The sequence below is a fragment of the Homo sapiens genome, chromosome 12 (genome assembly GCF_000001405.40).
Source record: "Homo sapiens chromosome 12, GRCh38.p14 Primary Assembly".
In the NCBI taxonomy this organism is placed as follows: domain Eukaryota; kingdom Metazoa; phylum Chordata; class Mammalia; order Primates; family Hominidae; genus Homo; species Homo sapiens.
Genome location: NC_000012.12, coordinates 126,480,171 through 126,552,259, shown reverse-complemented (window position 1 = coordinate 126,552,259; position 72,089 = coordinate 126,480,171). Strand labels below are relative to the sequence as shown.

The window sequence follows — 72,089 nt, the reverse complement described above, 5'->3', positions numbered from 1 at the left end:
CTCTTAAAATGCTCTGTGTTTAAATTTAATTTTAATTAATTACCAACAGTTTGTAATAGTGGGGTCTCAGGTAAACATTAATATTTTAGCCTCCTCTGCTTTCATTAGAAGATTTGCTCACCCTCGGCCTGAGTTCCTATTGGGCAACAATCAGCACAGCTGAGAGTGCACATTTCTACCCTGCAGGGGCTTCTGGTTTCAGCACGGTCCCTGTGGTTTCCCATACCTCACACTTCATCACTTGCTTTTCACTCCAGTATTGGAGTTTATCACCCTAAGATTTTAAAACTTATCGTGCTAGGCTATCATCTGGGCTCATTCAGGACGAAACCCAATGCACAATGTGCCTATATGCTGATTCCTACAGTAATTTATAGCATAGAATGTTTGAAGAATGTGGAAGTGTTATGAATTTTCTTTTCCTTTGATACCAATAAAACCAGAAGCAGAAGCTGCTGCCCAGTTTCTTTCTTTCTTTTTTTTTTTTTTTTGAGACAGAGTCTCACTCTGTCCCCCAGGCTGGAGTACAGTGGTGTGATCTCTGCTCACTGCAACCTCTGTCTCCTGGGCTTAGGTGATTCTCCTGCCCCAACCTCCTGAGTACCTGGGATTACAGGGATGCACCACAACACTCTGCTATTTTTGTATTTTAAGTAGAGAGGGGGTTTCATCATGTTGGTCAGGCTGGTCTCAAACTCCTGACCTCAGGTGATCCACCCACATTTGCCTCTCAAAGTGCTGGGATTACAGGTGTGAGCCACCGCAGGATCATCTGAGGTCAGAAGTTCAAGACCAGCCTGGCCAACATGGGAAAATCCCATCTCTATAAAAAATGTAGGTGGCACCAGCCTGTAATCCCAGCTATTTGGGAGACTGAGGCACGAGGATCCTGGGAGGTGGAGGTTGCAGTGAGGCAAGATCACGCCACTGCACTCCAGCCTGGGTGACAGAGAAAGACTCTGTATCCAAAAAAAAGGAATTGAACTCAAGTGCCTGGAAGCGAGTGTTGTCTAAAGGGAAAGGACATTGAAACATTGGGAGTCTTGTGAAACATTATTAAAGTCTCACTCTGATTGATATTTGCCCAGAATGTTATTTTAAAACACAAACTGATGTGCCTACCTGGCATTCTATCTAACACAGTTACTATGTACGATGCATATTTGTCCTACTGTGGGGGCACTCAGTATATTTTGAATACTGTTCCTATGTCTCAGTAATTTCCTACTTCATGGACATCTACATACATTTATTCTGCACCTTTAATATACTCAGCATAGTGTTAAATCCTTAATGAGCTCAATGCCAGTCAAGAACCAGTCCCTAGCAGGAAAGCCTCGACCAGGTAACGACTTCTAGATATTGCTTTATGCCATCAAATTAGCCACAAATACTGCTCCCATCATAAGCAGCTGCTTCTGAAAACAAAAATTATACCTGGTATAATGGTTAAGAATGCAAACTCTGGAGTTAGACTGCCTTGGCTTACATTTCAACTTTAATGGCTTAATGACTCAATCTCTGTGTCTCAGTTTCTTCTTCTGTAAAATGGGATGACATTAAAACTTACTTCACAGGCTTGGTGGGAGAGTTGGGTCTAATAATGCTTGGACATCACTGTTTCTGTAACTGCAGCAATAACAAAGAAGCAATAACAAGCTCCACAGTATTGTCAGTAAAGGGCTGGGAGCATGTGTCTTGTCCGTTTACAGAATGAAATGCAACCAGGGCGAGTACAGAATGAGGGAATATTGGAAAACGTGCATGCATGTGCGTGTAAAACCAAAATGAGCTGCAGAAAGATCTCAGGAGTGGGCCAGTGTGGACAGGGAAGAGCTGCAGGGAAACCTTTAGCAACAGTCTTTACTGGCTGTAATTTCTCTTTGTGTTTTCAATTACAATAGACACAGGCTTCCTTCTGGACCAGAGGTAAAAAAAATGGGACTGGAATACAGGCAGGATACCAGTGCAGATTTAACATGTCCTTGGATCTGAGAGCATTTGCTCATCTTTTAAAGCCTCCTTTGGGAGAAGTTCTACTTCCAGAAACAAAGGAATTAAAGGGAATGTGCCATTTTTGTTGAGGCAGAGAAGAACAGAGTTTACCGAGGTCTTTGTGTCCTTTCAAGAGTAAACATGACTTACTGTGTGTGAAACTTGATCTCTGCAGATGGACTGAAATCTCCAGATAAGGACACATTGGTCTTTCTTAGGGATGCCATCCTCATGTTAAATAGAAAAAGAAGTGAGATTAATTGAGGCAAAAATATGTATATGAGCCTTTATATTTTATATTTAGTGTTCTGACCAAAATGAATATAAAATGACAGCTTCTTCCTTGGCAATATCTGAGCATTTGGATCATTTCCTTCTAACCTGTGTCTCCTCTTTATTCCAGAGCCAGGTCTGCACTTCTGTTTGAAGCTCCTCAACAGTGGAAGTTGGGAGGGAGGGATTTCTAGCCAGAAGAAATAACATGAACGAAGGTATGGCTACACAGACCACCAAGAAGTAAGGAGAAAAACCATCGTGGAAGTTACAGCCTTCATCTCTAACATGTTCCAAAGTTGCATCTCTTTTTCGATAGAAATAAAACAACAGTGATGAAAGCGTCAAAGGAATCCTTCAAAATGGCTTGATGTGTTGGGATTGAAAACCTGCCACTTGAGGTTGCAACCCAGGTGACCCTAATTTCCTGCCAAGTTGAGTACAAGATCTTCTTTTAGCATTGGAAGTATCAGTTTTTGGGACTTCCTACTATAGGATTTATACCAGTGGCCCAGTTCTCAGTCCGCTGGACTTAAACGGAGAGTAACACCCTGCCCTGCTTCTCAGGCCTTCAGACTCAGACTAAATCTTACCACTGATTTCCTGGTTTTTCAGCTTGCAGATGACGCGTCTAGGATTTCTCAACCTCTATAATTGCGTAAGTGAATTCCCATAATAAATATCCTCTTAAATCTATACATCTATATCTATATCACCTATCTATCTATCTATCCATCCATCTATCACATTGGTTCTTTTTCCCTGAAGAATCATTAATATTTTATTTACTATAAGACTCAGTACCTTATGATGAACACTTTTTTATGTCTTATGTATCTTAAGTGTCTTATGATGGACCCTTATGATGGACACTTTCTCTAACACCATCCTTCTTCTCCTCCTTCATCTTTCTTTACCACACAGACTGAGAGTAAAAATACTTTGCAGATCCTCTTGCAACTAAGCATCATGTGACCCAGTTAAAGCCATTTATGAACATTTTTAGGGAAAGCAGCTCTATTCAAATTAAAAGCAAAGGTTTCTGAGAATAAGCCTGTTGGTAGTATTCTCTATTACCTCCTTGGAATATAAATGTAAAGTGCGGTGATAGAGCAGCTATTTCATGCCGGTACCACAGGAGTCACCTGCTGAAGCTGGTGAAGGCAGAGAGAAGGAACCTGGGCTCTTCAATGCAACATGAACCACCACGCCAACGGCCAATAGCTAGACTTCTTTCTTCGTAAAACCACAACTCTTTTATATATTTATAGTATTTAATCAGGATTTATGTTAGCTGGAGTTGAAAACAAAATCTCATGTTACCTCCTCATTGAAAGCCTTGTACTTAATTCTCTCAATAAAGCACTTTCTAGGCCGGGCGCGGTGGCTCACGCCTGTAATCCCAGCACTTCGTGAGGTCGAGGCGGGTGCATCACGCGAAATTGGGAATCTGAGACCAGCCTGACCAACATGAAGAAACCCCGTCTCTACTAAAAAAATATATATAAAATTAGCCGGGTGTGGTGGCACACGCCTGTAGTCCCAGCTACTCAGGAGGCTGAGGCAGGAGAATCACCTGAACCCGGGAGGCGGAGGTGGTGGCGGCGAGCCGAGTTCGCGCCATTGCACTCCAGCCTGGGCAACAAGAGGAAAACTGTCTCAAAAAAAAAAAAAAAAAAAAAAAGGATTTTCTAAAATCGACACTTTCCTAATTACGCCTCTCTATGGCACCTAGAAAACTCCACTTCCCACCCATAAGCACAGATACAGCAGTGTATGGTGGAGAGATAATGAGCTTGAGTCTGGTTATCATAGGTTGAATCTTGATTCAGCTGCTCCGAGTTAAAGCCAGATGCAGCGCTTCTCAGAATGCAGATACGGCTTCCTGCCAAGGTGGTGTGAGTTGCTTTATTTCTCTGTCGTTCTGTGTCTGTGAAGTCATATGCCACGGAGAGATCAAGGATAATTTAAAAACTCCAGTCCACTGAGCACTCAGTCTTGCTCTTCTAATCTTCAGGCGGGAAGTTTTTCTTCCTGCGATTTAGCTCAGAAGATACGAGCTTCCATGTGGGAACACATTCCTGGGGAAACTAGCTGGATAGTGCCCACAGCTGTGGCTCTTTGTTTTTTGTTTTTTTGTGTTTTTTTTTCCTACTCAGAGCATTGTACTGGAAATTAGGGATTATTATACCAGAGCTAATAACACTCTACAGCCGCATGTGAACTGCTAGCCTGTTGGAACTACCTTGCAAATAGTCTATGATTAAGAAATTAAGAAAATACCCATGTGAGTTTAGCTAATCTAAGCCTATGCCAGATGATAGTTTTGAAAAACAGCATTAAATTGTCATGGGCCAATTGTTTCCACAATTTTGTCAAATAACGGTTTTCGATTAGCCTGAGCCAGTAAAAATAACCTCCTTATAAAAAATGTATGTGATTAATAAAAGATGAGCATTTTAAATTTAGTTCCCCTTGCTCTTCCAAATCCTAATTACAATTATTTCTAGTAATCATGCAAAAATTTTATTTTCAAAAAAGTAATCAAAAAGTAAACAAACCAATCTTGTTTAACAATAATACTGACAATATTTTTTTCCAGTTGTGGTTTGCAAACATTTAATTTAGATAAACTTTATCCAAGGTTTTACCAATAATTGAATTTGTAAAACAGAATGATATGCCACCTCCTTATCACCTATTTTAAAGAGTCTCTGCATATTACCTGTCACTTTTTCTGGAAAATATCATGGTTTCCTCATTGATGAGTTAGGAGGTTTGGATGATGGTGAACAGATACCACCCCAGGAACAAAAGCACACCTTTTGTGTCATCTTTTAAAATTTCTTATTTGTACTAAAAAACATAAAGAAAGCCATTAGTATGTATAGAATAGTTTGAGTTTAATAAACTGCCTTCTAAATTATTATTTGATAATTTTTTAAACATTGCAATTGTTTGGCTAGATGCAATGGTACCGTTGTATCTTTTGATTGTGATGTTATTCACATTATACAATTCACCCATTTCAAGTGTGCAACTCAGTATTTTCACAGAGCTATACAACCATCATCACAAGCAATTTTCAAACATTTTCATTAACCCCAAGAGATTTTATACACATTAACCGTCACTCCTCCACCCCAAAACTCTAGGAAATTTACCTTCTGTATTAGTGCATTTTCACACTGCTGATAAAGACATATCTGAGACTGGGCATTTTACAAAAGAAAGAGGTTTATTGGACTTATAGTTCCACATGGCTGGGGAGGGTCCACAATCATGGCAGAAGGCAAGGAGCAGCAAGTCAAGTCTTACATGGATGGCAGCAGGCAAAAAGAGAAAGCTTGTGCAGGGAAACTCCCCCTTCTAGAACCATCAGATCTTCTGAGACCCACGCACTACCATGAGAACAGCATAGGAAGGACCTGCCCCCATGATTCAATCACCTCCCACCAGGTCCCTCCCTCAATACGTGGGAATTCAAGATGAGATTTGGGTGGGGACACAGTCAAACCATACCACCTCCCAACCCCATAAATCTCTAGGAAATGACTAATCTACTTTCTGTCTCTACATGTTTACCTGTTCTGAACATTTTATATAAATTAAATGTATGTAAGTTAACTTTTGTGACTAGCTTCTTTTAATTGGCATAATATTTTTAATATTCATCCATGTTGAATCAAAACTTTATTCCTTTCAATGGCTGAATATTATTCTATTATATGGATAAACTACTTTCAAATTATCCACTTATCATTGACATTTGGGTGATTTCCATTTGGGGCTATTGTTAGTAATGGTGTCATGAACATTAATTTCACAGGTTGTTGTGTGGGTGTCCTCATTTCTCTTGGGTGGAATTGCTTGGAGTGGAATTGCTAAGACATATTGTACCTGTATCCTAAATATTTTGAGAAATTGCCAAGCTGTTTCCAAGGTGACTGCACCACCACTTTACATTTCCACCAGCGATGAATGAGTGCTGAAATGTTTCCACTTCCTCACTAAGCACTTGGCATTATTTGTGGACTTCATTTCTTTTCCATTAGTCTACATGTCTAATCTTATGAAAGTACTATACTGTCTTGATTACTGTAGCTTTGTAGTAAGCTTTGGAATCAAGAAGTCTTTGATTCCAAACTTTGTTTTTTTCTGTAATTTTTTTGTATTGTTTTTGTCTGTAATTTTTTTTCTGTATTGTTTTTGTCTATTCTGGTTCCTTGCATTTCCGTATACAATCATGCACTATGTAAAAGACATGTGAGTCATCAGACTGTGTATATAAAGGTGGTCCCATAACATTACAATGGAGCTGAAAAATTCCTATCACCTAGTCACATTGTAGCCGTTGTGAGTCATAGTACAATGTGCTACTCACATGGTGTTTGTGGTGATTCTAGTGTAAACAAACCTACTGTGCTGCCAGTCATATAAAAGTATATAGTATAGCATAGTGCAGGAATGTCGTAGGGCTTCGTGTTCACCCACCACTCACTCACTCACTCACCCAGAGCAACTTCCTGTCCTGCAAGCTTCATTCATGCTTTCATTCATGCTAAGTGGCCTAGACATTCATTCATGCTAAGTGGCCTAGACCTAGACATTTTAAAAATCTTTTATGCCATGTTTTTACTGAAGATTTTCTAGTTTAGATACACAAATAATTACCATCGTGTTCTAATTGCTACAGTATTCAATACTATTACTATCCAATAGTAACATGCTGTACAGGTTTGTAGCCTGCGAGCTATAGGATATACTATATAGCCTAGGTGTGTAGTAGGCTCTGCCATCCAGGTTTGTGTAAGTACACTCTATCATGTTCACACAATAACAAAATTGCCTAAGGGAGCAATTGTCAGAACATATCTACTTCTTTAAGTGATGCGTGGCTGTACATATAAGCATTAGCTTGTTAATTTCTGCAGAGAAATCACCTGGGTTTTGATAGCGATTGTCTTCAGTCTGTAGATCCATCTAGGAAGTATTGCCATCTTACCATATCAAGTATCTTGATCCATGAGCATGGGATATCTTTGTATTGATTTATGTCTTCTATAGTTTCCTTTTTTCTATTTTAATATTTATTAGTATTTGAAAAAGTAAATTTTGAATTTGAAAAAGTAAAAATTGCTATTATAAATTATAGAAAAAAGATTATAGCATATCTGTCATATAGTGACTTCCTGATGCTCATCTGTAAACCCAGAAAATGTATATATCTGATTTTAGAAAATAGTATTTAGATCACTTACAGGGGTTTATAATTAAAGAAAATTAGTTTTTAATATTGCAAAATAAACACTTTGTCAGAAAAGGTAGATTTGACTTGGTGTGCTGAGTGGTTTTACGTCTGCAAAGGTAACTTTATTGTTCCTACAAGTGGCTGCTCTAGTGCCCATGTTGGGGGTGTAGGGATGGATGCTGCCCAGGGTACCAGTGGGCTGACTTTATTACTGGCCAACACAGGTGCCCTGTTCTATTGCCTTGGCTCTCCAGCTCTGAGGGCTTCCTTCTTCTTTCCAAAGGAGTTAGTGGAACTAGCCATAGCTGCTTACGAAAAAGCAGAACTAGATCTATAAATAGTTATCCTTCTGCATGAAAATGTCAGTATTCAGTTAAGAACAAAACAAAATGACAAATCATGCATTTCAAATAAAGGATATCTTCAAGTTATTAATAAAAATGTTGGGAGGGACTGGATGAGGAGGATGAGAAAATAATAAGTGGTAGAATTAATATTTATCAAATGCTTACAATAAGCCAAGCACCATGCTTAGGCTCATAGACATTATTTTAATTAATTGTCTTATCTATCTTACTGCGGTTTAATTATTTACTCCATTTAATCATCTCAATAACGTATCTTTTAAGTAGATTTATTGGAATGTAATTCATATACAATAAGAATTCACACTCTTAGTGTGCAATTCAGTGGCGACTAGTATATTCAGAGTTGTGCATCCATCACTGCTGAACAAGTGGTACCTGCTGCCTAAATCACCAGGAGCAGAAGTCCAAGCCTTCCTGCCCACTGCATCTTGGTATCAGAGTCACCAAGGAAAATACAAGTCAGTCAAGCACTGAGTAGACTGTCTTATTCACATAGAAAAGACAGAACAAGATCACCTTTGTTGGTGGTCGTTGGCCTTCTACGACCAGAGATTCCCTCCCAGCAGCTGGGGCAGGGCAATCAGCCTGCAGGCACCCCTCTGGTGTTGCTGCACCAGAACCCCAACACCTCCTTTCAAGGACAGACATGGTAGTGGGGCTGGTTAGGTGCCAGACGATCCCATGCAGAACCAAGAAATCCACATTGAATTTGAAACTGGGAAAGATTTTCCTGTACAAAGTGTTAAGTCCAGCTTTCGGTACTGGATTTAAGAAATCATTGCCCAATCCAAAGTTGAGCATATTTATATCTGATTTTCTTATAGACGTTTTATAGTTTTGGATCCTACATGCAGGTCTTTGATCTATTTTGAATTAATTTATGTACATGTATGAAGGAGCAGTCCTACTTTTTTTTTTTTAATGGGACTAGTATCCCAGGGCCATTTGTTGAAAACATTACATTTTTTTTTTCCACTGAATGGTCTCGAGACCCTTGTTGAAAGTCAATTGATCATAAACTTGAGGATTTATTTCTGGATTTTTAACTTCTGTTTCTTTGATCCAAAAGTTGATTCCTATACCAATATTACACTCCCCCCATTTTTTTAATAATTGCTTTGTAGTAAGTATTGAAATTGAGGATTGTGAATCTTTCAACATCGTTCTTTCTTACCAAAATTGTTTTGGCTACTATAGGTTTCTTAAATTTCCATATGAATTTTACAGTCTGCTTATCAGTTACCAAAGAGAAGTCAGCTAGAATTTTGACAGGAATTGAGTCTTGCCTTTAGATTAATTTGAGAGGTATTATCATGTTAATGTTATTAAGCCTTTCAGTTGCATAGAATCTTTTTCACTATTTTAGATTTTTAAATTTCTTTCACCAATGTTTTTAATTTTCAGAGTATAAGTTTGTACTTCTTTTTAAAATTTATTTATGATTCATTCTTTTTACTGCTATTGTAAATAGAATTTTTTTCTTAATTTTATTCTCAGATTGCTCATTGCCACAATCTAGAAATACAATTGATTTTTTTGTTTTGTTTTGTTTGTTTGTGACAAGAGTCTTGCTCTGTTGTCCAGGCTGGAGTGCAGTGGCACAATGTCGGCTCACTGCAACGTCCACCTCCCAGGTTCAAGCGATTCTCCTTCCTTGGCCTCCTGAGTAGCTGGGACTACAGGTACGTGGCATTATACCAGGCTAATTTTTTTTGTATTTTTAGTAGAGACGGGGTTTCACCATGTTGGCCAGGCTGGTCTCAAATTCCTGGCCTCAAGTGATCTGCCCGCCTTCACCTCCCAAGGTGCTGTGATTACAGGCGTGAGTTTGAAAATTTATAACTCAATCTACTTAATGAATGTGGACGTGTTTAGAACACTGTTCTCCTCCTCCCTGACCGGTCCTTTCTTCTCAATTTCTGTCTCTTGGTGAGTTGCCATTCTCTCTGTGCCCACTCATTGCCTTTTTAGTGTAGAGTAGAAAGAACATTGTTTTTCACAGTGGTTTTAGCCCTAACGGAGTCTATTCTCATGACACATCACTGGGCCCCCGAGTAAACTGGCTGTGTGGCTTGTCATCTCCCGAACTTATCATTATGTGAAAAGAGCAATTTTCTTGTTCTTTAAGTCAGTTTGATTTCAAGATTCTATAACTTCTAACTTTTCTGTATTTGAAATAACCCCAAACATATAAAAGCTGGTATTATTATATTTTCTCATTTGTAGAAAATAAAGGTAAGTGACTTGCAAAATACCACAAAGTCTGAAAGTAGCAGAACTAGGAACTGAATTTAGTTCTACGGATGAAATCAGAAAGGACATGCTTATGTAAAATGATTGACCATAGCGGAGTCAAACGTGGATTATATGCTGATAGAATTATCAGGAAAACAAAACAAAACTAAAAAAAACAGCAACATAATGCTCAGATTCCTCCATGACAACAGCTGCTTGGAGCTCAGCCCTGCATGCATCCGGAAGAAGCACGATGTCTTTAGTTCAACATATTCACCGTTTGTGTACAGTAATCCCATTGTCCTTCCTTATCTTGCATTGATCCTACTGGCATTTGAGTTTACCCCAATTGTGAGCTATTTCATGGCAGCACCTTATGTTTTTATCCCGCATAGTGGGGTTTCCAAACTTAGCTACCCTACAGTGGCTTTCCATTATTCTAGGTGTGGAGACGGCCAGCAAGCCAGACAAGACCAGGCCAAGGCCCAGGCTTGACCAATTCCACTGATAGAAAACACAACAAGCTGCTTTTTTTCTTTTCATTTCTTTTTTATTATACTGTAAGTTCTAGGGTACATGTGCACAATGTGCAGATTTGATACATAGGTATACATGCGCCATGTTGGTTTGCTGTACCCATCAACTCGTCATTTACATTAGGTATTTCTCCTAATGCTATCTGTCCCCCAGCCTCCCACCCCCTGACAGGCCCCGGTGTGTGAGGTTCCCTGCCCTGTGTCCAAGTGTTCTCATTGTTCAATTCCCACCTATGAGTGAGAACATGTGGTGTTTGGTTTTCTGTCCTTGTGATAGTTTGCTGAGAATGATGGTTTCCAGCTTCATCCATGTCCCTGCAAGGGACATGAACTCATCCTTTTTTATGGCTGCATAGTATTCCATGGTGTATATGTGCCACATTTTCTTCATCCAGTCTATCACTGATGGACATTTGCGTTGGTTCCAAGTCTTTGCTATTGTGAATAGTGCTGCAACATGCACATGATGTTTATAATAAGCTGCTTTTAAATGCAGACACTTGATTGCACCCTCAGTTCCTTGTTCCACACACCAAAAAGACAACACTAATAGAGTCAATGCAGCTAAGTGGTTTTGTAGTCTGCTGCTCCATTCCACAGGAGGAAAGGCAAAATGCCTCATGCCACATCAGAATCCAGGAGCTCATGCTTCATGGTAGCCTCCCAGGAGAGAGAGGGAGGAGAGCAAGGGAGAGTCTCAGAGCAGCTCCAGAGGCCTCCCCTCCTGTCATGTTCAAAAGCATCCCAAGGGGTTCTTCCCAGACTTAGATCAGGTGTGGTTCATGCTTTGCCTGAGTGGCCATTGTAGATACACACAATGGCAGAGTTCCTCTACAGGGGGCCTGTTTGCAAACATGGTCTACATTTTGTGAATGTGAAACTATAATAGAGAAAGTCAGAATTTTTCTTTCATTTTTTCACTCTAATAGAAAATTCAAAGGATATATAATTTTATATGTAGTATAAAATTAATAGTTGTCTATCACTTCTATGAACTAACGTTTTTCCATACAATTATCTTATGGTAAAAATATTGATATTTAGGTAGTAATATACAGATTTTCTGATGATATATAATCATTTTTAGCTTTTTCTGAAAACACATTATACTAATCATGCAAAGCTTTTGTTTCTTAAGAGTTGAATATGAATGATGCAAGATTTTTCAAGGGTCAAAAATACTGAATTTTCCCCTTAATTATTAATTTATGAAAGCCGAGAACAAAGAACATTATTCGCAATTTAGAGCCATTAGTGTAAGCTGTCAATTATTGAGCCCTACCCAATCTTAACCCCTTCTGCACTGTAATTTGGAGGCTTTGATTGCAGTTCACTGCAGGTCCTGTGCCTCGCCACTAATCCCCACTGCCTAGAGGTACTCAGAATTTAAACTACAATATTTGCTAACAAATAGAAATTTGATTTATCTCCTGGGAATCACCCCAGGACGTGGAGCAGTGAGGGCCACTCACAAGAACGTGTTTTTACCACAGTTTTCACCTCATTTGAAAACAGTTCCTTTTTAATTCTCACAAGGTCGCATTTCCCTTCCCTGTAAAATCCTTCTAAATTTCAAACCATTTTACTTAAATCAGGGTTTCTCAACCTGAGCATTAGTGACGCTGAGTTGGATCACTGTTCTGTGTGTGTGCTGTCCTGTGAAGTGCTGAGGTCTATCAGCATCCCTGGTCTTCACCCACTCGCTGCCAGGAGCAAGTCCTTCCCCAGCCCCTGAGTGCTTCTAACCAAAAATGTCTTCACATTTCCAGATTTTCCCAAGAATAAACTTACCCCCATTTGAGAACCACTGGTTCAGATGATTAGTGACACACGATACTCCTGATTCTTTTTTTAATTAGGTAACAGAAGATACAGATGTGGGGTGCAGAGAGTGGCAATTTTAAAGATATCACAAAGTTTAGGGACAGAAAATGAGCAATCCTCATTTTTAAAAAAAAATTAAAGCAACAATCCCCTTTGGCTTAGCAATTGGATTATCAAAGAAAAACTGTCAAGGTTTTCATGGAAATAAATAGCATTATCACTGAATTGTAAAAAAAAAAGAAAAGGAAAATAAAAGCTATCAACATTACTTACTCAAATTGGGTGGTTCAAAGGTGAAGTGAAAAGGTGGAAATATAGTAATGGTAAATGGATTCATATACTTTAAATTTGGAAACAGAGGTTTGAGGCCATGTTTTTCAAACACAAAAAGGATAAGAATTAGAAGTGAATATATTTCCAATAACATAGAACCGGAAATACCTCAAAGAGGCTGGACTTTTCTTTTTCTCATACCACTGTATAATTTTGTGATGGGTAGTCCAGAGATAGTTCAGAGAAACTTAATTGCCATCATTTTTTCTAAGGCTCAGTCTACCTTTAAGCTTCAGTCATTTTCGTCACCCACTGTCATCCTTACATTGTCTTACTGCAAGTGGCTTCTGTAACACCAGCCATTGCATCAACATCCCCAGGAACGGGAAAACTAGAAAGGATTAAATGCAACTGAGTCAGCATCTTTTTAAAGAGCTTCCCTGAAAGTTCTATTCAACAACATCCACTTATACCTGGTTATCCAAAACTATGACCCTTGGCCATCTCTATCTCTAAAAAAGATTGTGAAAAGTAATCTTTATTTTTACCCAGACTTATGGTTACCTCAACATGTCAGAGGGCTGTTTCTGTGACATACAAATGCAATGGATATTGTTCAAGCAATACAGGAGTACCTATCATAAAAAGATCGAATGTTAAGGATGGAGGAGGGATGTCAGGATTAATTTTAATGTATCACAAGCATGTTATTTATGAACTAGTTACAGGTTTTGACATTTGCTCAATATGTATTTTTAAATATGCTTATTTGTTTAACTTCCTTTTATTTGCTTACAAAATAAACTTTATGATACATGATAATGGAAAAATTCTTTTCCCTGATATATGCAATGTATGTGGATATAAACTGTCACTAAGCTGGTGATGTTGCCGTTTCATTGCATGGAATCTCTTTTTCTGCATCGAAGATAAAAGTTGTTGAAAGAAAAATTCAAGGGAGGTTTGGAAAACAGAAATGGAGCAGTAGCCACTATGCTCAGAAGGTTGTCATACAATGAGAAACAGACCCAGAGATGCTGGCAGCTTCCAGAACATTCTCTCTCTCCTTGCTCTGCCTCCAGCTCTTGTTGCAACCTCTGCCCCTGATGAACAACAATGACCCCAGCCCCACCCCCAGCCCAGAGGCACAGCTCTCTACAGACTTCTTTATACTGTGCCAGCTCCCCTCGCAATTGGTAAGGCAGGGCTTTTCAACCTCGGCACTATGGACATATTGAGCCAGACAGTCCTTTGTTGTGGTGATCTGTCCTGGACACTGCCAGATGTTTAGCAGCATCCTTGTCTTGTGTGTACTAAATGCCATCAGCACATCCCCAGTTTTGACCACCAAAAATGTCCCCTGGAAGGCAGGGAGAACAAAACCATCCCCTGCTGAGAACCACTGGAATGATGTTATGCCTATAACACATTCTCTATTCTACAACACTCGTTTCAGTTCTGCTTCCTTGGCTAAATTCTGGTTAATATAGAAGATAACTATAGAAGTACAATCAGATGATTCAATAATGTAGAATTTTTGCTGAAGACTTTTATTTTTTTTACTTTTATTTTAAGTTCAGGGGTATAAGTGAAAGTTTGTTACATAGGTAAACTTATGTCATGGGGGTTTGTTGTATAGATTATTTCATCACCCAGGTATTAAGCCTAGTACCCATTGGTTATTTTTCCCGATCCTCTCCTTCCTTCTACCCTCCACCCTCCAATAAGCCCCATCATGCATTGTTCCCCTCTATGTGTCCACGTGCTCTCATCATTTAGCTCTCAGTTATAAGTGAGAACATGTGGTATTTGGTTTTCTGTTCCTGCATAGTTTGCTAAGGATGATGGTCTCCAGCTCCATCCGTGTCTCTGCAAAGGACATGATCTTGTTCTTTTTATGGCTGCATAGTATTCCATGGTGTATATTTACCACGTTTTCTTTATCCAATCTATCATTGATGGGCATTTAGATTGACTCCATCTCTTTGTTATTGTGAATAGTGCTGCAATGAATATACCTGTTTGTGTTATAGTTTATATTCCTTTGGGCATATACCCAGTAATAGGATGTCCAGGTTGAACGGTACTCTTACACACTAAAGAATTCCAAGACTGAGGCTGGGTCTCTATTTTCCAGACAGAAAAATTAGAAATTGTGAAAATCTTGTTAGACTCTTCCTTGATGTAACAGGAAGTAAAAGAAAATTAAAATAGAAATAATTTCTCACCAAATGATGTAATGTTTTCCGCTGTTGTGCCTAGTGTTGGCTAAAATCAGCTTGTGTTCTCACAGAGCCACAACTCTCTGCTTGGGAAACACTCATGTATGCTAACTAAAGGATAGGAAGACCAGTTAGAGGATGTGAGTTATCCAAGATTTGGGCAGAGAAAGAACACATGTTATTAATTTTTACATTTTCTAAATTTCTGATATATCTATATTCATGATCATCCCAATATATGTCATCCTCTTTCAAGAATGCCCAGGCATTCAGGCATCCACAATTCTTAGACCCTGGAATACAAGCTATGTGGCCGTCTGCAGCTAGAGTACCTGTGTTTGGAAATCAGATATGTTCCCAGTACTCTGCAAGGTAATAGATTGATGTTGGTTTATCAAATAGTTATGGTACCCACCCTTGTGCAGTATAACATCTAATAGCTGATTTGCTTAAAGGGTCAAACACAACCACAACAAATCTAAGAAAACTTATTCTTCATCAAATAAAAAGTATGTATGGAGTTTACTTCAAATACGAAATATATGCACTTTGCCTTTTTTTTCTGTGTGTTTTTATTAATTGCATTTATCCACTAAGATGACCCTGATTCTCAATCTGACTCTGTCTTTCTGCTAAGATATAGCATCATTCCTATTCTTTGGGCCTATAATTGGAACTGATGAAAAACATAGTTCTTTGAGTTCAAAAACCAGTACATTGTTTTATTTCTGTCCATAGAGAAGTCAATACATTTTCCAGTCCAACTTTATTTTCTTTTCATTTTGTTGTTAAACAGATTTCCATGATTCTATTTGGAGTTACAAGGAAGCACAGGAAACATTAAATGGAAACATGCCGAGATCACGTAGCCAGATACTCCGGCAGCCTTGGACTTTGTGGACCTCATTTACATGTGCAACTCAGATTAGTTTAATGAGAAATAATGTTCACACAGCAGCAAGTGAACACGGCCTCAAGTCGAACTCAGGAAGTTGTACACTAACTTATATTTACTTTTCCCCTATTATTGCTCTTCTTTGATTTGTAATTCAAGGCTCTGGTTTAGATTCCTTACAGGGGCTGATACTTCAGTGGTGAGTGGAAAGACATCAATCTGTCTTAGATGAATAATGCCCTTAATATGCCTGGAGGCTTTGCTCTTTGTGCCTCATGATTGATTAAGCAAGTTCATTCTTCCATGCCTCTAAGCTCAGACGTGAAGTCTATGTCAAATGTATCAAGAGCTGGTCTCTACGGCCTTGAGTTAGGAGGATTGCTAAAAACACCCAGAACTAACAGCCAGTGGCCTGCTGGGCTGAGCTTGCAGCATACAGACCAATCATCTGAAGCAATTCCACGCAGCTCAAATCCCAAATCGAAAGCCAAATCTAAAAGTTTTAACTGACCTCTGCAGGCGGCATTTTATCTAATGGCCTATTGCTTCTCTGCTTTGCCCATTTAGTGCTGACCTGGGCAATGTTAACAACAAAAATAGTTGCTTATGTGAATTCAAAACCTGGAAGCATTCACATTCAATGCCATCTACCTGGTATCTCTTGGAAAAACTATGATATCTGGCAGTTCTCAGACCATGCGTCTGCCTAGCGACAAACAGGGAGAAAAAAAAGACAGCTTCTGCATCTATAGGGTGTGAAATCTGTAGTTCCCACAGTCCTTCCCACTGTCTTGGTCTGGCCAGCTTATTTTTACCAATATGGACCTAGTAAGCATATGAGTTTATGACTGTTAATTCTGTCTATATCTCATAAGTGCATAGTTTTATACTTACCTACTTTATTTGAGCCCAATTATATATTCAATGGCATCTTATACAAACCTCTCTTTCAAAAAATGACTTGAGGAAGTCCATACCTGTTTGAACAACTGTTCTTCATGGTTAAGGTCAGGCACTGTGAAGCCAGACTGTCTGGTTGTGTGTCCTACCACTGATGCTTACAAGCTGAATGACTGGGACAAGCCTCTATCTCTCTGAGCCTCAGTGTTCCTCTTCTGTATAATAGAGATACTAATGTTTCTCTCCTGTTAGGAATAAATTAGACTGTGACTGTTAGGAATAAATTAGAGAGTGCAGGCAAAGCACTTAGCATGCTGCTTTGCATAAAGGAACTCTCAGTGTTTGCTGTTACTGGTGCTGCTGTCATCACTGCTAATGCTGTTAATTATTTTGCTCGGCAGTGATGTATACAGCAGGGGTTATGTCAGGCACTGCCAACTACTTCTTTCATTCTAACCTAATCTCCCTCCTACAGCCAAAGTGATGTTTTAACCACAAATCAGATGGTGCTGCCTCCCTCTTTAGAAGAAATTTTGGTGTCTTCCTCCAAAGTATGGCATCCTCAGGCATCTCCTTCTCTGTCCAGCCTCCTCCTTCTGTGTGATATCTCATCTTCCAGCTCCAACTGAAGTAGGAGACTGGCAGGACTTCTTTTCTGGTCACAACCCTGCTGACCAAAACAGGATCTGGTCCAGATGGGATCTGGTGCAGATGGGTCCAGATCTGGTCCAGTGAAGAAACTGGCTGAAACCAGCAGATGGTGCTGAAAACAATCCGTAGCTGCCATCACTGTGACTTAGCATAAGACATTCCCACCAGTGTTATGACAGTTTACAATTGCCATGACAACAACCAGGAAGCCACCACCCCTTTCCACGACAGTGACCTGGAAGTTACCACCCCTTTTCTAGAAAGTTTGAAATAACCCACCTTCAATTTGCATTAACCACTCCATAATTTGCATATAATTGAAAGTAGGTATAAGTGGGTATGAATACCGTTGCCAATAGCCCATAGGCTGCTGACTCTGGACACACTGACTATGAGTTAGCCCTGCTCCACAAGGAACAGTACCATTCAATAAACAATTGCTGTCCAACACCATTAGCTCACCCTTGAATTATTTCCTGGACAAAGCCAAGAACGCTCCCAGGCTAAGCCCCAATTTTGGGGCCCACGTGTCCTGCATCACTGCCACAAGGATTTTCTTCAGTTCCTTGTCTTCCCCATGGTCTTTCTTGCTGCAGGCCCTTTAGATGTGCTTTCCCCTCTTTCTGGAACTCCTGTCTCTCCCATCTGCATCTTCTTATCTTCTACTTGTTGATTCACCATAGTGAGATCAATAGTCAGTTTCTCATGGAAGAATTCTCCAACCTCCTTAACAGGGACACGTTCCTTCATCATGAACTTTTAAGAATTTTTTTTTAATTTTAAATTTTTATGGGTACATAGTAGGCATATGTATTTATGGGATAAATACCTCATATTTTGGTACAGGCATGCAATGTATAATAATCACATCAGGGTAAATGGAGTCTCCATCCCCTCAAGCATTTATCACTTCTTTGTGTTAGGAAAATTCCAATTATACTTTTACTTGCTTTAAAATGAGCTTTTAAGACTTGTTCTTTCATGATTTACGTTTGTTAGTGTCATCATTTAGTATCCTCCAATGCATTGCATGCCCTAGGAGGAAATGCTTCGCTGTCTAGCCCAGAATTTGGAACCCCACCATTGAGCAATAAATATTTGAATGAATAATTAATAATGAATTAATAAGACTACAGCAGACTCACATTTTAATACTCTACTCAAACTCACTGTAAATACAATTCTGTAATAAATCCTATGTGAAGCAAATCTCCTACCTTGAAATTCAAGGGTAACACTGATTTCAGAACACCAGATTTAGTGATAATGAGGTCCATTCGAAATGCCAATATTTGGGGAAACATAAAAAGTGATCCTTGTGATAGCTGGGGTCCTTTGGCTGAAAATAACTTTCTATTTCTTGGTCTACTGAGGAGGGCTTAAATCTCAGGAGTTATCTTTGTTGTGTCCAGAAGATGAACAAACTTATTCAACATAAAAGTCTCTGAGAAAAATAAAGAGAATTCTGTTTTCTCCTTCCCCCTACATAATGTATTTCAGTATTTGGAAGTCTAAATGAAACACTGAAACCCCAGAGAGGTGAAGAGACTCTGCAACTCACATTAGGAACTCCTTGTCAATTGATCCTACTCAGATGTAACTGATTCTTCCCTTACTTACAAGATTTTTACAGCACACATTTCAACAGGCATATGATAAACTCTGTTAACGTTCTACGGTATATTCATTCTTCTTTTCTTTATTAAGGTGAGTAACTCATATTCTATTAAAAAGCAGGAATCTGGCTGGGTGTGGTAGCTGTCGCCTGTAATCCCTGCACTTTGAGAGGCTGAGATAAGGCAGATAACTTGAAGCCCGGAGTTCAAGATCAGCTTGGGCTCCATGGTGAAACCCTGTCTCTATAAAAAACACAAAAATTAGCTGGTCGTGATGGTGCGAACCTGTAGTCCCAGCTACTCAAGAGGCTCAGGTGGAAGGACTGCTTGAGCCTCGGAGGTCAAAGCTGCAGTGAGCTGAGATCCTGACACTACACTCCAGCCTGGGTGACAGAGTGAGACCCTGTCCCTGCCCAACCCCCCCCCACCAAAAAGCAGGAATCTTTCTTTTCCCCCTTAGCTTTCTTTGCAGTAGTAGGTGTCCATTTGACTCAATTTTAACTAATAATTACTAAGTATACATCTCCAGTGGAGATGGGGCTTCCTGGAAAGCTTTTGTGACACTGATACCTGGGAGACCTAATTGATATTACCCTTCCATATTACCTTTGTCTTGCATGGAATTAGGTTGTAATGGCTGGAGAGGCAGCACACATCTTAAAAACCATGAGGGAAAAATGAAAAGACTTGCATAGACATCTTCTTTGACTCCATTGAGCTTCTGAATGAATGCCAGAATTCTCTAGAGTTTTGTATAAGAGAACTATCACCTCTCTTTATGGAATCCTTATGGATTTTTTCCCATTACTTGCAATAAAAACAACCCCAATCAATAGAAAATCAGAAAACTCATCACAGTTTGCCGTAGATGATAGTGATGCACATTCCCATTTGTTCTTCCAGACTGAGAGTTCTTCAGGGATAAAAACTGTGATTTGTTCACCTGTATATCCTTATGGTGTCTTGCTTACAGTACGCTATTTTATTTTGAAAGCTAACCCCTGAGGTGATGGGATTAAGAGGTAGGTCAGCCTTTGGGAGGTGATTGGGTCACAAGGACTCTGTCCTCATGAACTGAATTAGTGACCTTATTAAAGAAGCTGAGGGAACTTGAGGGGTGTTGGTCTCACCCCTTCTGCTGTGTGAGGACACAGAACAATTGCGCCGTCTTTGAAGCAGAGGAGGAACCCTCACCAGACACTGAGTCTGTTGGTGCCTTGATCTTGAACTTCCCAGTTTCCAGAACTGTAAGCAGTAAATCCATGCTGTTTATAAATTACACAGTCTAAGGTATTTTGTTATAACAGCCTAAACTGACTAAGGTACCCAATTATGCCATTTTTGTCATTTTTACATCTGGTTCTATCGATTTATTAGCATCCTGGATAGGAGCTATTTTTTCCTGCTTCTTTTCATGACTGGTAATTTTGAATTGGATGATAGAAATTCTAAATCTTATACTGTGGGATGTTGGATATTTTTATATCCCCATAAATATTCTCTAGTGTGTTCTGAAACACAGTTTTGTTACTTAAACTAAGTTTGGTTTCTCAAGCCTTGCTTTTAAAGTTTGTTAATGTGAGTTTAAATTATATTTTAGGCTGATGAAAATTCATCCTCCTACAGGGTAAGCATCCCTAATCTGAAAATCTGAAATCCTAAATGCTCCAAATCTGAAAATTTTTGAGTGCCACATGACATGACAAGTCACATTATTTATTTTCACTGTATGAATGGTATGTCATATTTTTTAATTGTTAAGTACTTGTATGTGAATAAGTATAAGAAAATATTTGGGCCAGGCATGGTGGCATATGCCTGTAATTCTAGCAGTTTGGGAGGCCGAGGGAGCTCAGGAGTTCAAGACCAGCTCGGGCAACATAGCGAGACCTTATTCTACTAAAAATGAAAAAAAAAGTAATAACCAGGTATGGTGGTGCATGCATGTAGTCCTGGATACTCAAGAGGCTGAGGCAGGAGGGTTGCTTGAGCCTGGGAAATTGAAGCTTCAGTGAGAAAGGATTGTACCACTCCATTCCAGCCTGGGTAAGTGAGGAAGACCCTGACTCCCAAAGAGAGAAGGCAGGGGTGCGGGGGTGGGGGTGAGGGAGGGAGGGAGAAAGAGAGAATAATTGCGTATTGGTAGCATACAAATTCAGAATCAGGAATGATAGCTTTGGCAAACCTTTGCAGATTGTCCACATAGGTTGCTGAAATAGTGACACCTTGGCTTTCTGACAGTTAAATGTACACAAACTTTTTTCATGCACAGAATTATTAAAATATTGTATAAAATTACCTCAGGCTATGTGTATAAGGAATATATGAGACATAAATAAATTTTGTGTTTAGACTTTGATCTCGTCCCCAGGATGGCTCATTTTATATATAAATGCAAACATAAAATTTGAAAAAATACCCAAAATCCAAATCACTGTGGTCTCAAGTGTTTCAGATAAGGTATACTCAACCTGTACCAAGGGAATAGCTTTCTGAGGACTCTGTTTGATTTCCCAATTATTAAAAGGTGCTTACATGTTTGTCTAGTTGGAGCAAAATCTAATCCGAAGCCTGTATGACTGCAGGCCTTCTGAGTATAATTCCGCATACTTCTCTTTAGGCACCCCTCCCTGGCCTCAGACGGTTTGCAGATTGGAACTCAGACAAAGACTCCAGGGGGCTCCTCTTCAGGTGTCCACAAAATTCTTCCATGTAGCTCCCTCCACTCTATTGTTTTTTTCTCACAGCTAATGGCTATCTTGGCTTATCTAAGCTGTGTCCCCTCAACTCAGTGAAACCATAAGCCATTCTGTTTTATGCTGCAGCCTACATAATCTCCTAATAGCTGGGGTAATTACAGGGTTTACTAGTTCCTCTCTCTGGGATCAGTGTTTTGCACTACCCATTACCAATGCCTGGAAATCAGTTTTTCATTTGTTTGTTTTTGTTTTTCTTGTTGTTTTGAGTCAGAAGGTTAAATTCAGTCACAATTACTCCTTTGCGACCAAAAGAAATGTACCTTTTGCAATTATTTTAGAGAAGTACTTGTAGTGATCAGTATTCTGGTATCCACAAGAATACTAAAAATTATTCCAATAATTTAACTTGGCAAGTATTTAGAAACAAACATTGTGTGCCAGTCACTATACCTGACTCTGATCTTTAACAAATGAATAAAATCCTTTCTCTAGCCTCATGGCAGTCACAGTCTTCCTAAAGAGAAAACAAACATCTCAAATGCAAAGTGATAAGTGTCATAAAAGAGACATATGAAGAACATAGTAAGAACAGATCTATTTGCACAAATACAGAATTTACGCAACAGCTACCAAAAAAAAACCACAAAAAAACAAAATAAAACACACACACACACAAACTTGACTCACTGGATTTATGCCAGAAGGAGGCTTGCTTATTACTGTCCTGGTTAGCCCAACATTTATGGAGATTCTAAATATACGGGCACCTCAAATACTATAACACTTTTTTATTTTTATTTTTTTAAATGTGAGACAGAATCTCATTCTGTTGCCTGGGCTGGAGTGCCGTGGTGCAATCTCAGCTCACTGCAGCCTCTGCCTGCTGGGTTCAAGTGATTCTCCTGCCTCAGCCTCCCAAGTAGCTGGGATTACAAACACCCGCCACATAGCCCGGCCAATTTTTGTATTTTTAGTAGAGACAGGGTTTCACCACGTTGGCCAGGCTGGTCTTGAACCCCTGACCTCAAATGATCTGCCTGCCTAGACCTCCAAAGTGCTGGGATTACAGGCATGAGCTGCCACGCTCAGCCTATTATAATTATTATTTATTATAAATATTCACTGGTACTTGGGAACTTTCTAATACTGATTTTTTCATGTGAAGAAAGATGAGTGAAAATTTTAAAATTTTTATTTTCTTTCCCCCAGACTGCTGCAACCTGAAACAAGAAGTATTTCAGGAAAATCCAATCCCCTCTTGGAGGACAATGAAGATCTTTCCACAAAATTTAGTCAATAAATATTTACTGAGTTCTCACTGTGTTCTTGGCATAATCATCACTGGAAAATAAAACACACAGAAAATGATCATTTTGTCATTTTGATCCTTTGTCCACATAGACAGTCAGGAAATTTATGCCAACTTATAACACTATTCTCAGAGCAACATCTATTTACTGCATCCCTTCAGTAAGTCATATATGCCCAGAAACCTTGAAAATATGACAAATTTTAGTATGCATACATATAAAAGATAACTTGTATTAGCTGAGATACGTGGGTTTATTACCAATAAGGATCAAGTTTTTGAATATTAATTGAAACGTAAAACTACAAAGATTTACTATTCTGAAAATTGAGTACTATAAATTGGTCCCACAGAATTAAAAGGGCATTTGAAATCAACATTTGACTCACATAAAAATATAAAAGTTGGGAATTATTAAAAGACAAACTATCATTCCAGACTCTTTACCCTGATGTTTCTAATCTTCAAAGTAGCTTATAGCCTCATCAAATATAACTGGACTGATCTAACTCCACAAAGCCTGTATTCTTCTGTTTGTGCTGCTGTAACAAAGTATCTTAGACTAGGTAACTTATGAAGAACAGAAATGTATTTCTTGTGGTACTGGAGGCTGGCAAATCCAAGATCCAGTTGCTGGTATTGGTGTCTGGTGAGCATTGCTCTCTGCTTCCAAAATGGCACCCTGTGGCTGGATCCTCAAGTAGCAGAAGATGCAAAGGCAAGAAAGTACTCCCTTCAGAGTTGAACCCTTTTATAAGGATGCTAATTCCCTTTATGAGGGTGGAACTCTCATGACTTAATCACCCCCCAAAAGCCACAGCTCCTAATACTGTTGCATTGGGGATTAAGTTTCAACATGAACTTTAGAGAGAACACCATCATTCAACCCATAGCAGGGTACAATATTATTAATACCCCTGGAATTGCACAGAAAAGAGACACTGGCCTTTCCCTTCAAACATACATACACTGAAGGCTCTAGGTTAACAGGCCAACACCAGGAGTGATAAAGGAGGCTGGATCCTATCACCCAGAAGACTTACCTCTTCAGAATTTCAGATGGCCCTAGCCTGAATTTTTATGGGCATCCCAGTGAGTGGGCTCCAAGACGCAGACCCTTCTCTGGGCCTCAGTTTCTCTCTTCTCTTTTGTGCTTTGATCTCTATTCTAAAATCCAGCCTTTTATAGGGACAGCTGGAGCATGTGGGGAGACGGTGGTTCAAATATTTCCTGTAGATTGTCCATTTCAACTCCAACGGAGCCACTGTTCTCAACAGAGCACCCAGAGAGGCGGCAAGCAGCTGTGCCCCTGAAATGTTCAAGGGCAGCCAAAAATGTTTTGGAATCTTGATCAAGACATCTGGTGAAGTCATCTCTAACATAAAATCTAATTTGGGATGAAATATAGCTGTATGTAAATAAATACATCCTATGTATGCACAGCAAAGTCCTCTAACTATAATTTAATGACCTATATGTTTTAAATGTTTGAACTAAAAGATGATTTACAATTACATAAACTGAAATATTAACTTAAAAATAATTTTGTATTTAGGAAACCTAGATATAAAGAATAATAAAAATAATAAACAAGTAGAATTAAAAAAAATGTAGCTGAATACAAATTAGTTATACAAAAATCAGCAGCATAACAATATCATAATAATTATAAAAAGGACCTAAAAATGCAAATGGGAAAAAATCTCTAAAGTGACAATTATGTAATGTCTAGGAAAAATGAACAAAAACTTCAGTCTTTCCTTTTCAGTGTAGCTGTCCATAGAGATGCAGTCTCAGACCTGAATTCTATCTCTTAAGATAAGTCTCTATTTCCTGATGCTCGCTACCATATCTCCTTCTTGCCCTGGATTAGCAGAGAATGCAAAGCAAACACCTCTCTATAAAATTACAAAATGATTAAAATTGGGTATATAAACTTTGAAATGATTAGTAAGGGATATTTGCAATATTATGTACTGTCAAAACTTTGGCAGTTCACACAATCGGAAATAAATGGCATACTGATCATATTTTCTAATTTTATTTGGATTTTTAATTCTAGTTTTTAACTCTAATTCAATTTCTATATGAAATTTAAAATATTATAAAAATCAGAAGGTTTTCTGCAATTTTTTAATATTGTTATAAAGGAGATATAAAATCATAATAGAAACTAAAAAATTGAGAACAAAAGAAAATATCAAGTGATAGAGATTTTTTATGTGTGCCTCATGTGTGTCCATGTGTTTTTATGCACATCAATGTAATAAAATTTTAAAAAAGAAAAGGAAACATTTATTGACTCTGATAAAATGAGCACATTGACTGATTGTGCCCCATTGCTTTGTGGCATATGTCACCACCAGGAGATAAGCTCTGAAGATTTATTATTTCATCGTGGGTCTTTGAGGTTGGGGAATCATTTATTTTGTTTTCCTCTCATTTGAACTGACCTTGATTTCGTAATTCTGAAGATAGTAAAAATCATCTTATGTCTTACAAGATATGTGACTGCTTCACACTTTCATCATTTTTAGGCTGTATTATGAAAACATAAAGTACTAAATCAAGTACATTTTGCCTGAACACCCATTTTGTGTTAAATGCAGCAACATTGCCACATCTATCCATCATTAGCCATCTCTAGGTAACCATTCATTCGGTATCAGACAGCTTGGAGGTTGTGCTGCAGTAACAATTGTAAAATTTGGTGGCTTGACAAAATAAAACTTTTTTTTTCCTTGCTCCTGCCAGTCTGATGTAATTGAGTGTTTTTTGTCTAGGCACAACCTTTTAATTTGGGCTGCATGTTTTTTACAAAAAGCTGGTACACTATATTACAGTCATCTACTTTCACCAATCCACATGAATGAAAAAGGAGAACTATTACATTTTGTTATTAAACAGTCTTTTATGAAAAATATGCAAAAGTATTATCATATACTCTCACTTCAGTGCAAGAAAGACTTGGAAATGCAATTTCCTGTGAACCCAGAAAGAGGAGAATAAATAGGATACAGAAAGCTCACTGTAGTGTCCAAGTGATGGGTTTGCGCTACAGATACACACATTGTTTCCCAATAGGTCTGTTATATTTTTAACATCTCCTCAAGGTTGATAATGTTGGTCTGTAACCAATACCATAGGGATTTGTTGAAATTAAAATTATTTTAATATGCTCTTTTCCTTTGGCATAATAAGCTGTAGAGATAAAGCTGGAAGTCCCTGAAGCTGTCTTTACTAACAAGCTTTAGAAACTTTATAAATATGAAGCTCCCAGACAGAAGGCAGATCTGACGATCTCCCCAAACTAACTTTGCCTGAAGGCTATCTTACCCCTGGATTTTCCAGTTATATGAGACAATTTACATTTTAGGATTTTAAACCTTAAAAATATATGGGTCTTTTAATAATATTATAGATTCAATCCATATCATGGGTGTTTGTCAGTGCTTACAACAGTGATCTACAGATTTAATGCAATCTCAAAATTCCAATGCATTTTTTACATGTAAAGTACTTTTATTTTTGTTTAACCTTCAGCTTGCCAGCTTCTTTCCTTACGCAGCATTTGTCTTGTTTGGATACTTACCTAAACCCATATTAGAAATGTAGTGCAAATTACTTAGTGATTCCACTTTGAATCTGTAGCCACATGACTAAGATGTTTTGAATATAGGCCTATCTGTATGCCAGATAAAACTTTAGGAACTCTTACTGTCTCTTCTTTCACAGAAATTCTACCTCTATCCTGATGTGGTTGGGTTGATTAAGAAAATTAAAGGCCATAGGCCATGGGCTTTCATAAATACAACAAAAGGAAAAATTTTTCCAACTACCTCTAGGCAGTAAGAAGTCTTTCTTTCAAGTACCAAATCAATTTCTTCAACCATACAATGTGTTCTATCTAATTTGATAGTTTTCAAATATAATCCATTAACAACAAAATATCATAAAATTATGACTATGAAAACAGAGTAAATGGAATAATTCAAATAATGAGTAAAATAAAAGGACATTTATTATGGAATTTGTAATCAGTATATAATTATATATTTAAATTTTTCTATACATACATAAGATCACAGACAAAAAAGTTAACTATAATTTCAAATTTTCAGTGACTTGGGCTATTTAATCACATTTGAAAGTATTCACTTTATTATTTACTTCAAACAGTGATCTATACGTTTGTTTAGACGATAATATTTAAGGGCCTTTTCTTCTTCAGGATAATAAAAAAATTAAATGATGCATTGAAGATTCTACTAAAGAAAATTTACTTTTTGAAAATGGCTTCTGCACGGAAGATTTGTAAGAATGTTTCTAGTTAATTTCAAATCTTCCCAGGACCTCTCTGTTCAAAGACATATCATCTTTGTAATAATTTATGTGAATACTTTACAAATAAAAAATTAATCCACGAGACTGTGTTACCGTAATCACTAACCTTAACAAGCCCCCCAAATATTTTCTATATCAGTTTTCTTGATTATAAAATGTCAATAACATGGGCACACTCTTAATATAACAGTCTATTTAATTACATCAGTTTCCCATCAAGCCACTAAAGTCATTTAATAATTATATTGGCCATCTCCACTGACTAGGGGGAGGCTCTTCCACTAAGAGCTCCCATGGATTCCTCGGCTCATTTTTCTCGCCAGACTTAGTTCATCTGCAGTGTGAAGAATCACCTCTTGTACTTGACCACCTTGAAGTTGATCTTCTAATTTCTTAACAGCTGGTTCCACTTTACCCATAGCCAGCTTCTCCTTTATAATCTGTTCTGTATACTTTCTATATGCTGCATTTTTAGGGATTTGCTCAAGAACATCAATAATCTTTCTGTACCATACTCTTAGCCTCTTACATTTTAGCAGACTGGCTCTAGTTGTTTTGCTCCTGTGGACTCCCACATACAGCCAGTCCCACAAGGCCCAGTGGTCTTCTTCAGCACACCCAACGTGACAGTGACCCAATGCATTTTTTACAGAATCAATTAAAAAAATTCCTAAAATTCAAATGAGACCACAAAAGATTCAGATAGCCAAAGCAATCTCGAGTAAGAAGAACAAAGCTGGAGGCGTCACACTTTCTGATTTTACAGCATGTTAAAATGCTAGAGCAATTAAAGTGGTTAGTAATGACCTAAAAACAGACAGACAGGCCAGTGGTGCAGAACACGGAGCCCAGGAATAAATCCGCACATTTACTGACAACCAATCTTCACCAAAGTTTCCACGAACACACAGTGGGAAAAGGATAGTCTCTTCAATAAATGGTGTCAGGAAAATCGGATATCCACATGCAGAAAAATGAAATCGGACCATTATTAAACATCCTGTTCAAAAATAAATTCAAAGTGGATTAAATATTACATGTAAGACTGAAAGAAAATAACTATAAGAAAACGGAGAGGAAAGTCTTGTTGATTTTGGTCTCAGTAAAGATGTTTTGGATGTCACACCAAAAGCACAGACTGAAAAAGTAAAACAGCACAGACTGAAAAGGTAAACAGAAAAAGTAAAAGGAAAAAAAGTAAAAAGAAAAACAGCACAGACTGAAAAAGTAAAACAGCATAGACTGTAAAAAAAGTAAAACAGCACAGAAAAGTAAAAAAGTAAAAAAGTAAAAAAAGTAAAAAAAGTAAAAAAGTAAAAAAATTAAAAAAGTAAAAAAGTAAAAAATAAAAAAGTAAAAAAGTAAAAAAAGTAAAAAAGTAAAAAAAGTAAAACAGCACAGAAAAAGTAAAACAGCACAGACTGAAAAAGTAAACAGAAAAAGTAAAAAGAAAAAAAGCAAAAAGAAAAACAGCACAGACTGCAAAAGTAAAAAGCACAGACTGAAAAAGTAAAATAGACAAAAGTAAAATAGACAAAAGTAAAACAGACAGGTAGGATTGCATCAAACTAAAATGCTTCAATACAGCAAAAGGAACAATCAACAGATTGAGAAGGCAATCTATGCAGAGGAAAAAATATTTGCAAACTATACATCTGGTAGAGTTAATATCCAAAATATATAAGAAACTCAAACAACAGCAAAAAAAAAAAAAAAAAAAAACCCAAGTTTAAAAATGAGCAAACGACCTAAATAAACATTTCTGAAAAGATATATATAAACGACCAAGAGGCATATGGAAAGGAGCTCAACATCACTCGTCATTGGGGACATGCACATAAACCACAATGAGATACCACCCACAATTGTTAAAATGGCTAATATCAAAAAGACAGAAGATAATTGCGGGCAAGGATGTGGAGAAAAGGAAATTCATGTATGCTGTTCACAGGAATGTAAATTGGTACAGCCAGTATGGAAAACAGCATGAATCTTCTCCTCCTTAAAAACAGGAGTACTAGATGACCCAGCAATGTCTCTGCTGGATGGATATCCAGTGAAATTGAAATCGGTATCTTGAAGATATGTCTGTATTTCCATGTTCATATTTCCATGTTCATTCCAGCATTATTCACAAAATCCAAGATGTAGAAAACAATATCTGTCAACAGCAGAACAGATGAAGAATATGTGACAAACACAAACACACACACGTGTGTGTATCTATCAATGTGTATACATACACATACACACACACACGCAGACACCACACACATATACAATCATGCTCCACATAATGCCATTTCAGTCAGTGACTAACTCTAACTGCATATACAGTGGTGCTCCCATAAGATTATAATGGAGCTAAAAAATTTGTTATCACCTAGTGACGTAGCTGTGGTAACATCATAGCACACATTTTTTTTTATATAAATTTAGCATAGCCTGGCAGGGCACGGTGGCTCAGGCCTGTAACCCTAGCACTTTGGGAGGCCGAGGTGGGCAGATCACCTGAGGGCAGGAGTTCGAGACCAGCCTGGCCAACATGGTGAAACCCTGTCTCTACTAAAAAACACAAAAATTAGCTAGGCATGGTGGTGCATGCCTGTAATCCCAGCTACTCAGGAGGCTGAGGCAGGAGAATGGCTTGAACCCAGGAGGTGGAGGTTGCAGTGAGCTGAGATTGCATTGCACTCCAGCCTGGGCAACGAAAGAAACTCCATCTCAAAAAAAAAAAAAATAGCATAGCCAAAGAGTACAGTGTTTATAAACTCTGCAGTAGTGTACACACTCACTGACACACCCAGAGCAACTTATAGTCCTGCAAGATCCGTTAATGGAAAGTGCCCTAAGGGTACCATTTTAAAATCTTTTATAGTATATTTTTACTGTATTTTTTAAATGCTTAGATATGTTCAAATACACAAATATTTACCATTGTGTTAGAATTGCCTACAGTATTCAGTAAAGCAACATGCTGTACAGATTTGTAGCCTAAGTGTATAGTAGGCTATGCCATGTAGGTTTGTGTGAATGCACTCTGTGATGTTTGCACAAGGATAAAATTGCCTAAGGACACAATTCTCAAAACGATCCCCATCAGTAATGATGCATGACTGTATATGTGTGTATATACATACACATAACATGTGAATTCATACATATATATGTGATGAAATATGTATACGTATGTGTGTGTGTGTATATATATATATACCGGAATATTATGTAACCTTTAAAAAGAAGAGAATCTTGTCATTTGCAACAATATGCATAAACCTGGACAACAATGTTAACAACACAATGTTTCTGAAACCATCTATAAAATTTCTGCCCTCCCCTCCAGTAAAATAAGCCAGACATGAAATGACAAACACCGTGTGACCTCACTTGTACATGGAATCTGAAATAGTCAAACTCATAAAAGCAGACAGTAGAATGGCGGTTGCAGGGTCTGACGATGGATGAAATAGGAAATGTTGGTCAAAGGGGACAGACGTGAAGTTATAAGATGAACACGTTCCGGAGATCTGCTGTATGGCAATGTAACTAGAGTTAATGGTAGTATATTGCATACTTGAAATTTGCAAGAAGGTAGGTCTTAAGTGTTCTCACAACACACACACACACACACACACACACAAAAGTTCATTATAAATAAAATGATAGATGTGTTAATTATGGTGATTATTTCATAATGTATTTGTACATCAAAACATCAAGTTGCAAAATTTACGCTACATTTGTTTGTATCAAATGGCCCACTTTAATAATATATTTAAATAAATATATATATATATATATATACACAAATTTTTGAGACAGCTTCTCACTCGGTCACCCAGGCTGGAGTGCAGTGGCACAATCTCAGCTCATTGAAACCTCCACTTCCTGGGTTCAAGCAATTCTCCTGCCTCAGCCTCCCAAGTAGCTGAGATTACAGGTGCCTGCCACCACATTCAGCTAATCTAAATATATAATTTTTATTTGACAGTTATATCTTAATAAAGCTGGAAAAACTCTGCACAATAGAGGCCCGTAGTCAATGTAATTATAAATCTTTGTAATAAAGCACAATAATATAGATATTATTATACATATATAACACAACTATATATATATCACAACTATATATATATCACAGCTATATATATATCACAGCTATATATATATCATAGCTATATATAATATATATAATCTATATTATAGATGATATATAATCTATATTATAGATTATATATAATCTATATTATATATAATCTATAATATAGATGATATATAATCTATAATATAGATTATATATCATCTATATTATAGATTATATATCATCTATATTATAGATTATATATAATCATCTATATTATATATTATATATAATCTAGATATATATATTATATATTATATATATATTTTATATAAATATATAGATTATATATAATATATATATTTATATAAATATATTATATATAAATATATATATAATTTTATATAAAATATAAATTTTTATATAAAATAAAAATTTTTATAAAATTTTATATAAAATATATAATATATTTTATATATATATAGTTTCAGTACAGCAAAGGACTTTAGAAGCTCTAATTTCCTGTGTAGAGAAACCGAGGTCCAGCAATGTGAACTGGCCTGACAAGAAACTCACACATCCTACCCCCTGAATTGCAATCTAATATTATTGCTAGTACTTCAGGATAGTCTTGAACTATCCGGAGCAGATAATGGGAGTAATTCAGGGACAGTGAATTTAGCACTCGCTGTATTCATAGTATTTGACACTCCACTTAACATGCATTTGAGATTTGTAGCCTCTGACAGTGACTGCTTCCCACAGTAAGTGAGCTGTGCTGAAGGGGAGGAAGTCGACATTTTCTAGGTATTTTCAGAAGCATACTGCATTAGTAACTTTGTCATATTCTGCCTCCACTTCCAATGGTAAATTTCAGCAAGCTTAGATGTCACTCTGTTTTAACCTAGAGTCTTTCTGGAACAAAGGAACTATATGATGCTTATGGGGTTTAGAGAAGAGAGTAATGAGGCAAAAATAACTGACTTAAGCCATTTAGCTGAAAGTGAAAATATATTATTTCAGACATTAAGTCTCTAGATCTTTCCCTGGTGCCCAGAATTCATGTTTTCACAGTTGGAAAGAGCAAAAAAAAAAAAAAAGAAATAGGACATTTATCTTAAGATTTTCCAGAACAGACACGAACTAGGCAAATATTGTGGTTGTCTCAATTTACTTTGCTAAAATATTCATCCAAATTCAATGAGTTTGTCTCCTGTGTGTCTTTGAATATAGCTGTATCACCATGAGGGCTTGGGCATTCTGGTTAGAAAATCAGTCATCCCAGATTTAAACCCGGCCCTTTTAAAAGCTCCTCATCGCACCAGCCTAAATCACCACGCTAATAGTCACACTACTTTCTAGCATCTCCTTTGATGCCAGATTCAAATGTATCCTCATCTTTATAATAATTACGTGCTTCATGCAAAGTTTCCAGGACTGAAGTATTTTTGTTTTCCCACTTCAGCCGCTGACTGCATCCTCAACATGAGTTCTGCCTTTGAACATGTATTTAAACTATTCCGGCTGGGCATGGTGGCTCATGCCTGGATTCCCAGCAGTTTGGAAGGCCGAAGCAGGAGCATTGCTTGAGCCTAGGAGTTCGAGACCAGCCTGGGCAACAGCGTGAGATCACTGTCTCTAAAAAAGTAAAACTTAGCCAGGCATGGTGGCTTGTACCTGTAGTCCCAGCTACTGGAGAGGCTGAGATGGGAGGATCACTTGAGGCCATGAGGTCGAGGCTGCAGGGAAGTGAGCCATGATCACACCGTGGCAGCACTCCAGCCTGGGTGACCACGTCTCTAAAAAAAACAACAACCACAGAATTCTTTTCATTGCTATTCATTTCCGTTGTTTATGTGGAACTTGAATATTTTCTAGACTTCAAGTAACAAATCGTGTGTGTGTGTGTGTACAAATAAATACAAATATACGTATACATACACGTGCACACAAACACATACATAGGAGAAGCTTGGAGAGGCAGAAACACACAGTGGAAAGGCTTAAGCATGTTTATACTGTCTTTCCTGCATTCTTCAGCCATGAATGGGCATTGGTTGCAGGCATATGAAAGGGCTCCAACTCTCAGTATCTCCCAGTCCTGTTTATCCACCCAATAGGCCTTCAAATATAAAGGAGGCTTCATCTATTGCTTAACTTTTCAAAAAGATTACTACGATAACATGGTACAATTGAAAAAATACAGTCTTTCTATAAATATGCTGCTATAAGCACACAGTTTAGAGGTCTAAAAATATTATAGATGTCCCCAAAGTAAAACTCTACGGCTGATTACTTCATTTCAAAAAATTATTTAAAATAATGTGCTTTTAAAAGTGTTTTTAGGGGCTTCCAGTCTACACAGCAGTAGCTGAGGGGTTGCTGATATCCTACTTTCCCTGACTATGAGAATAATGAGAATAAGCCAATATGATAATGATTTAAATATATGGAGTGTTTAATTTGTGACAAACTATTCACATGAATTATCTAATTAAATAAATACTGAAAATAGTCCTGAAAGATACTTTATCCCTATTTTAAAAATTAGAAAACTGAAGCAACTCGTTAAGTGTCATAAATGCTGTCTTGTGTTATAAAACCCTGATATTGACTCAGATGATCTGAGATTGGCAGGAGTAATTGCCCCTCTGATGTCTCCAGCTGGACACTTTCTACTCCATTGGTGTGTACCATGTTTTACAAGCATATATTATGTCAACATTATACAACCTCATCAAGTGTGGTAGAAAACCCCAGTAGGACAGCATATTAAGTTTACACAGGAAGTTTAAAATATACCTTATTTACCCTATCTTAGATCTACACAGTATCTATTCCCCTTCATCAACAAACTAGAAATTTCAAGGGAGAATTGAGAAAGTACTTATTTACCTAGGGGGTTATGTTTTTTGCTCATGTAGGCAATTCAGTATATTTTGTTTCTATACAGTTGTCCTTGTAGTAATCCTAGACATGGTTACTGTTGGCAAAAAGCAATACTCACAGCTCCTTCCTTATTTTGAAATTTCTGGAATTCTCTGCTAAAGTCAGAACCACCAATTCGTTTATACAGCTAATTTGTCTTCTTCTCTGAGTGCATTTCTTTTGGTAACACTTCACATTCACATTATCAAATCAACAGCAGATATAAAGAACTGGTTTGATGATGTGGCCTTGATCTAGGTAACTAAGCAAGAGAGAAAATAAATAGGAAATATAGCCATTGCCTTTGATGAGACAACAACTATGGAAACTAAAGTCACTAATTCCTCAAGAATAATAATCATACACAACTACTGAGTTTTTTAGAGGATGAGTTTTTTCTTTGTATTTGAGATATATCAAAATTGTTTTTATAAAATAACCAGTCATTGTAGCCATAACGCCAGATATAATATGAGAAAAAAAACACTTTATTGTGTTATACTCCTATACTTTTGAAGATTGTTTATTATAGAAGCTAATCTTACTTACCTTGACCAAATAAATTGTATACACTGTCTAAAGTATATTCACACGTGTGTCATGTTATTGTCCTTACTCTGAGAGATCTTGAAGCTTACCCCTTTTTGCATGCTTTTCTTTCAGTTGGGTTCAACAAACTTTTTTACTATCATGTATCTGGAAACTTATGGATAGAAACCAAAAAATGGTCATCACATACTTAGAGTTAGAAATTACACACTTTAATATGTAGATGTTTGTCACAGGGTACAAAGTTTCAGTAAGAATGAATATATTTTGGAGCTCTAATTATACCATGTTGACTATAATTAACAATACTGTATGGTATTGTATATTTGAAGGTTGCTAAGAGAGGAGGGCTTCAATGTTTTCAACACACACACACACACACACACACACACACACACACATAACTATGTGAGGTCTATATGTTAATTAGCTTGACTATTGTAATCATTTCACAATGATCATTGTATATCGAAACACCACATTGTATGCCTTAAACATTTGTATTTGTTAATTATACCTCAATAAATCTTGGAACAATAAATGAAAGAAATCTTATTTGGTTACAAAAATCAACCATGTAAAATAGGTACCGTTAGAACTTTTTGTTAAAAGTAAACTTGATACTAATGAAGAGCATATATACCCCAAAGTGCTCAAAACATAAGTATTCAGATGCATTTGATGTAAAGGACTAAGCTAAATATGTCAGACTGGATTTTAAAACTATAAGCTGCTTACAAGATGTATACGTTTCAAATTAGAACACAGAAAATATGAAAGTCAAAGCATGAAAAAGGATATAACACAAAATTCAAATATATAGCTATATTAATATCTGATCAAGTAGCAAATTAAGAAATATTATTATAATTAGAAAATCATGTTTCATAATGAGAAAGCACCAATTCACCAGAAAAAAATAATTATTCTCAACTTCTATGTGCCTAGTCATGTAGCCTCAACATATATAAGGCAAAAAATTAACATAAATAAAAGGAGAAACAGGCAACAGAGTTCAATGCACTGGAAGATATAACAATTCAAAACTTATATGCGTCTATTAACATAACCTCAAAATACATAAAGCAAAAATTACCAGAAATAAAATATATATAAGCAGTTATACACTTGTAGATTACACACTTACATGCCCTTTTCTTGGGGAAATAACAGAGTTATTACGCCTCAAAGATGGCTGCTTTGGGATTTGAGATGAGTATGATAAAAAAACTAGACGTGTGCTAACCACTATTTGCCTCCTTCTGCCCAGCCTTCCCTTCCTGGCTCTTTAATCTTCACCTGCTTCTATATTTGGTTTTCTCCATGTTAACTTTGTGGTTTTGAGGAATGAATTAATGGTGCTTTATCTTTGTAATTCCAGAAACACATGCATGATACCTGCACGTCATAAGTATTCGATAAATATTTGAGGAGTAAATAACACTAGTGTTTCATACCACTTTAATATGTAGATGATTGTCACAGGGTACAAAGTTTCAGTAAGAATGAATAGTGAGGGAATCAGCATTTTTGGTTTTAAACATTCTGGGTATGGTCCTTTGGTAAAAATTCTCACTCTTATTTTATAGTGAGATGGAATATACCACACCTGGGGAGAGATGTTTGGGCACTCTTGGCTAGTATCAGTGCAAAGCCTTAAATAGTTAATTACGTTTTTTGCACTCACTATTTTTCCAAAAAAAATGCATGTTTAACTTAAATAACCCCTGTTATCCTTCATTTTGCCATCCACCATTGCTAAATGTGTCTTGAGCGTCTTGAATGATTTCAATGGACATATAGAGGAAAGGAAAATTACTACTTTCAGAGCCAAACCGTGTGTATGCGTGTGTGTGTCTGTGTGTGTGTGTAAGAAATATATCCAGTTTTATAGACAAATTGTCAGTCTGAGTATTGGCATTTTTATCTTTCCAGATGTCTGATCAATACATTGCTCACCAAATAACTCTGCACTAGTTAAGTCATCCCCAATAATGGTTTCTTTACAAGAAAATAATGAATATTGCAAACCATTTGTTCTGACAAGTAAGTTCTTCCGTGCATCATCTTTGATTGCCAATTTTATGCAAATATGTATTTATATGGTCAGTCTACAGCACTTCACATTACTGAGAAGCATACAACAATTATTTATGATATAATAATTTTCATTTTTCAAGAACTGAATGATACATGAAAGAGAATGCACAATTACATTGAATGTTGTTTGCCATTAATACACTCTGAAATCCTTCAGTAGAGAATGATACTCAAATTTAAGCAAGGCAGCTCATACACACTACAAAGCTATTTTCAGAAAGATTAAAAAGATTTGCACTTCCATCAACAAAGAAAGATATAAAACAAGATAAGTGCATATTGAAGGATTCTTCTAATATTCTCCCATGAAAAAACACGAGAATATCAGAGGAATCATAAATAGCCAATTTCATTTACTTATTCATTTCAGACATTAAAAACGTTTTTAAAAGAATGGGGTTTATAAGTGGTATAACTAAGTAGCTATAAACATTTTTTCTTTTCACACAGACTTCCAGAATGTGCCTGCAGGCAATCAGATTTTTAGCAGGTAATTGATGATGGTCAGTTATATTCAGATTCTGTCCAAATTGATATTCTTGAAAAAAACAAAATGTACAAATATTACAACGGAGAGAAATCATCACAAGCTGCAAGATTTCATAGGATGAAAGTTTAGGCATTGATTATGGAATTGGGTGCAATTTTATGTTATGTGAGGAGCAAGTACTTTTTGTCTTTGAGCATTTATGATAGTAACAGTTTCCATTTATTAAATAGATGTGATATATTAAGAACACTACTCAGATATTTTACACCTAATGTATAATCTTTGCAACAAGTGTATGAGATAACTTTATTCCTATTATAATAATGTGGAAATTGAGCTTCAAAGAGACTGCCACTTGCCCCTGGTTATGCAGGAGGCCCTTAAAAGACCTGAATTTTGGCAGGGCACGGTGGCTCACGTCTGTAGTCCCAGCACTTCGGGAGGCCGAGGAGGGCAGATCACGAGGTCAGGAGATCAAGACCATCCTGGCTAACACGGTGAAACCCCGTCTGTACTAAAACACACACACACACACACACACACACACACACACACACACACACACATTAGCTGGGTGTGGTGGCGGGCGCCTGTAGTCTGAGCTACTCGGGAGGCCGAGGCAGGAGAATGGCATGAACTGGGGAGGCAGAGCTTGCAGTGAGCTGAAATTGCACCACTGCACCCCAGCCGAGGTGACAGAGCGACACTCCGTCTCAAAAAAAGAAAAAAAAAAGACCTGAATTTTTACTTGGGTCTCAATTAATCTGAAACAATTTTCCTCTTAATATGTCCATCTGGCTAGCTGTCTTCAGGTCCCTGTTGAACTATCACTTTATTAAAGAAGACATTTAATAAAAAAAACATGTTAAGGAATTTGCGACTGTTTCCAGCCCCTTGACACATACCTTATCTGACCCAGGGGGTATGTATGGATCTTTATGTTTGCTGTCTGTGTCATGCACTTAATTATCAGCTCCACAGGGTGTGAGGCTTTGTTTTGTTCACTTCTCAGTCCCCAGCATGCAGAAGAGAACGTGGACTATGCTTTCTAATCATGCATGAGCAATGAAAGGATGAGAGAATGAAGGCATTCAAGATATTGTGCTCTTAAATCCTTTGCGAAATTGTCTGCAGGTCTCCGCAAGTTCTTTAACTATTAGCTGAAAAATTGTACAATGGGTCACAATGACCCTTGTCAAAAAACCTCCCCCCACCTCAGTTTCTTTATGTGTAAAATAAAGATCTACCTTATCAAAGTTGTTATAGGGCTTAAAGATAATTTAATAGATGTCAGCAATTTGTTAAATATAAAGCATCATGGAAATTCTAGTGAGTTTACTATTCTTGTTCACTTTTCAAATAAGATGATCATTCCTGGTTCTGATTCAAAACCAAACAAAAATGGTAAATCACTGTCACAGACAAGTATATACTGGCCAGTTCTTAACAAGAGTAATGAGGCTGTCCTGCAGTATTTGTTTTATTTATCCACATTGATTGCATACAAGGTACAGCTAAACTTCCAGTAAGTGTCCTCTTTGCTAGATACCTTCTGTTTGCTTCCCTCTTCTGCTGTCCACCCTGCCCTGTTCTTTAGAATACAAGGAAGCTGACCTCTTTGGACGCTGAACTTCCTTGTTTGAGGCCTTCTAGTTGTGTTCAGCCAATGGGAGAATTTTGGAGCTCAGAAGCAAGAGAAGTCAAAGCATTTTATTCTCTCCACTTCCTCCCTGCCAGGTCACAGCTTGGAGGTGTCTGCCTTCCTCTGCCAAGGCCACAGCCCCCAGTGAGGTTCTTATTGTGTTCTGGGAACACAATAAAGCTTCTTCCTCTTGCCCTTTCAGTTTTGAGCAGTAACTCCTTCCCATGTTTGGTAGTTCTCGCGTGTTTCATCATATCTTGTTGCTTCCCCTGATTCTGCCAATGCCTGTTTAAGGAGTTCTTGCACATTAAAAATTCTGCTTCCCCATTTGAGTGTGACCCACAGTCCCTTTCAAGATCCTTACAGATACATTGTATGTACGACAATTAAGCTGGCACTTGCATATTGCTTACTTCATACCACAGAGGTGTAGATGTTTAGGTACTTTGGAAAAGTTATGGATTTTGTAGATGAGGACACTAAGGCCCATGGATGATAGTTTGTCTAAAGTCACACAGCACATAAGTAGCATATCTGAGATATGACCTGAGACAATCTGGCTTCAATAGTAGCAGTTTGCTACTTTTAAAATCTTAAATGAGGGCCGCTCAGGCTAGTGACTTTTCCAATTACAAAGCCAGTGGTGTTTATTAAATGATTTACTGTTCATTAATCACCATTCACTGTGAGAAGTGCTTATTTGAAGTCATTAACTGAGCTCTCCAGTCACCCAGTGATCCTTAATTCAACAGAAAAATTTGTTTTTTTGTGCCCCAGCTAATTTGTGCTTGTTAATATATAATTAGTGTGCAGTATCTTACTCTATTATAGAAACAATGCAAAACCAGGAAGAAGCAGAGATAATTTACACATAATCAAAGACGATTACACATCTTTTTTTCAAATTAATGGTGTAATAAATTTTCACAGCCATTTTTACACCTAAGTTTTCTTACATTTCAACATAAAGGCAGCAGAAATAAAGGTTGGTAAGCGTGGTATACTGAAAGCCAACTCATATCAGCTTATCAGAGTCAGTTAACAAGAATTTTATGAGCTTGCTGTTAAGTACAACCACTATTTAAAAATTTAAAACCAAATAATGCTCCAATTCCTGCAACTGTTCCCCAAAAAAGTGCTCTTGCAATGAACAGTGCTGAAGTTGAAAAGAGTTTCAGTGTAATGAATACAAGTTATATGAATGTTAAAAATAGTGTAAAAGTACATCACTTATCCTATTTAATGACAATAAATGTAATGGGAAGAACGAACTTGAGATGTAATCCCATTAGAAAAGAAACCCTTTTTGGGGGGTGGGAAGAGGGAGAGAATCAGGAAAAATAACTAATAGGTACTAGGTTTAATACCTGAGTGATGACGAATCCATGGTTCCTTATTTTGGTCGTCACTGGTGCAGTTTACTCAGGGAAAGCCCGTTCTGTTTGGCTATAAGTTTTGGTGTGGTGCCATATGTCTGGGCTACATTTGCTGGTTTCAGCCGTATCAGGGTAAAAACCCAAATACTAAACATTAGGGATATGGTGTTGTTGAGTCACTTGTCCGTCAGCTTAGTGAGGCACTTACAGAGGCACATCCTGGACAATACCATTTTGTATTCGATAACTTTTTCACCAGTATTGTACTTCTTGATAAGCTCAGTTCAATGGGAAATCGGGCAACAGGTACAGTGAGAAAGGATCACATTGAGAAAGCTCCACTGAAATTAGATGTAGCTCTAAAGAAAAAAGAAAGGCACATTCCATTATTGAATTGATGGCAAAGGCAGTCTTGTCTGCAGATGGAATGATAACAGTGTTGTCACTGTTGCCTCTTCTGGTGCTGGAATCCATCCCCCGTGTCTTGTCCATCGTTATTCCCAGAATAACGAATAACTGAAAAAGAAACCCAAGTTCAGCAGCCAAACATGATCAAAGTGTATAACCAGTGCATAGGGAGCATAGACAGCGCTGATGAAAACATTGATAAGTATCGGGCATCTATCCATGGAAAGGAATGGCATTCAAGCCCTCTTCTGTTCTGTTTTGAATTGGTCTTACAAAATGCTTGGCAATTGTATAAAACATATGATGAGAAGCCAATAGATTTTCTGGAGTTTGGTTGATGCCATTATCTGGAGACCCATGGTCACCCTCCAGAACCTGGCCGAAAACAAATTCATACATCTCTCATTGCGTTTGCTTATGAGAGGTTGCAACTTGGAAAACTCGTCCATTGGATCCAAATTTGCATTGTCAGCAACATGCAAGTTAGAAAATATAGTTTCAAAGTGGTCACATCTCATGGCAGCACAAACCAGTATATTATGTGCATCTGTTCTTTTTTCCCAAAACGTATGCCTTCTATGAACTGAGATGTAATCATTCAGAAAATAATTCCTAGGAAACATTTGAATTCAGAGCTAGTTAAGCCACGCTGTACACCCTTACTTCGAGCGTGTAAATTGGAGTACCTGACAATGAGTTCAACGACCTTGTCATCAAGAAAACGTTCAAGAATTTCTGTGGGAGTTTCATTTCGGTGAAGAAATCATTTGGTGGTTCTGTAACTCTAGCTGCTATGAGTTGCGCAGTTAGGTCAGCTTTTTTTCCATTTGCAAACAATTTTTGTCACTTTCCTCCTCCTTGATGGTGGAGGTTGCTGCACAGTAGAGGTAGGTGGAACTTCATCGGGAGAGTCATCTTTAGGTGCGTATGAGGGATCATCTGAGTCAGACTCAGCATCAGAGCCATCTTGAATAAGATATGCAACTGTGTGCAACAAAGAACCTGGCAGATTATTTATTATCCCCCCTTCTTCATCTCCTGAGTCCTCAACAGAAACAGGTGCTGCAGCAGTTTCAGGTTGTTGTATCACTACAGCACTTGAGTCTATGCTGTCATTTGTCTCTAAAAGGTCAGTTATTTCATGCAAACTTAGAGTTCAAGGCATCTTGGGACTAACACAGAAAAAAAAGGTATTATTAGTCCTAGTGGCAGTGGTTTTGCCTAGTGTTCTAAAAATGGAACATGAAAAATGCCAAACCCATAACTAATGCAACTATAATAATTTCTGTATTTTCTTTTTAAAGCATAATAGTATAACTAGTAGAGAAGTAGTAGAATAAATTACTAGTATAGGATGTAATTCAGTGAAGTTATATGTACCTGTCTTTGCATACTTCCTCAAAAATGTTTCCCAAACTAACTTCACTTTTTGACAAGCTCCCAGCACAGCAGTATCTGCAGCAGTGACTAAGGCTGTGCACCATGTGATAACATGTACCCTCCGGAGGCAGACGTGTGAAAAATAAAACCTTGGTGATGACCTTGAGGAGTAGGATATAAATAACTCCCACATGCTTAGCGCTCCAATAATGGAACAACAGGTATAAATTAAGTAAGGTACAATTAAAAAGTCAGCAATTTTCCCAATATTTTTCTATGGTAACTCATTGAAAAAGTGGTCCTTTCGCATGGCTCTGCAGTTTTGGTTTTGTCATAAATAAAGTAACTGCTGGCTGATTTATCCCTCTCTGTACCTCCCTGTCCTTCCACCTTATTAATTTTATACAAAAGTAACTTTGTTATTTGTGGCCTTTCACAAAAGTTTTAGGATCAGCTTGTCATTTGATCCGTTGCCAAGAATTTAGAATCATCATTTTGTCAATTTCCAACATACACAGTCACACACAACCTTTCACATCTTTATTAGAATAGAACTGAATCTATATATCACATGGGAAGAACTGACATTTTTATGATCTTGAGCCATCCAATTTATAAGCATGATATACTTTCTGTTTATTTAGGTCTTCTATTGTTTCTCTAATAAAGTCATGGTAAAGCTTTCTGTGTAGACCTGTCCCAAAGCTTTACTTCAAAGATTTATTCCTAAGTATTTGATGCATTTTCATCTTTGTTTTCTTTAATTTTCCAAGTGTTTGTTGTTAAAATATAGAAATTTAATTCCTTTTTCATATATGAATATTAACCAAAAGTCTTGCATATGGTTTTTTTTTGTTATTTTTATTATTACCTTTTTTTTTGAGACAGAGTCTCGCTCTGTTGCCCAGGCTGGAGTGTAGTACCACCATTTTGGCTCACTGCAACCTCCACCTCCTAGGCTGGAGCACTTCTCCTGCCTCAGCCACCTGAGTAGCTGAGACTACAGGTGGGCACCACCAAGCCTGGCTAATTTTTATATTTTTGGTAGAGACAGGGTTTCACCATGTTGGGCAGGCAGGTCTCGAACTCCTGGCCTCAAATGATCTGCCTGCCTCGGCCTCCCAAAGTGCTGGGATTCCAGGCCTGAGCCACTGTGCCCTGTCTTGCCTACGTTTTTAATATTTTATCTGTATATACGTCTGCTAATAATGACAATATAATGTTTAAATTTTCATTTCTGATAACTTTTATTTGGTTGGTGTTTCCAATATTTAAATGAAGCAGTAATAAATATCACACTTGTAATAGCTCCAACCTTAAAAGAATAATTTTCTACATTTCATTATTCAAAGTGTGATGCTTGGTTAGGCTTTTTTTTTTTTTAACATTTTCTCTAATAAATACATTTTTCTAATTATCAGAATATCTTATGAGTGTATTTTAAGTACCAAATCATTTCTTTGAATTTTTTTTCTAATATTTTGGGTTCAAGGCCTTTTCTTGTGGTCCTCAGGGAAAAAAGTAGTGACTATGCTCTAGAATTAACTAGCATTATATTCCTGAAAGTACTGTCTCTTATGATTTTTTTTTTTTTTTTTGAGATAGAGTCTCACTCTGTTGCCCAGGCTGGAGTACAGTCACGTGATTTTGGCTCACTGTAACCTCCGCCTCCTGGGCTCAAATGATTCTCCTGCCTCAGCCTCCCAAGTAGCTGGGATTGCAGGTGCCCACCACCAGGCCTGGCTAGTTTTTGTATTTTTAATAGAGATGGGGTTTCACTATGTTGCCCAGGCTGGTCTTGAACTCCTGGCCTCAAGTGATCCACCTGCCTCAGTCTTTCAAAGTTCTGAGATTACAGGTGTGAGCCACCACGCCCAGCTTATGATCTTTTATTTTGCATTTCTTGGTTAAAAATTGCCTTAATTAATGTTTTTTTCTTTATAAAAAGTTTACGTTTTGTGTAGAGCACCAAGTAAAATTTAGTTAACAGGACTCTGAGATGGCAACATGAGGAGTTCCATGGAGGAAGAAAGAGCACTACGGGTGAAAACTATTTACAAAGCAGCTGTGGAGAGTCTCTGGCAATTGTCTCAACAGCGTACAGCAAAGGAAGAAACATTTGTTGTAGAAAGCCTACCAAATACCAAGAGTCTGAGGCACTCAAGACATAATCCACCTCCTTTCCCTGAGTTCAGCAGATGGAACCTCATCTCCAGAGATATGGAGGAAAAAAGACAGAGCTCTCCCTTTCCTCAGCTCCCAACCGAGGAATATTATCTCACTGGGAGGCACAGGCCACCAACATTTCATGTCTCCTCTAATTTCAAGTTGAGGCTAAATTGCTAGTAAATACAATTGAGAGGTCAGAGGATCACTTCCTCAGCCTGGCCTTCCCTCTTAAGATGAAAGCTTTACGCCAGGCATTTCAGGCTGTCTTGAAGGGCATGCCCTAGACGACCTGAAGGATTCTGGTTGGGAGAGACAAGTCTAGAAAACCACAGGCTGTACCCAGTACTTGTAGTGGTAGCTCAGAGATTGTGCCAAGGGAGAATAGAAGTGTGTAAGAACAGAGAGCCCTAACTCTTTCCCCAAAAGAACTGAGTGTATTTGAAAAAGAGTGTGGGGAAGTTCAGATCTAAGGGCTTGAAAACAATGGAAATGTTGGTGGTATACAAATAATAAACTGGTAATTCCTCATAATTAAGAAGAACATGCTAAAACATAAACTAATTAGTTTACTTATGAGAACCAGATAATGTGACTGCTATAAATAATCCATATGTTTGAGGTCAAAGAAAACCTCAAACAATGGCCTCAAAAACCACAGTTTGCCCAGATGTAATTGCATCAGACTGTGGAGCAATATATAATCCAGGACGTTCTAGAAAACAACAGCATAATCAGCCAGCAATTAGTGGATCCTAATAATTGGATGTGAACCAAATGAGGCAGGCAGGTTAACAGAGAGATCAAGGAAAGAAACATTCAAAGAAAACCTTGTTTAAACAACAGTAATCCAATGCTTACCCTGTCCATGTCCAAGGCTGTGCCCTCTGAGCAATGAGCACAAAAGCCTTCACCGTGGTAAGAAGTAGACTTTACAAAATAAGTTAGGCAATACTTAAATAGGCAAACAATTAGCAAAACAAATCCCAGAGAGGGGGGAGGAAAATCTGTATCATGATTGACTACATATATTCTTTAAAGTGTCCAATTTTTTACAACTAAGACAAATGATGTGACATCTGAAACAAGAAAGTGTGACTCATACATAGCGGGAAACGTAGGCAACAAAAACTTCCTGTGAAAGGATCCAGATGTCAAATTTAACAGACAGATTTAAATATGTTCAAACCATTAGGGGTTTGTCCTAATGCATGCAGGACTTAAAACCTAGATGACGGGTCGATGGGTCCAGCAAACCACCATGGCACATGTATACCTACGTAACAAACCTGCACATTCAGCACATGTATCCCAGAACTTAAAAAAAAAACTTAAAAAGTAAAACGAAAATAAAACCAAAAGCAAACACACACAAACAAATAAACAATGATAACAGTGCCACATGATTTCAAAAAAAGATAAAAGTTATAAAAAAGAACCAAATGAAAATTCTGGATTTGAAAAGAATAATCATTAAAATGAAAAATTCACTAGAGAGGCTCAACAGTAGATATGAACTGGAAGAAGAAAGAATCTGTGAACTTGATAATAGATCAACCAAGGTTATATAACCTGAATAACAAAAGAAAAAAGAATGAATAAAAATAACTAGAATCTAAAAGACATGCGAGATGCTATTGGACACCAGCATATGCACAATGGGTGTGCTGGAAACAGAGGAGTGATAAAGAAAAACAAATACGTACTTGAAGAAATAATGGTGGAAAATCTCCCCAATTTGCTGAAAAACATTAGTCTACCCACCAAAGGAGCTCAACAAACAAAAAATAAATACAAAGATATCTACAGCTAGCAACATCACGGCAAAAACACTAAAAGCTTAAGACAATAAGACAATCTTGAAGGTAAAATGAGAACAAGTTGTTGCATACAGGTAACCCCAATAACATAAGTGAATGATGTCTCACAAAAAGCAATGGAAGCTAGAAGGTAATGACATATTTTAAATGTAAAAACAAACGAACAAACACTGTTGACAAAAAAAACTTATATCCAACAGAACTATTTTTCAAAAATCAAACAAGGTAAAGGCATTACAAAACAACTGAAAAACTCAGATAATTTATTGCTGGCCACAGAAAGTAATCCAACTTCCCATGAACAAACTAACAGCACTGGTTAAGATGATTATGTCATTATAAAAGATAGCATGAAAGGATATTTATTCTCCTTTTGTCTCTTAACTAATTTAAAGGATAATTGTATACAAAATAAATTGTATAAAACACTGTGTGTATATCCATTCATCCATCATGTAATCTAGCTATTCATCTATCTAATCTCTTTTATCTATTGATCTATCTAACCATCTATTCATCTATCTTTTCACTTATCTCTCATCCATCCTCCATCTATTTAATCTATCTACTTATCTATTAATCTATCTACCATCCATACATCTATTGTTACATATAGTTAGGCCAATAATATATACAATATATGGAAAAGGAATACATTTGCAAATGTCAGCACAAAGGTGGTGGGTGACCAAACTCACACTTTCCATTTACAAACTTACTGCAAATCTGAAGTAGTCAAAGCAGTGTGATCTTGACACAAAAATAGACATATAGACCAAGAGGACAGAACTGAGATGTGAGAAATAAACACACGCATATATAGCCGATTGAGCTTTGAGCAGCAAATAGACAACCACAGTGATTTTTAAACTAAATTAATTGTCAACATTTAAGGCCAAGGTGCGAGGATCACCTGAGGTCAGGAGTTCGAGATCAGCCTGGCCAACGTGGTGAAACCCCATCTCTACTAAAAACACAAAAATTGGTCTGGTGTGGTGGTGCACGCCTGTAATCCCAGCTACTCAGGAGGCTGAGACAGGAGAATCGCTTGAACCCAGGAGGCGGAGGTTGCAGTGAGCCAAGGTCATGGCACTTCACTCCAGCCTGGGTGACAGAGCAAGACTCTGTCATTAATAAATTAATTAATTAAAAAATAAAATTTGTCTGGTTTCCCTAAAAATTTGGAAAATTCATAAACACCAGGCCACATTCCTGCATACAAAGACTTGGCTGGGGGTGAATGATGGTTCTATCCACTGAAATTGGGTCACCCTCACTCAGTTCACCACAGTCCCCAACTGACCTGCTACATTTGCATCTTCTCTGTGGTTCATTTTGGTGTTTTTGATGATGGCCCCTGGAAAAAATAATTGCACCAATGATTATTTAACTACACTTGTTATGAGTCCTTAAATAGGAATTCTGAGAGCAGTTTATTGTAACCGGAATCTCTTACCTAGTTTCAGGACTCCATTCTCGGGGAATTCCTCTAAGCGTTTTTGTCTGAGTTAACTGACAGAAAGAGACAGTTAACACTTACTCTTTCTTAGCATGCTTTAAAATTGAAATAATATTCAATAACAATTCACTTTTGCCTCATGATGTGTATGTTATGAGTAATATGTCAAAAGAATTGTGGAAAAAGGAGCTGTGCAAGTTGTCACTATTTTGGGAGTTAAAAAGCTGTTGAAAAGTATATCTATGGCTAACAAGGATGTAAATTCTGGTATCCTGACTTTAAGCAAGATACTGACACATAATATTCAGTTACTAAAATGCTGTAAGGCAAATGTTTCCAGGCCACATATATTCATCCACTTGGCATTCAGAAAATCATGTTGTGTGTTTGGAAGAATGGCATGTGTTTGAAAGAGCCAGAAATTATGTCTACCAGCCTGCACACTGGCTGGCCCTGGGAACCTTTTGTAATGCAACAAGGTGGACACATTTAAATGTCTTAAAAACAGAAAATACACACAGTTCTCAGTATATTAGGAGAAGTACTTTAAGGCCAGAAAAGTCCACATATGGAAGAGTATGTCTTTTTTTTTTTTTCACTTTTAGTAGATGAAATTAGGCCATCACCAAAATTACTTCAATTTCCTTATTGTAATCCCACCCAAGCAACTTCAACATACCTGGCTTTGTATTGTCTACTTTGCACGTATTACGTTATTTTCTTTTCCATATTATAGGTAACAAAAACAGCAAGCATCTACTGCATACTTACCACATGCCATGCTAAGCCATTAGTAGTCTACATAAAATACTTAATTTAACCCTAACAATGGCCTTATGCAGTGGTTATTATTACATTCCAGTTTTATGGATGGAGAAACAAAGGCTATAAGCAGTTAATATGTCCTGAATCAAAGAGCTAATAAATGCATAATAGTAAGTGTGGATCAAGGTATAAATCCGTCTCTCTGGTACCATAGTTGTTTTATCTGTAATGAAAACCCAGACTTTTCCCTAATGCACATTTCCATGCCATATACATGTGTGTTTGCATTTTACTCTTGCCTCACATTGGACGTGTCTGCAAATGGTCATCATGCTAGTAATATATATATATTACAAACTTGATATAAAATGATAAGCTTAGTAAAAAATAAAAAGGTTTGTTAAAATTGTTAAAATACACTGTCTATTTGCAACTATATAAACATATAGATACATAATAAGTATTGGTAATAATATAAAAGGCAAGATTCCTTTGAAAACAAGCCAGTACTGTCTTCTCTAAGTCTTTTAGCTTTCTGAAGTGGTTATTACCGTACCTCCTCATTTCTTATGACCTTGTTACTAGGATGAAATAAAGAGACAAATTCAGTTTACTAAGGTTGTAGAAGAGCCTTAGGTCCAATTTTTGTCTTCCCCTTGTGAGTGTACTGATAACTTGATTTAATTGCTCAGCCCCTGTGAGGAAGCTTCCAGCAGAATTTCTCACTCTCTGCAAGTCAGGCATTGCAAACAACATTGAGACTGATAGAACTGTACTTGCGTCTCTGCGTTTCCCTTCTTTCCTGAATCTTGGCCTTTCATGTTCTAATTACCTTAGTAACCCTGCATTCCACTTTTATTTTTTCAGCCTCCTGGGACTATCTAAAACCCTGTCTACTGCATGTTTTCTGTGAGGATTTCTGTTTGACTTCTCAACCTGTTATTCCATGCTGCTTATAACCAGCAAATTCTTGAAGGAAAAAAGGGAAAATGTCAGTTTCACCCTGATAAGTTTCTGATCCCTCTGGCATCCTGCTCCTCATATACTGGATGTCTCAGTAGCTCCCCAATGCCATCAGGTTTTTTAAAAAATGTTTCCAATTTTCTTAGTTTTTCCCAGTGGTAGATTTGCTCTGCACCAAACGAACCCATCAAACCCCAAAGTAGAATGTCTCTCATCTACTCTTCTTTTATTCCACCCTCTCTGAATTTTACATCCTTCTACACTTTTTGGCTTAGTTAGGAACTTGAATCCCTCTTATAGCCTCTCAAAAGTTATTTCTGGGGCAGAGAGCTCAATACGTCTCAGGCAGCACAACTAAAAAGGAAGACTTTTTTCTCCCATTCACCTGAATCCAGCCATGAAAAGAGCCTTAAATGGAACAAAGCGATAATCTCTGCCCTGGTCTTTCCCTAATCAATACTAAATTAGCATCAGTTTAGTGTTTGAGGCAGAGAAATACACATAACTTTATATTAGGTCGTAAATAATATTTTTAGTAATACCGTCAAGAGCCATCTAATTGGCATCCACTTTAGCCTTTAACTTAGAAAATCTTGGAGAATAGTGAAGGAAAAATCTACAGTAATTAGATTTCTCAGAGAACAATAAATACCCCCGGGACTAATGCCACTTTATTTACCAGGGATTTGCTTCTGTAACATGGCATAAGAGCAGCAAGAAACAAAATCAAATAACCTCATTTGCTTTTTACGTGGGAGGCAAGGGCCGTTTCGTTGAATGTCTGCACACGAGTCTACCTTTTAACAGAGATGATGATGTATGTGTTTCTCTAAAGAGAGAGTGCTTCCCTGTGAGAGTTGCTGCTGAAAAGACAGAGCCCTTGGTGTGTGCCAATTGCACCAGACACTGGCTTTTCCTGCTCCATGTCACTGTTTGCAAACCGGAGTTTCACATTTAAGTCTATTCAGAATGTTTCAGATGTATGGCTTGAATTGGGTGCTTATTTATCTGTGTCTCCTAAAACGATACAGCTAGTATATTCTCTTTTTTCTTTTTCTTTTTTTTTTTTCTTTTTTGAGACGGAGTCTGGCTCTTTCACCCAGGCTGGAGTGCAGTGGTGCGATCTCGGCTCACTGCAAGCTCCGCCTCCCGGGTTCACGCCATTCTCCTGCCTCAACCTCCCGAGTAGCTGGGACTACAGGCTCCCGCCACCACGCCTGGCTAATTTTTTTGTATTTTTTTTTAGTAGAGACGGGGTTTCACCGTGTCAGCCAGGATGGTCTCGATCTCCTGACCTCGTGATCCGCCCACCTTGGCCTCCCAAAGTGCTGGGATTACAGGAGTGAGCCACTGCGCCCGGCCTGATTCTATTTTTTTAAAAACTATTATAACAGGATTCTTGAACTGGGTCTGAACTGAGATTCAGTCTCAGAAAACATTGCTCTCCACTTTAGGGATTTCTAGAATGTAAAAGTCGAGGTAAAATTTGAGGTCCTGCCAGATGGCCCATGGTGGTTGTAAGCACAGGGTCTATAAACATCCCCAAACATGGCCATACCACAAACGCACGGGACTGCAGGAGATTGCAGGCTACCCCTCTATACCTCTTCAGGGATGCTGGGACATCTATGAAAAGAAAACCAGAACATATTTTCTTTCTTTCTCATTAAGTGCATTGTGTCTCCAAGCATTAAGATTTGGCTTTCTTTGTAGGTGTGGCACATTTGCTTACCAGCTAGAAAAGCCCAAAATATGCATGAGATGACATTCTGATTTGGCTCTCAGTTTGAATGTTGTTGATGTATAGAAATGCTACTCGTTTTCGGACCTGGATTTTGTGTCCTTTACTGAAGCTCTTTATCAGTTCTATGAGCTTTTTGAAAGAGTCTTCAGAATTTCTAGGTTTTATATCATCAGTGAAGAGACATAATCTGACTTCTTTTTCCCCTATCTGGATGGCTTTGTTTATTTCTTAGCATGGACTTCCAGTACCATGTTGAATTGGGGTGGTAAGAGTGGGCATCCTTGTCGTCTTGTTCCAGGTCTCAAGGGGAATGATTTCAGCTTTTGGTTTCCCAGTATGATGTTGGCTGTGCATTTGTCATCGCTTTCTCATAGTATTCTGAGGTATGTTCCTTTGATGCCTATCAACAGTGGACTGGATTTTAAAAATGTGATTCAAATACCCCGTAGAATACTACACAGTCATGAAAAAACAAAATCATGTCCATGGCAGCAACACGGAGGCAACTGGAGGCCATTATCCTAAGCAAATTAACACAGAAACAGACAACCAAATATTGCATGTTCTCTCTTATAAATGGGAGCTAAACATTGAGTACACATTGACATAAAGATGGGAACAATAGACCCTGTGGACTATTAGAAAGAGGTGAGAGGAAGGGGTTGAAGGTTGAAAAACTACCTATTGGGTACTGTGCTGACTACCTGGGTGACAGGATCATCCATACCCCAAACCTTAGCATATTCCCATGTAACAAGCCTGCACATGTACGCCCAAACCTAAAACAAAAGTTGAAATTTAAAAAGAAAGAAAGAAAATTCTGTGAAACATCACTGAAAATATATTTTTGACCCCTTCATTAATATTAGAAATATTTAATTCATATAAAACACAAATTGATTACTCAAAGAAACCAGCCTGCACATGTACCCCAAACCTAAAACAAAAGTTGAAATTTAAAAAGAAAGAAAATTCTGTGAAACATCACTGAAAATATATTTTTGACCCCTTCATTAATATTAGAAATATTTAATTCATATAAAACCAAAATTGATTATTTAAAGAAAAAGTATATTCACTTACATAACTTAAAAATCTTGGAATATCTGGCACCAGGCATGGGTGGATCCAGATACCCAATTAATATTTTCAGACTCTCTCTTGCATTATGTTTATTATTTTGTTTCGTTTATTTTGTTTTATCTTATTTTACTTTTCTGAATCAGGGTCTTACTCTGTCACCTAACGTGGAGTGCAGTGGTGTGATCCTGGCTCACCGTAGCCTCGACCTCCTGGGCTCAAGCTATCCTTACACCTTAGTCTCCTGAGTAGCTGAGACCACAGACATGTGCCACCATGCCTGGGTAATGTTTTGCAGTTTTTGGTTTTGGGGTTTTTTTTTTTTTTTTGTATTTTTTGTAGAGACAGGGTTTCATCATGTTGCCCAGGCTGATCTGGATCTCCTGGTCTCAAGCTATCTGCCTGCCTTGGCCTCCCAAAGTGTTGGGATTACAGATGTGCGCCACTGTGCCTGGCCTCTCTTGCATCATGGTTTAATTCCAACAATATTGATTGAACAGTCACTGTGCACATGATACATTTCTGAATATAGAAATAGGGTAGTGACCAAAGTAGATGCAATTGCTGTTGCTGCAGAGCTGACATGCTGGGGGGCTTGGGGTGTGTCTTACACGCTGGTCACATGTTCTCACTTCTCGAATGTCCCTTGAGGTGTTTTAAACTTTAGCAGGGCTGTTTCCAGTGGTTGGAACTCAGCTGTTTAGCTTTGATATCTCTCCAGTAAAATGTACAGTAAAACTAAACAAAACAAACAAGAAAAATCCTGTATTTTTCATGACACTCTGCAAATGATTTTAGACTTCAGTGACACAGAGTAATATTCAGTTATATTCTTATGCCCGAACCAACCAGGGGAACTGCAGAAATGAAATGTGCTATTGTCACCGGACGCGGTGACTCACACCTGTAATCCTAGCATTGTGGGAGGCCGAGGCGGGTGGATCACCTGAGGTTGGGAGTTCGAGACCAGCCTGACCAACATGGAGAAACCCCGTCTCTACTAAAAATACAAAATTAGCCAGGCATGGTGGCGCATGCCTGTATAATCCCAGCTACTCGGGAGGCTTAGGCAGGAGAATCACTTGAATCCGGGAGGGAGAGGTTGCGGTGAGTCATGATCGTGCTGTTGCACTCCAGTCTGGGCAACAAGACCAAAACTCCGTCTCAACAACAACAAAAAAAGGAAATGTGTTGATTGTCGTAGGCCTGGAACCCAGGTGAACTGGGACTTGGGTCAACCCTACTAAACACATAGACTGAGAGTGAGGAAGGGTCCCCAAAGGAGATTTGGGGTCTCAGTATCAGAAGAAGAGGATGTTTCCTAAAAAGGAAAATATAACCAGCACCTACATCTTCAATAATATTTTCTCGGGATATATGCTCCAAAGTGAAAATGTAGATTCAACAGATAAATTTGAAGTGTGTTGATACATTTTGTTAAGTGTCTTTCAAAAGACTGTCAATTTATTGTAATTCCAACCTTGCATAACTTCTTTACATAGCGAATAAATTTGTTAAAACAATACAAACTGTGATTGAAATGTAAAATGCCTTTATATATTCTGAGATAATTTTCCAATGATTAAAGGCTTTCCAATATGTGTATTAATCTGGAACTTTCCATTAGTTCGAGTTTCAATGATTTCTAAAATGATACCTTATCATGGTTGTTACAATGCAGAAAAAAAGCAAGACAAACATATCTTCTTTGGAGAAAATGTAACTTTTTCATGCTGCCTTCTCAGATAGATAATTTTTCAATTACCTTACTTTGGAATTTTGAAAGTAGAATAATTTCTTCCTAAAAATGACCACAGTTCTCCTTTTCACTGGCAGAAGATCAGCATACTTTTTTTTTAAAGTGCTTTCCCAAGAACATTAAGTCAAGTAGAAGGAAACAAAATAGAAAGCGGAAAATTCTAAACTTATAGATTTAATATAAAGTTTCCCCAAATAGAAATGACATAAGTGTTCTGTTACCAGATGATTAAACTCTCCAGATCTGCCTGCATTTTCTCACTGCCAGAGCTACTGTGCTTTGAAATATCCCTGTTTATTGAGAGTGTGGTTGGTTGTGGTGTACTGAAGGCAGCTCTTTCACTTTTGTGCCCATTTTGAATGAATAAGAAGAGAGCAGTATCTTCCAAGCCTTCACCCCGAGAATCCACTTTGCAGTCAGAAAGTCAGAAATGTCTGCTTCACTTGAGAAGCCTCTTGCTTCACCTTCTTTCAATATAATAAGAAAAATACCCGACGTCAACATAGCTCTGCTTGCCCAGTGTAGTCTGCACTGGGCTCATCTGCTGTTTGCCCCATGTTTCTTCTTGACCTTGACTCTGTGCAATTACCCATTGGCAGGTGGACATCACCTGGTTACTACGGTCTTACTACAGCAAGAACAAGTGATGGAGACACTGCATGGCCTCTTAGAGAATTGATTGCTTCCTTTCTTTCTTAGAGAAAGAATCATACAGAAGTCTTGTCTGGTGGCCACAGAGAAACTAGTCCAGCAGTTGAGGGTCCAGCCCACACTCTCTCCAGACCTAGGAGTAACTACGAAGTGTTACACAATTCTTCTTATGAATTGAGGCAGTAGATACTGATTGATAAGTAATGTCTGTATTGTACAATATTGATGTAAGTATTGTAAAAGGATTAATGAACACTGAAATGCACAAAGTAGGAAAAAAGATGCTGTCCGTCTCCACTGCTAGTCTACTCCCCTGAGTTAGTTTGCTTGTAATCTATCCTTCTAGGCTAAATGCAAATCCAAGATGCTAAACACTTGGATAGTCCGTCTCAGCATTTCCTTAAGGAATTCAAGCACATGGCCTCTGCCGATAGATGCGCTCACATCCACTGTTGGTTTAGATTTCTTCTACATATTTTCTGTTGTGTTGTTTTTCTTTTTTGAGACAGTCTTGGTCTGTCACCCAGGCTGGAGTGCAGTGGCACCATCTTGGCTCACTGCAGCCTCCACCTCCCGGGTTCCAGCTATTCTCCTGCCTCAGTCTCCCGGGTAGCTGGGATGACAGGCATGTGCCACCAAGCCTGGCTAATTTTTGTATTTTTAGTAGAGATGGTGTTTCACCATGTAGGCCAGGCTGATTTTGAACTCCTGACCTCAGGTGATCCACCTGCCTCGGTCTCCCAAAGTGCTGGGATTACAGGTGTGAGCCACTAGGCCCGGCCACTTCTAGATATTTTTCTCTTCATGACAGAGGTCTTTGATAATACCCTAGAGAAAATGACAGCCCCCAGTATAGTGTCATCGCTGTTTTCACCCTGCTTCATTTCCCTCCAGACCATCCATCAATACATCTGTATTGGCATTATTTATTTCACTGTCTTTCTTTCTTCATTTGACTATAAGCTCCACGAGTACAGCAACTTCATGCCTTTTGACCAATGGTATAACCCATGCTCAGAAAACCGCCAGCCACAAAGTGGGCCTTCAATGCAAATTTGTTGAAGGAATGGGTGATGTAATGAAGAAATGGATGCACATACATAATATAGGTATGTCCACATTCTTATTTTATGCCTGTGCCTGTCATTGTTAATCACTCACAGCCCTTTTTTCCCACTCAATCTGCATCTCAGAGATTGCCTTTACATTATTGACGGTAAACAGAGCTTTATTCAGTGTGAAAACTGTTCTCTATCTCTCCTCTATGAGATAAAGTCTATTATCTTGAAAACTACAGAATTTTGGAATCAGATGATCTTATTCTAGTAAAATTAATAATTCCTTTTCCTAAAAGTTACTTCACATTTATTCTTTAGAAGTAATGAAACTTACTCAGGGACAGGGACTGGATTGTTTTAAAGAGGACAGATGCTCTCCCTGCATTTGAATCCTGGCCAACATGCTAGCTGTTGGATTTGGGGAAAGATATTTTCCACTCTGTGTTTCAGGTGTCTCATCGGCAAAATTAAAAAATATACATACCTACCTTACAGAGTTATTACTATGTAAAAATAAAATATGTAAAATACTTCAAACATGGCCCAGAAAACATAATTTTAATTTCTAAATAAATGTATGATAAAATGTATTTCACTATAAATGTTTACTGCATAAAATATAACACTGTTGTTGTTTAATTATCATTTTCATGATGATCACTAAAAAGCTGTGCCCTTTCTGAATCAACACCAAAAATAAATGGCTTTCCTCTGATTTCAGTGTGAACTAGGTATTTCAAGGTATGGGCTAGAGGAATAGATGTTTTTTTTTTAATCACAGCCCATATTTGTATGGGGTGTGTAAAAAAATACACAGTAAAAATATAACTCCCAGTGTCTATGCACACACACACATACGCAGATAATGGAAACACAATTTTACAAATCTATGCTTTTTTGTTAAGTGCAATGAACTTAAATACTTTCTTCTCTTTTCTGTTCTGTTGCATTTTGCATTGTCCTGTCACAGTCTGCTCTACCTCATCTAAAAATGTTGCTTCGACTCATTTATTTGATGCTAGTAATCACTGTAACATAAATGAGAGTCATGAAGGAGTTATGTCCAACAAATAGGTGCAAAAACTCAGACTTTCATTTAAAAAATACACATAGAATATAATAATATTTTTTAATGAGCTGCCAAGCTATGAAAAGACATAGAGAAACCTTAATACAGCTTGCTAAGGGAAAGAAGCCAATCTGAAAAGGCCACATACTAAAACATTTCCACTATATGGCGTAATGGAAAACAAGCTATAGAGACAATAAAAGGATCTGAGATTGCCAAGGGCAGGGGATGGGGGAATGGATGGTTGGAGCACGGGGCATTTTTAGGGCAATGAAAGCATTTTTCTAGGATACTATAATGGTGGATATGGGACAGTATGCATCTGTCGAATTCTATCCTTCTAGAGTAAATGCAAATCCAAGACTCTAAACACTTGGATAGTCCGTGTCAGCTTTTCCTTAAGGAATTCAAGCACATGGCTTCTGCCGATAGATATGCTCACACCCTCTGTTGGTTTAGGTTTCTTCTAGATATTTTGTTTTTGTTTGGTTTTTGTTTTTTGAGACAGTCTTGCTCTGTTGCCCAGGCTGGAGGGCAGTGGCACAATCATGCCACTGCACTCCGGGTTAGGTGACAGAGTAAGACCCTGACTCAAATAAAATAAACAATAAAATAAAATAAAATAATAAACATAATGCAAGAGAGAGTCTGAATATATTAACTGGGTATCTGGAGTTAGCATATCTATGCATATATATATCTGAGTGGTATAAATGCACAATACAGACAGTGATCCCTAACATAAACTAGAAAATTTAGTTGGTAATAATGTATCACTATTGGCTCATCAATTGTAATAAATGTGCCATTCTAATGCAAAATGTTAGTAAGAGAAGGAACTGTATGTGGGGTTGGGGTTGGAAGAGGATCCATGAGAATTCTATACTTTATGCGCAATTTTTCTGTAAACCTAAAACTGTTTTTTAAAAAATAGTGCTTATTAAAAAAATGTAGACTCAAATGGAGAGTAAATGTAGCATTTCCTGTGACATTTATGAAAACACAAACACTGTGTGCAGGAGAGGAAAAGCCCATCTTTCCTATTGGTGGCATTTTAATATGCTTCTTTCCCAGCCCTCACTGTGCCAAGAGGCTGACTGTTTTATCTTGACCAGGATGCCATGCTAGGCATACTTTCATGTGACATTTTTATGCACTGCACAGAGAGATTAAAAAATCATTAATGGCTCTAAACTCATTCTCCAATTTTCGGTGTGTCTGTGTTTCTTTCTGGTCCTTTATCTGCTCGTGCCTCGATGCCCTGTTTGGGACAAAATGAAGAACATGAGGTGAATTAGTCTAAGATAGACTCACATTCATCCTCTCAGCTCCTCCTAACTTGCTGACTGAGAAACCAATTTAGATTGCCAGGGTTTCCACTGCCTCTTCCAGCAGCATGGGTCGGTTAGACAGATTGGTAAACAAGAGTGAGCAGCAAAGTGCCATGTGTTTCTGTGAGGAGCAAGAGTCCGGGTAGAACAGGGGTTAAAGAGGGCAGAGAGAGCAGACAGTGCAAAGCAGGCAGGGTGATAGGAAAATGCCCTGAAGGAGAAAGCTGTGCTGAGTCTTTGGTAGAAAACAACAAAAACTGATTTGGGTCATCAAAATGTGGGGACATACTTAACGAAGGATGTGAGGTTTGTCACTGGTATCAGAATTAAATAGAAAAAGTAAGCCTTGGAAAAAACAGAAACCGAAACAACAGTTCCAGGGATATGACACACAGGAAAAACTTAGTCAATACCCACCCCTCCTCCACCCTGTTTTTCTGGAAACTCAAGATTCATGTTCCTGATTGGCCCAGGTTGGTTCAGACTCTCTCCCCTACGCCCTCCAGCTCTACCTTGACTATGGGAAGGTTGAGAGTCACGATGGACAGCCACTCCCTGCTAATTCTATCACATAGGAGTAGGAATGTTCCCCCAGAGCAATCAAGAGGCCAACAGCAGAAGATGGGGGTAGGGAGAGATGCTGAATCATACATCAGTAGAATCTCCTGCAAAGTAATGAAGATAATCACTTACTCAAAGAAGACAGGGGACAAGGAACCTAGACAGAAGGAACGGTGTATTCAAAGGCATGCATATAAATTACTAACAGGAGAGTTGGAAAATGGAACTCAAGCAATGTGAATGAATGGGTTGTGAAGTACAGTTGATTCTCACGATTCAAGGTAGTTATATTCTATGAAATCACCTGCAACACTGAGCAATTAGCAAATACTGAATACTGCTTCTAAGGTAAATATGGAGCTAAATTCCTGTGAATGTTGTATTATGTTTTTGTCAACAAATCAATACATAACCTTGTTTTGTGTGTTTCTTATTTAATACAAATGGTTTCATTAACATTGAGCTCATGGTCAATAGCACAATAATTCATGATATTTCCCTGGAAAATCAGGGGAAAAAATCTAGAAGAGAATCTTTTCTCAGTTAAGAACTGGTAGTCCGGCTAGGCACAGTGGCTCACGCCTGTAATCTCAGCACTTTGGGAGGCCGAGGCAGGTGGATCACGAGGTCAGGAGTTCAAGACCTTCCTGGCCAGGATGGTGAAACCTCGTCTCTACTAAAAATACAAAAAAAAATAGCCAGGCGTGGGAGCAGACACCTGTAATCCCAGCTACTAGGGAGACTGAGGCAGAGAATTGCTTGAACCCAGGTGGTGGGGGTTGCAGTAAGCCAAGATCATGCCACCGCACTCTAGCCTGGGAGACAGAGGGAGACTCTGTCTCCAAAAAAAAAAAAAAAAAAAAACAAAACAAAAAAAAAACTGGTAGTCCATAATCACAAAAATAATGGGTTTTAAGAAAACTAATGTTTCAAAATAAATCAGGTATATTTTAAAATAAAAATGAGTATACATATACAGAAAGATGATTGTACAAATTGCCTCATTGTCATACTCAACTCAATCATTGTAGTAGGCAGGGGGAAAAGCGTTCTGGGTTCATAGCATCCGGGCCAGCAGTTAAATTTTCCACAAGTCCAGCGGCCGAGACTGCCGGTTGTAACTTGAAACCAGTTTTATCTAACAGCTACTGAAACAAACTGCTGCGACTCTTAAGACTAGTTTTACCCTAGACCATCACCTACCAGTCAGAGACTGCCAGCTTTCCAAAACTTTACAGTGTCAATGAACTTTCCTTCAATACAATACATAAAGGTTTTCCTTTTATAAGACCTCCAACCGTCTCTTTGTTCCTCAGAGATACCAGAGACCACCCAGTTTGTGTTGAAGCCCCAAATTTCAATTCTTTCTTCCAAAATAAAATCTTTTAAATAAGATATATCTCTATGTTTTATATGACTTGGAATATATATATATATATGTATATATATAGAGAGAGAGAGAGTCAGTTTTTGCAATCAAAATAATTGCAATTACTTTTAATTGCAAAAACCACAATTACTTTTGCACTAACCTAATCTGTGTGTGTGTGTGTGTGTGTGTGTGTTTATGCACACAATGGACAATGGCATGAGCATTTTCCCTTTTCTTTTAGGAAAAAAGAAGGTCAATCCTGCTCTAATTCCTGCCAGCCCAGTCTTGTTGCAGGCTGGCCAACGTCTTTTCTCAGCAAGATGGCCAGAGAGAAGAGAGAGAAATCACAGGGTCAGGGAAACCCTAAGTATTTCTGTTGCTATATAATTCCTCATATGAGCAAGATGTTAATCATCTCTAACTAACTGATTAAAGGCTATGAAGTTTTAACTTACAAATAACTTGATATTCCCAAATTATCTAACACAAATGTTTTTTCCAGGGAGTACCCAAGCAACATGCATTCCAGGAGCCCTCAACCAGGGCCACTTGGACTTGTGTTCCAATTTTCTCTAAAGCTTCAATTTCTAGGTAATCGATTAATCTTTTTAACTACCACGAGGAGCTTTGCGCAAAAGGCAGTTTTTTAGCTGGGCGTGGTGGCTCACACCTGTGATCCCATCAATTTTAGAGGCTGAGGCGGGGGGATGATTTGAGCCCAGGATTTTGAGACCAGCCTGAGAAAAACAGTGAGACTGTCTCTCTCAAAAAAAGAAAACAAATTATTTGGGCATAGTGGCACATGCCTGTAGTCCCAGCTACTTGGGAAGCTGAGGTGGGAGGGTCATTTGAGCCTGGGAGGTTGAGGCTACAATAAGCAGTGATCACACCACTGCATTCCAGCCTGGATGACAGAGTGAAACTCTGTCTCAAAAAACCAAAAAGCCAGTTTCTTTGTTTGTTTTGTTGTTGTTGTTTGTTTGACTCTTTTTTTTAATTTTTTTTTTTTTTTTTTTTTTTTACATTGAGTCTCGCTTTGTCACCCAGACTGGAGTGCAGTGGCACAACCTTGGCTCACTTGCAACCTCCGCCTCCCAGGTTCAAGTGATTCCCCTGCCTCAGCCTCCCAGGTAGCTGGAACTACTGGGCACATGCCACCACGCCTGACTAATTTTTGTATTTTTTTTAGTATAGACAGGGTTTCACCATGTTGGCCAGGCTGGTCTCAAACTCCTGACCTCAGGTGATCCACCTGCCTCCACCTCAGCCTCCCAAAGTGCTGGAATTACAGGCTTGCATAAGCCAGTGCACTCAGCCAGAAAAAGTGGTTTCTTATATAAAGGTATTTCTTAAGCTCTGCTAAGGTTGGGACAGCTGCAATCGAACAGCAGGAGAAGCAGTTCTTCTGCAGGACACACCAGGCTTGTCTCACCAGGTAAAACAAATGTAATTAGTGAAGCAGGAAATATAAGAAAAATAAGTAAACAGAAAAACAGGTTTTCCTATACTTGGCCGACTCACTCCAAGGCCAGCAATAGGCAGGGCCCTAGCGGGCCTTGATAGCACTATCTGAAAAGCCAGAGCCCAAAGGAATGAGCTCCAGAGACTCTCCCAACACACCTGCCCCCTAGAACAAGGATAAGAAAAGCAAGTTCTTCTTATGAGTTGCCCCCTTTGAAATTCTTTCCCTATACCATTATCCCGTGATCTGCTCTCACAACTACTTTTGTAACTATTTCTGCAAATTTGCAAGGATTTTGTAAGTTCCTGTTTCCAGCTGTGCAGTATGGCGAAGGTCACAAGACATGCCTGAGTTGTAAAACCTGTCACTGATAAACTGTCTTTGTTCTACCTGCTTTCACGCCACTGCGTTTGGCACCACAGATCATGTATAAAAGTCAAAGCCCTGTCCAGGGCTCAGCTTTTTGGATGTGAATCTGCTGAGCCAGTGCACCTAAATAAAAATCCTCCTGTCTCACCCATTGGTCTCTCCAGTCTCCTGATTCTCGCAACATTAGCATGTCCATCCATCCTCATAAGAGCTCTACTGGGTAGGTATGAGTATCATCATCTTTTTAAAGTCAAATTTGTACTATGACATAATTGTAGATTCACATTCAGTGATAAGTAACAGTATGGAAGGATTTTACCCACTCTTAACTCAGGTTGTCCCAGCGGTAACAGCTTGCAAAACTACAGTGAACAATCATCACCAGGAAATTGACACAGAAATGATCTGATCTTATTCGGAGTTCCCATGTTTATAGCTGTATGTCTATGTGTGTGCATTTAGTTCTATGTAACATCATTACATGTGTGGTTTGTCTCTCCACTGCCACAGTCCCGACACAGATCAGTTCCATCATCACAAGAATCCCTTGGGCTGCCCCTTTATGAACACACATCCCTCCTGACACTGCTACTCCCAGCCCTGGCAACCACTAATCCATTCTCCCTCTCTATCATTTTGTCTTTTAAAGAATGATTTATAAATAGAATTGGATAGTATATTATCTTTTTACAGACAAATAAATAAGACATAAGCAAGCTAGTTATATAACTGGAAGTTCCAGTGGAAGCCACAGGATAGCTGAGGATTTTACCACTGCAAATCTTTGCTCCCAATCCCTACAGCACACCCTCTCAGACTTGTTCTGAAATGTGCTTTATTTTAATCATTTTCAAAATTTCACTTGCATCTTTGTGGACAAGAACAGAAACTTTAACTCAATATGATTTCACTGATTTTGAAATATTCTGTTTAAGATAAAAGAGAAAAGCCTTTTAATGTAAAAGGAGAGAAAAAAATGCAGCCCTCTTTTCTCTCCAGACCCCATGTTACTAACCCACATTCATTCAGGCAAATGCAGTCTGGAAGCATGTGCTGTTGGACATGCATCATATTAAACACATTCCTTTCATCATTTTCTGCCATGTAGAATTCCGGTGATGTAACACAGTATCCATCTTTCTGCATTTTATTAAAACATTGGATGTTTTGGAAACACTGGCCCTATCTTTCCATTTGAACAGCAGGTGATCACAAGCCTTTGGTGGGTGTGAGTCCCAGCTGGCTGTGGTCTTCACCTGGTCTGACATTGGGAAAGACGTGCTGGGATTCAGCAGCTGCTTCTTCTGCTTCTTACTGTGCCAGAAGTGTTGAAGCTGCTTCCAGCCAGCCAGCTGTCCAGTTAGGGGATGGTCCACTCCCTGGGCCATGCAACAAGAGGCCTGCAACACTGCCCTCCATGGGGTGGTGAAAACTCTCCGAACAGCATGCATGAAATCTTTCATATAGACCTACCCTCGCTGTTAGACCAGCACTTGAGAAACCTCATTACAATGCAGTTTCCCCAAACAATATATGTCAAGGATGGAACAACTTGTGTGCAGGTACTGTAATAAGCAATGTTTTAAAATTATTTCATTTCTTCCTTACAACACTACACTTTGAAATAGGTGCTATTATATGTTTAAACATATAAGGGAAAAGATAGCTCACAGCACAGGAAAAAACGAAACTTCAAGTTAATAGATGTAATTTTTTTTACACAGTCATGCACTGTATAGCTACATTTTGGTAAATGACAAACCACATATATAATGGTGGTCCCACAGGATGATCATACTGTTTCTATTGTACTTTCTCTATGTTCAGATATGCTTAGATACATAAATACCCTTATGTTACAATTGCCTGCAATATTCAGGATAGTAACATGCTATCCAGGTTTGTAGGCTAGAAGCAATGGGCTGTCCTCTAGCCTAGGTGTGTAGCAGGCTATGCCAGCTAGCATAGAGTGTGTGAGTACACTCAGTGATGTTCGCACAATGACAAAATAGCCTAATGATGCATTTCTCAGACATTATCCCCATCATTAAGTGACACATGACTGTGTATTATTTCTTAAATGTCGTCCATATCAGAATTCAGTGTTTATTGGTTTCCACCTTAACAGAGAACACTAACTTGGATGTATTTTGCTAATATAATTTCATTTTTCTGCATAGAGAACTGTGGTTTTTTGAAGCTCTTCCACTTGAACAGGTTTTGTGATCCAATGATGGAATTTGGTCAACATTTTTCTTAAAAATGACCATGTGGAAAAATAAACACTAGGAAGTGGAGCCCATACCTTTGACTAGATGGTGAGAGGAAAACAAATTCTCCCTGGTCATAGGAATCCCATGATTCACTTCACATGAAAGTGGTCTCTGAGAGTATCACACTGGAAACAAAGGAGCTCCTCTTTCATGGTTTCTATTCTAGACAGTGTGGCATGAGGTGATGTAATGAATTCACCACAGAATATCAACCAAGCTTGTGTACGTCAGGCGCAGAGGGAGACACCTGGTAGCCCAGCATGTGGGAAGGTGTGCAGCATGCCGGGAAGAAGAGTTTAACACAATAGACTTGAACAACTTCTCTGAATGTAGCCCCTAATCCCTCATGAGCCCTCAGGCAGTCTCTTAGATCAAGAAGACATGGCCTCCCATCATTTTCCCAAGGCGATGTTTAATGTAGAAGTAAAAGAGTCTATCTAATTTCTTTTTAAAAACTGACTCTTGTTCCCAAGGACTCCCTCTGTGCCAGGCAGTGCACTCAGCAGTTAATGAGTTTAGTAATTCTCCCAGTAGGCTCATGAAGAAGGGAGTAGTATTATGGCAGGAAAATAAAAAGCCTGCCCTTCTGCATGTGATTAGGCAGTGCAAATATTCTAATCCCATGTTTATCTACCATCTCCACATTTTCAGAGGCAGGAAATCAGGCTGAGGGCAGATACATGCCCTGCCACTGATCCTCCAAGACGCTTGCTCCCATTTACGTGTCCTTTCCACCCTCTATCCCAGCACATGGTACCTCAGCCATGGTCTCGGTGATGGCAGGAGTTTCCCATCATGCACCAGTACTGCTCCAGGTGAGATGATGCTTTCTTATCCTCTTACCCAGGCCTGGAAACATGTGCTAGGCTTCATCCTTCACAGACAACCACACTTCCTCTGGGAGAGATTGTTAGTTAGCCCTGACATTCGTTCCTCTTCAGTAATGGAACTTCCGATTTTTACTTGATAACTATGTATTAACTATAGTAACATTAAAAAGCATATTATCCAACCTCCATTACAACTACATTTTTCCTGGTGACCAGGTTTCAGACAGTGGAATATAAGCAGAAGAGTCACATGGCAGCTTCCAGGTCAAAGCAGCACATGTCACTGACCCATGTGTGTGCCTTGTCTCTTCCTCCTTCTTGTATTCTGTGCTTCAAGATGATTGATGGAGCTGGTACCACCACCTGTGAGGAAGCCTTGGAAATGAGGGCCCCACACAGCTGAGTACAAGCTGAAAAGGACCTGGATTCCTGAGGACTTCAGCCCTAGGCTTCTCACCTTTGGACTTTGACATGGTAGAAAAATAAAATTATCTCTTGTTTAAGCAAAATTACTTTGAGTCCTTTACTTGTGATTTGAATAAAAAGATGACCAAGTCAGGGTCATTGCACTCCAGCAAGACGCAATACCTCAATGAGGGTACATGGTTTGATGATGCTTTTTAAATCCTCTTGTCAATCTTTGTTATGATACTAATGTTTATTGGAAAGCGATGACTAACCTCACTGGACTGCCCTCCGTGTTTGAAACCAATTGAATGTTTTTAAAAAATAAGGTTAAATACTTATCAAAAATATTAACTTCATAGCTGCTAATGCTAGGTTGGTTGTATCAGAGATAAAATTGGTTTCTTAATACAGTTGACCCTTGAACAATATGGGTTGGAACTGCTAAAGTCTACTTATGTGCAGATTTTTTTTCAGCCAAGCATGGATAGAAAACACAGTATTTGTGGGATCTGAAATCCATGTACATGGAGGGCTGATTTTTCACATATGCATGTTCTGCAGGGCCAACTGCGGGCCTCGAGTATGCACGGATTTTGGGTTACATGGGGGTCCTGGAATCAATCCCTCTGCATATACCGAGGGATGACTGGACTTCGTACTGCAAGTCTAGACCCGTGGACTCATGCATGCGGAGGACAAAGGCTGCCTGCTCCCAGCCAGGCACAGAGAGCTCAGGAGACTCAATGGTGAGTTTTCCTCTGACAAACCAGTTCATATATATATATATATATATATTTTTTTTTTTTTTTTTTTTTTGAGACAGAGTCTCTTTCTGTGGCCCAGTCTGGAGTGCAATGGTGCTATCTCAGCTCATTGCAACCTCTGCCTCCCGGGGTCAAGCGATTCTCCCTGCCTCAGCCTCTGGAGTAGCTGGGATTACAGGCGCCTGCCACCACGCCCAGCTAATTTTAATTTTTTTTTTCTTTTTTGTTTTTTTGGAGACGTAGTCTCTCTCTGTCGCCCAGACTGGAGTGCAATGGCGCAATCTCGGTTCATTGCAACCTCCGCCTCCTGGGTTCAAGCGATTCTCCTGCCTCAGCCTCCTGAGTAGCTGGGATTACAGGCACCCACCACTACACCTGGCTAATTTTTTTATTTTTAGTAGAGATGGGGTTTCACCATGTTAGTCAGGCTGGTCTTGAACTCCTGAGGTGATCCGCCCGCCTCAGCCTCCCAAAGGCATTTCACATATTAACTGCACTCAATAGAGAGGTGACCAAAAGGATATCAGCATCCTGCCATCTCCCTAATGGGACACACCCTTTGCCCTTCCACAAGGATGTACAAGTATCTGTGCACGTCTGTGGTGCGGGGTGTCCTAACATTCCTGAGGGCTGGAAGCTTCTATTTCATGGTCCAGCAGGAAAACGTGGAGAGACAAAGAAAAGCTCCCCCTGTCCTTTGGGAGATGCTGCTTAAGACAAAATAGAGACCAGAGGTAATTTTGTTGGTAAAAATGAGCCACATGAGGGATATATGAATTGAATTTGGCACAACAGAGCAAAAAACCTGGTGATTCCAAGTGCCTGTAAGTTATTTCTTGGACAGGACTCTCCTCACACCATATTTCTGTAAAGGATATGAAACATGATTGCCTATTCCTTACATTTTCACATTTTGTTGTTTTGGTTTTGGTTGGGGAAACTTTAATTTATTTATTATAAGGATGGCTGCCATCCAAACAATGAATCCAATGCAGATTTTACCCTCATGGTCTTAGCTTCCTCCCTCTCTTTGTACGTGGTGTAAAAACCCCCTTGTGGTATAATTGTGTGTCTGGACCTTGTCATCAGGACTATTCCAAGCCCAGTTCTCTTCCTTGGTCTACTCCCTCAAGCATCTTTCTTTTGATAAGGCTGCCTCTGACTCAAAGACAGAGTTCTCTTTTATCAGAGAAACAAATGAGCCTGGCTAATGACGGGGATGAAAATTGGACCTATAATGAGCTGCTCTATCATAAGTGCGTGTAAATTACATATTCGGTGCTAGTTAAAGTTTTAACATGACACAATACCTTGTAATTACATAGATTTAATTAGTACATGCAGAAAATTTTTCATTAAGAATGCCTCACTAGGGCCAAAAATTCCTTCAAAAATCTCTCTTATGCATGGGGGTTTGAACTAGCCATGAAGGGGTTCCCGGCTGCACATTCAAAAGCAACGCTGAAAACGAAATGTTGGCACACTCCTGAGGAAGAGACATTAAAAGGTTTAAAGACTACACACACTTCCTGTATAGTTGTGACACCAATAAATTGGGCACCAAATATAATCGTCAGGTCACTGTTCTTATCTGAAGGGAAAATAAATTCTTGGAAACAAAATTTGGCCTGAAGATTTTTGCAAGATTGGAAAATCCTTTCTAATTTGTTTGTGGTTGTCCGTATGACCCACAGATATTTAATGGGTATCTCTCTTAAAAAGTATTTTTTAGAAACCAAAATATTACTTTACAGATATAGTAATAATAATACTACATCAACTATGCAGTAAGCATTCAAATTCTCCAATGATGGAAGCCTGTTTTATTTTATTTTATTCATTTTATTTTATTTTATTTTTGAGATGGAGTCGGCCTCTGTCACCCAGGCTGGAGCACAGTGGCACTGTCTCGGCTCATTGCAACCTCTGCCTTTCAGGTTCAAGTGATTCTTGTGCCTCAGCCTCCCGAGTAGCTGGGACTAAAGATGCGCACCACCATACCTAGCTAATTTTTTCTTTTTCTTTTTTTTTTTTTTTTTGTATTTTTAATAGAGACAGGGTTTCGCCACGTTGGCTGGTCTCAAACTCCTGACTTCAAGTGATCCGCCCACCTCCGCCTCCCAAAGTTCTGGGATTACAGGCTTGAGCCACCGCGCCTGTCGGGAAGCCTGTTTTAAAGCCATTAACATATCGTGTGCGGATTTAATTTTTCTTATAAATTAGCACGCCAGCATTTCATTCTCCTTTGTTCTCGCTGTACTCAGCAAATGCTAGTACTAGGTACATCTTTGCCTGAGTTTCTGCAGCTGCCTTTTCTGGCAGAGCTTGTTTTGTTGCAAGACACATGTTATACAATTCAATTGTCCAGATAAAAACCAGGCTTAGCTTGGTTTAAAAGGCAAACATATTAGCAGCTTGGTGGAAAAATAGAGGCATTTGACTGGAAGAAATGAAATCAGCTTTTGAAAGAATGAAAATATGCATGAACAGTAAAAAAGGTGAGAACCACCATCACTAGGGAAAGAACAAGGGTATTAATATCGCCTTAATTTATAGAATTTCTTGGATAATGCTGGGGTTGATTTTCATCTGATTATTGCAGATACAAATAGGAAAAAGAAAAACAGGCTTATAAGTGACTCATACCTATCATGAGTGACTAATTCCAGTTCTGTTCTGTTCTGACTAACAAAGCAAATAGTTTGTGTGTAGGTTGTTTTTGGAAGGAAAATGATTTGAAACAAGGGTCTAAGCTGTTTCAGCAAAGTATATTAAGCCATCGGTAGTTTAGAATATTATTTCTATATTCCTATGAAAATAACGATAAGGCTTGTTAGAGAAGAAATATAAGCAAACCGATATATCCCTATTATCTGAGCATATGCTTTGGTTTTTCTCAATATTATCAATAAATAGCTTTTTGATAATTGGCCAGGTAGTAAGTAATCATTACGGTCAAGCTATTGACACTATTGAAGCCTGTCTTTCATTTTTGAATCAGTCCATGCCCATCCCATCTTAGGACCTTTGAACTTGCTGCTGCTTCTGCCTGAACCCTCTGCATATGGCTGGGTTCTTTTTTTATCCTTTTCCTTTAGAAGAAGGATCCCTTATGTCACCTCCTAGGAAAAGCCTTCTCTGTTCACCCTAATAAGATAGCCCAACCACCCCCATTCTAGTCTGTCTCCATCAGATTGGCTTCTTTTTACCCTTCCATCCCAGCATTATCACAGTCTAACAATAGTCTGTTTCCTTGTTTTATTGACTGAATCCCTGCATTAGGCTGTAAGCTGCATGAGACCAGGATCCTAAGCTGTCACTTTCAACACTGTTTCCCCAGGCACTAGGAAGGGGCGCAGTCACAGTAGGCATCATGAGGAACGAAGGAAGGAAGGAAGGAAGGAAGGAAGGAAGGAAGGAAGGAAGGAAGGAAGGAAGGAAGGAAGGAAGGGAGGGAGGGAGGGAGGGAGGGAGGGAGGGGGGAAGGAGGGAGGGAGGGAGAGGGGAAGGAGGGAGGGAGGAAGTGGGGGAGGAGGGAGGAAGTGGGGAAGGAGGGAGGGAGGAGAGAGGGAGGGAGGAAGGAAGGACCCACAGATAGAGCTCAAGGGCAATTCATCTCTTACTGAATTCCTCTCTGGAAAACCCAGCATCATAAGGCAGTTGTGGCTTAATTATCTTTAAAAAAACAATTTGGGGAGGGAAATAATAGGAGAAAAAGGCTAGGGAAACTTTTATTTGTTGATTTCCAAATAAGGCACTTAAAACATAGCAGAAGTTTTCAAAGTAAGCCAGAGAAAGTTTAATATCTTGTTGACAAAAGGACCGAGTTCTGTGAAATGTGAAGACATGCAGTCTGCTTTTACCTTCAAAGTGCTGTCGGTCACTCGTGCCCTCTGCTTTGACAGTAAGAATGCAAAGACACAAAATACTGCCTTGTACCTCATCAAGATTCTCTCTCACCACAGCAAGAGAAATGCAGACCCTGAATCTTGGTAATGTGTCACTATAATTTAAATATAGATCATGATGAAGACACCATACATTATGTCTAGTTTAAGTAGCTCAAGTGGAAGGAGGAGTGTGAGCGTGGGAGGGTGTGCTTGTTGAGGAGTGAGTAAATATAAGGAGAATATGGTACAAAGCATCACCTTTATAAAAAGAATAGCCCACAGCCCTACGCTTTCTATGTGGCTGTGCCTTGTCTTCCCAGCCAAGGCTGCAAACTTTTCGAACGGTAGCATGTATCTTTTTATTTTTTCTCGGAAACCAACACACTAACCTAGACTTGGGTGCACAGTGGATGCCGTATAGTCTATGCTACGTTCACCTGCCCGTGTCACCATGGATGCCTCAGGCACTTGAGCTGCAACTAAAGGTCACTCCACCACAGTGCTGGTGTAAATAGAGTCCACGTGTATATTCTGTGCTTCTGCCAACCTACCCGTCACATAGTATTAATTCTTTAACTTCATGTCCAGGCCCAGTGAAACTTTGCTTGCTTTGCCTTTCTTCGCAAGGGTGCTGTGGGGTTAATTCATTCCTGGGCACTGGGTTGAGGGCACTGGGAGCTGGACAATTTCTTACATATCCGCAGGGGCTCTTTGCATTTTTTGTCTGGTGGCAAAGCGGTACCAGAAAATATGCCTTTCCATATATAATTCCATGCTTTCCTCTAATAATAATAATACTCCATTTATAATAACCATGGGCCAGGCACGGTGGCTCACGCCCGTAATCCCAGCACTTTGGGAGGCCGAGGCAGGCGGATCAGGAGGTCAGGAGATCCAGACCATCCTGGCTAACAGGGCGAAACCCCGTCTCTACTAAAAATATAAAAAAATTAGCCTGGAGTGGTGGCGGGCGCCTGTAGTCCCAGCTACTGGGGAGGCTGATGCAGGAGAATGGTGTGAACCCGGGAGGCGGAGCTTGCAGTGAGCCCAGATCGCGCCACTGCACTCCAGCCTGGGAGACAGAGCGAGACTCCGTCTCAAAAAAAAAAAAAAAAAAAACCCATGATTTCTATATAGGAAAGCTGCCATATAGTCATTTTAATAACTGATTAAAAGGTAAGAATGACAGCCTAGAAACTACAGACCCAAGATCCAAGCCTGGAATCATGCCGTACATCTCGAAACGGGCAAATGCAATTAAAAATCCCGCAGCAGGCAGTTCAGCCATGGAGGAAGGAACATATTTTGGTCTTGAAATTTGCTTTCAGCTTCCCCAGCACTTATAATCCGATTTTCGCCAGCGGAGATGAATAATGACCCTCCTCAGCCTATTTACGGCGGATGGAGAAGAATGATGATCACACATATTGATTTTCCTCCCCCTCTTTCTTGTTGCAAGAGACTTGAGGAAAGATGATCTCGTTTATCTTGAGCCCTGCTGTGCTGGGGATGAGGTGAATAAGCATTTCCAAGGAAAAAGAGGAGGGGCCCCTAAGGTCCCAAATCAAAGAATGCGTTTGTGGGAGGGTTTCCAGCTCTGGGTCGCTGAGGAAGCTTAAGAATTTTCAACAAACAAAATGATGTTTAAAAGAAACGTCTCATACATGTTCTGAAAACTGGATGAAACGCATAGAAAATATGTTTTGTGTGGCCTGGAGCTTGTTTAATCTACTATTAGACAAGAAAAGATCCTCTATGTGTTTTCTCCACGGCTTGTTTTTAGTCAACTTTAGTGAGTGTAATTATACAATGAAAGGCACCCACGTTACGTGCGCAGGTGGGAGAGTTCTGACCAGAGCCTGGGATTGTCTGTTGCCACCTCCTCTGTGCAGGCTTTTGTCTCTCCAGGGTGCCCCTCCTGGGTCACAGAGCCCCCCACTCCTCTGG

General features: G+C 38.6%; 3 pseudogenes, besides 1 other annotated feature; 1 reads left to right on the top strand and 2 right to left on the bottom strand.

The window, feature by feature from the left end:
• NDUFA5P6 (NADH:ubiquinone oxidoreductase subunit A5 pseudogene 6) lies at nucleotides 26,555–27,917 on the bottom strand (annotated as a pseudogene).
• LOC100421201 (piggyBac transposable element derived 3 pseudogene) lies at nucleotides 40,560–41,358 on the top strand (annotated as a pseudogene).
• PGBD3P3 (piggyBac transposable element derived 3 pseudogene 3) lies at nucleotides 41,353–42,142 on the bottom strand (annotated as a pseudogene).
• Nucleotides 71,503–71,797: a silencer, noted in NCBI's record as "tiled region #7999; HepG2 Repressive non-DNase unmatched - State 24:Quies". NCBI's record gives its function as "represses a minimal TATA promoter and a strong SV40 promoter by Sharpr-MPRA in HepG2 cells {active_cell/tissue: HepG2}" and the evidence as "EXISTENCE:reporter gene assay evidence [ECO:0000049][PMID:27701403]".